The following is a 72,089-nucleotide window of genomic DNA, read 5'->3' as shown; positions in this document are numbered from 1 at the left end:
TGAAGTTTTCATTGATTTAAAAACTATAAAATGTCCTATAAAATATATTTTAGTAGTCTTAAATCACAGTATTTGTCAGACCTTTTGGTCTATTATGATTATGACCATGCCTGCTTCTATCAAATGGTGCCAACTCTTAATAATGAAGATCACAGCAGGAGAAAGACCACAACATTTATTTAATTTAATTTAATTTAATTTTTTTTTTTTTTTTTTACAAATCCTCAGACAAGACAGTTAATTATATGGTTGCTAGATTGAATTTGTTTTTAAACTTGTTTAATAAGAAAGCATTTTCATATAATTACATCATTTGTATGGAAAAAAGTGGGTATATGATGCACATTACTATATTAATTGTAATATAAATTGCAAAAATTGGGAGAAAGAAAAAAGAGAATGTAGAAATCTCTTACACTTGGACTGCAAGAGAAACAAATCTGAAAGGTAGGTTGAGCATGGCTGAGAAAATATGTCTGGCCTCTGTGTGGTTTATGAGATAGTAGTTTAACTAAAACCTGTTAATCCTGTTAATAATCAAATTTAACAGCAAAGTTCCATCTAAATCTAAAATGTACAGGTACATACAACCTTCCCTATTTATCCAGGCTTGGGACTGGCACTAAAAGTGCATTGGCTTGTGCAACCCTAATGGCTGGATTAGCTTGTGAACGAGTAATAACTCATAATTACATTATCCGAAACACACAAAAGAAAATGACTTCCTTTTCATAAGATATCTTCTTTGTGTTGCCGCAGGGAAATATTTCTTACCCTTGAAGCTTATGGCTTGCTAATTACGGAGCACAAACTATATCCAGATTTACATAAGGCTGCTTTGTGACAATGCCCATTATGTAGTTAAAAGTGATACAAATGAAATCGTAATTAAACATTTAAAAGTGACACAATTTATTGCATTCTGGGTGTTACTGTTGTTAATACGCTGAAGGGCCTTTGCTTTTATCATTGGGCCTTTTTTTTTATCTGGACTGCTTTTTTTAGTCACTATATTAAAATTTTAAAATGAACTAGTATATATAGAATCTTTTTTTTTTTTTTTTTTTGCTGTAACACTGCATAACCTTATTTTCAAAGACTTTATAACCACAAACTTACATTTGTAAGGGGGAGAGAGTCAGACAAAAGGAAAGAAGCTTTATACATTGATCAACATTTAGCATGAATAAGAAAAAAAGGGGGAAGGATCAAATGCCAGGAATGAAGAAAAACAAGACAGACTTTGACCGAGTGAGTGTACTGTATTATCTATGATCATACACATGTTTGTGAGAACCATAAGCTAGAGAGGCTGACAGAACACATGCAGATATGAAGATTCACATTGTAAGACTGCTATACATCTTTTTTTTGTCATCTTTCTTTATTGCACTGCTTTGGCACTACTATAGTCAGAGGTGAGTATTTTATCCTGCTTAAAGATTTGTTTACAAAAGACGTACGTAACTTTGAAATGTATGACCGTGGAATTCAAATACACTGAGCATAATAAAGCACATATACTGAATACAGTATAGTTAGTGTTTTTGCCTTTTGGTAACAATTATGACATTCATAGAAATATATATATATTTTTTAAGTAATTCTATTTAAAATGTTTGCCCTTAATTGAATGCTTATTAGGAGGAATACTTTAAGTTTTACTTAATCAGATTTGACTTTTTGTATCTTGTAAGCACTTGTAAGTATTTGTAAGTGCTACAAGTAAAGTTTAAGGAACTTTAGTCTTTTACATGTGCTACAAGTCTATTTTAATCCCTGGGTCATGCAGGACTGGCTCTTTGTTTTTTAAAGAAACAAAGAGCCAGTCAACAAAAAGTATTAAATCTACCAGTAGTGTGCAATACCTTGCTTAAATATACTGGTTCATGGTCATCAAAGTGTACCTTGCTTATTTTTTCTCTAGTAAAGTCAGCATATATGATTAATGATTATTGATATGATTAATAAAAATGATTGAGTATAATACTGCATGAAAGATTTTGATGACCTAACAGAAATCACTGTATAATGGTATAGGCAGTTTTAATGTTCTGACACTTCATTCTTATCGCTATTATTGTGTCCTTTTATTCCAAATTTCTTTTGAAATGCTAGGAAAATAGCTCAAAAGACAGTTGTATTGCCTGGAGGTTCTTGCCCAATGCTAAAATATCTACATTAACGATAAAACTGTGTAAATAAAAAAATGTCCTGGCCTTTAATGTGCCTTGTATTTAATATAATAATTTATTCATTTTTAATAATAGTATCAATTATAATGTATGCTTTGAAAAGGTTTTGACACGTTTTCAGAAATACTTATTTTCAGAAATGTTGACGGTGTTGCCATCACCATTATTATTTGTATATATATAAATACATCACTGACAGTTAACATCAGTGCACACACACACACACACACACACACACACACACACACACACACACACACAGAGACAGACATATATGTACTCATGTAAATTACCCATGACTTATTTTTTATTGCTTAAATGAAGTCTTCAATGTCAAACACAAAATAGTAGGTAATTAGTAACAATTTATATATATATATATATATATATATATATATATATATATATATATATATATATATATATATATGCCAATATTATCTAGCATTGCTTAGTATTCAGACTTAATTTCAGCATTATTAATCTCAGTATTGGTAGTCTATCAGTCTATTATGTAGAGACAGTTATGAAACATAATCAAGCTTAATGTATGGCAATAAGCATAAAAACATATATGACAGAATATAACCTTTAGTTTTGCAGCAAGATGTATGAGAACCTTTTGCATTAAACTATATATAATCAAAGTAAATAAATCTGTAGTAGAAGTAGTATGAAAAACATAAAATGAGCGGTGAAAAAAAGGGTAGCACCTAGACATCGAAGGCCAGAAATGTTTTTAAACCGGGTATGGTATCAGAAAAGAGGAGATGTTCTGTCAGGGTGTAAGAAAAACAATGGATGTTTTTTTACCTTGGATTTAGCAAAGAGGAGACAGTTTGTCAGGACGCATAACAACAATTTATGTTTTTAAACTGGGTATCAGAACAGGAAAAAGTCACATAAATATGTAACTAGGACAAGAAAGAAATTAGCAAGAATTCCAATAAAGAAAAAGAAATTGATGTATTTTGCAAATATGTGAATGAGGTAAATGAGACTTAAAAAGTAAAGAAGGAACCGCATAGAAATATGTAAATGATCAAAGTACAAAACGTGGGTTTTTTATATTGCACTTGCTAGTTTTAGCCAACTTATGCCACAGCTGTTTGGGATGTGCCACCTAAAAGCTTGTAGAATGCCCTGATTAAATGTATTAAAGCTGTTGTTTTCCTTTCTCACCCACGACTGAAAGCTTCTTCATTTTAGTAAATTAAATATCTTTTTAAGTCAAGTGATAGCAAAGATAATTTCAGTTTTGTTTAAGTAAATAAATCTGTAGTAGAAGTAGTATAAAAAACATAAAATGAGCGGTGTAAAAGAGTAGCACCTAGACATCGAAGGCCAAAAATGTTTTTAAACTGGGTATAGTATCAGAAAAGAGATGTTTTGTCAGGGTGTAAGAAAAACAATGGATGTTTTTTTACCTTGGATTTAGCAAAGAGGAGACAGTTTGTCAGGATGCATAAAAAACGTGCTGATACTTTAACACTTCAAATTACAATTTTAATAGTATAATAATTTTTATAATTTCACAATTAACTGCAAGAAAAAATAATTAAAGCCACCCTGCATATGTATCTCCTTAGGGACAGGCTCGTTTTGACTATATATATATATATATATATATATATATATATATATATACAGTGAGGAGAATAAGTATTTGAACACCCTGCTATTTTGCAAGTTCTCCCACTTAGAAATCATGTAGGGGGCCTGAAATTGTCATCGTAGGTGCATGTCCACTGTGGGAGACATAATCTAAAAAATAAATCCAGAAATCACAATGTATGATTTTTTAACTATTTATTTGTATGATAAAGCTGCAAATAAGTATTTGAACACCTAAGAAAGTCAATGTTAATATTTGGTACAGTAGCCTTTGTTTGCAATTACAGAGGTCAAATGTTTCCTGTAGTTTTTTACCAGGTTTGCACACACTGCAGGAGGGATTTTGGCTCACTCCTCCACACAGATCTTCTCTAGATCAGTCAGGTTTCTGTTTCTGTTTGAGCTCCCTCCAAAGATTCTCTATTGGGTTTAGGTCTGGAGACTGGCTAGGCCATACCAGAACCTTGATATGCTTCTTACAGAGCCACTCCTTGGTTATCCTGGCTGTGTGCTTCAGGTCATTGTCATGTTGGAAGACCCAGCCTCGACCCATCTTCAATGCTCTAACTGAGGGAAGGAGGTTGTTCCCCAAAATCTCGCAATACATGGCCCCGGTCATCCTCTCCTTAATACAGTGCAGTCGCCCTGTCCCATGTGCAGACACACCCCCAAAGCATGATGCTACCACCCCCATGCTTCACAGTAGGGATGGTGTTCTTGGGATGGTACTCATCATTCTTCTTCCTCCAAACACGTTTAGTGGAATTATGACCCAAAAGTTCTATTTTGGTCACATGACTTTCTCCCATGACTCCTCTGGATCATCCAAATGGTCATTGGCAAACTTAAGACGTGCCTGGACATGTGCTGGTTTAAGCAGAGAAACCTTCCGTGCCATGCATGATTTCAAACCATGACGTCTTAGTGTATTGCCAACAGTAACCTTGGAAACGGTGGTCCCAGCTCTTTTCAGGTCATTGACCAGCTCCTCCCGTGTAGTTCTGGGCTGATCCGTTACCTTTCTCAGGATCATTGAGACCCCACGAGGCGAGATCTTGCATGGAGGCCCAGTCCGAGCGAGATAGACAGTCATGTTTAGCTTCTTCCATTTTCTAATGATTGCTCCAACAGTGGACCTTTTTTCACCAAGCTGCTTGGCAATTTCCCCGTAGCCCTTTCCAGCCTTGTGGAGGTGTACAATTTTGTCTCTAGTGTCTTTGGACAGCTCTTTGGTCTTGGCCATTTTAGGAGTTGGATTCTTACTGATTGTATGGGGTGGACAGGTGTCTTTATGCAGCTAACGACCTCAAACAGGTGCATCTAATTTAGGATAATAAATGTAGTGAAGGTGGACATTTTAAAGGCAGACTAACAGGTCTTTGAGGGTCAGAATTCTAGCTGATAGACAGGTGTTCAAATACTTATTTGCAGCTGTATCATACAAATAAATTGTTAAAAATCTCTCCGTTCTTTGTAAGTGGGAAAACTTGAAAAATCGGAAGTGTATCAAATACTTATTTGCCCCACTGAACATATATACATACAGTTATTCATTGCATAAATATTTTCTCCTCTTTCTTTTTTTTCTCTAACACACAAAAGAAGGGAAATTTGTCTTATGTCACCACATATTTATACACCAGCAAAACAGGAAGCTATGAATTATTGCTTAAGTATGCACAAAAATGTACAATGGAAAAGAACCATTTTTTACATTTAGTTTATAAAAATTCCTATTTTTGTTTTGTTTTCAAGAATGAATGTATTTAAATTAAAAGTTGGATTTCAAATTCTTCTATATTTTTAAAAAACTTTTTTGTAAATTCTTTGCCATTCCTACAAGTGATTTTCTGTTTCTCCTCAAAGGGATGCAGCTCCCAGCACTCCACACAGCGTTACAAATAAAAATCCTGCAATAAACAAGTAAGAAAGCCACACCAGTTTAAGTAAAATCAGTAATTGTTTACAGAAATCTTAGAAAGCTATTATGAAAGACCAAACAAGCTAGTGTTCATGTTAATGTATCATACAATCAGATTTTCAGTCTGAAATATTTTTTTTTAGATGTAGTAATGCCTAAATTTCCTCCTTTCTTCAAGTTAAATTTTATTTCTATAACAATTTTCACAATGGACATTGTTTCAAAGCAGCTTTACCGGACATAAGAATTAAAGTGAATTGTGTGTATTTATCTCTGAGCAGCGTGGGGGGGACTCTTATTGTACATGTGTGGGTTTGTGTTCCAGGAAATATGACAGTTCTGACAAACTGTTAGGAAATGACATTTTCAAATGGAAAAAACAGGAGAACAACATTCAATTGTTCAGGTAACAAACACACAGGTCCCTCTACATATACCAACATCACCAGGTCTTTGGTGGAATAAAAAAGATTATAAAAAAAAATGTTGTGTCAATGTGTTAGGCTGGAAGAACAAGTGGAAACTGAAGTTCGACAGATTGGAAGTGTTTTAATTGCAATACGGGAAGGCAGCAAAACCACAACAGCTGTAATCACAGGAACACAGATAAACACACACCAGGAATAGTTCACGAGATAAATCCACAGGGTAGTTTACAGAGTGATAAATCCACGTGGTAAATCCACAGACTGAGTAGTCAACGAGGTCCTGAGATGGTCACCAGACTAAACGGTAGAACAGACGTGGAGTGATTGGAAGTGTGTGCTTATATAGTGGGTGAGCTAATGATTGTCAGGTGTGTGGAATTAGTAGGATGGAGAGCTGATAGGAGGAATGTGTGGTTCTGGGGAAGGTGTGGCTGGTGGATTCCTGACACAATGTCATAAATGTATATGAAAGTATAAATAATGCATCTAAATGTTAAAAAAATCTATAAAAGAATATATATATATATATACAGTACAGACCAAATGTTTGGACACACCTTCTCATTCAAAGATTTTTCTTTATTTTCATGACTATGAAAATTGTTGATTCACACTGAAGGCATCAAAACTATGAATTAACACATGTGGAATTATATATGGAATTATATACATAACAAAAAGTGTGAAACAACTGAAAAATGTCATATTCTAGGTTCTTCAAAGTAGCCACCTTTTGCTTTGATTACTGCTTTGCACACTCTTGGCATTCTCTTGATGAGCTTCAAGAGGTAGTCACCTGAAATGGTCTTCCAACAGTCTTGAAGGAGTTCCCCGAGAGATGCTTGGCACTTGTTGGCCCTTTTGCCTTCACTCTGCGGTCCAGCTCACCCCTAAACCATCTCATCTGGTGCAGCACCCCATCACTCTCCTTCTTGGTCAAATAGCCCTTGATGCCTTCAGTGTGACTCTACAATTTTCATAGTCATGAAAATAAAGAAAACTCTTTGAATGAGAAGGTGTGTCCAAACTTTTGGTCTGTACTGTATATATATATAAAAACATTTTTTATTAAATGTGTAAAATAAAAAAAATGTTTTTAAACGGAAGACAAAAATTACTCTCCAGTAAAAGTAAAAATTTTTTGACAATAATCCGAAATTAAGATATAAATGTTTTTAACTGAAGTTAATATCATACTGATTTACTTTTATTATAAAAGGGGAAGTGGTAGCTTTGTCATTAAGGTGTTCTAGTCAGAAGGTCAGGAGGTCATAAACGTAAAAATTATATCTGCTATTGACACGAATTAACTTGTTCCAATTGAAGTTAACTACAGAAAACAATGCTAGTCTAACAAATGTTTGTACATTTTTTTTTACTTTTTATTTCATTTACAGCATTTGGCAATTTCGCAGACAGCCTCATGCAGAGTGGCTTACAATTATCACATTCATACTACTTAGTTGGGTTAAGGGCCTTGCTCAGACCAATATCTTAAACACTGAGCTACCTCTCTCCATCTCTCTCTCTCTCTCTCTCTCTCTCTCTCTCTCTCTCTCTCTCTATATATATATATATATATATATATATATATATATATATATATATATATATATATATATAAAATCTTTTTCTTTTCCCAGGTCACTTCTCAGCAGCAGTTGCAATGCGATTTCCAATGCAGTGGTTACACAAGAGAACTCGCCTGTGGGAACAAATATTTCTTATGATGCAGCTAAAAAAAAAGCAAGAGTGACACCAGAGCTCTTTGACATATTCCCCAAGGTATAGTGTTATGCAAATATTCACAAAGAAAATACAATATATAAATTATTGTCCATATTGCCCTTATTCATTAATCTCATTTATAAATCATTTAATTGTCAATAGTAATCTTGTAATAGTAATAATGTGTGTACACATATTTAGGAGAGCCCCTTTAAAAAAGCACCATGGGATACATGTGCTGTAGTTGGCAATGGAGGCATCTTAGCCAAAAGTGGTTGTGGAAAACAAATCGACTCTGCCTCATTTGTCATCAGGTCTGTACAGAGCAAAAGTTCATTTTTATTAGTGAATGCACAAACGATACAAACTAAGCAATAAAACTATAACGAATGGGCATTTAGTGCCATCCAAATAAGGGTCACTTTCCATTGAAATCTGGTTCCTTGTAAGGCTTCTTTTACTATCAACACTGGCTTGCCAGTTCAAGTTCAAGTTAAAATTTTATTTGTCACATACACATACATACAGAGTATGACATGCAGTTAAATGCTCCTTATGACCGTCTGACATTTAAGCATGAAAAAAGGAATAGAATTTAAGGATAAAAAAAGTAGATAAATAAAAAAGTATAAAGTATAAAAATATATGTATGTACATGAATCTAGATGGGGATGTATGTATATGGCAGATATTGACCGTACTAATTAAAGTGATTTTGTGGGTGATTGTTCTTTAAGTGTCTATGTGCAGTATGGTGTGGTATGGTGTGGTATAAAGTGATTAGAGATTCTAATCACTTTATATCTCTCTATCTCTATATCTCACTTTATATCTCTCTAGAGGTTAGAAATAAACATATTAGGAACAAGCATATAAGGCAATAAACTTATACATTTAAACTATATAACCTCTATTCATCAATGTAAAGCTGCTATGGTGCAATGAACATTGTTAAAAGTGCTATACAAAGAAAACTAAATTGAATTAAATGAAATATATAAAGCATGTGCAATGGCTGTACAAGTATTACATATAAAATTAATTCAGGTTGAGTTAAAACCAAAGTGTCCATCCCGCACTTTTATATACATTATGACACAAGGGAACCAGGTACATTATTTATGTATATTTACTCCATTAATTTTTACCAATTTTGCATGGCTTTTGAGTTGTGACAGTGCAGAATCTTAAACGGAGCAATGGTTCTTTAAAAATGCAATGGCACGCGATACCCAGACAGATAAAGTCAGCGAAACAAATTGACTGACTAACCTGAAAGAAATGTACTGACAAACTTAACACGTCAAATCTTTCCTTGGATCTCATTGTACTTTTTCTCTCTTTTGCTTCTCAGGTGTAATCTTCCTCCAGTGAGCAATGGACATGAGAAAGATACAGGAAACAAAACTAACCTTGTTACAGCCAACCCTAGTATCCTCTTTCAAAAGTGAGTCTAGGTTGTACAGTTGTACAATTGTATTGTATGCCACTCATAGGTTTTATACATCTACAGATATAGCCTAAGTTTTGAATATATATTTTTACATACACGACCTACGACCTGATATGTCATGTATGATAGAACATTAAAGCATGATGCCATCATTAATGCTTCTGGACTAAAATATAATATTAACTTGTGTAGCCAAAAGAACTCATTCATTCATTAAAATTCATTAGCAAAGATCAAATGTCTTGTGTACTGGGCCACACAGTAATGAACAATAGCGTCTGATAATTCCAACACATTTTCAGTTGATCAAGAAAAGGTAATTAAAATAATAATTTATGTTGTAAGATTTTTAAAAGTTTTCATAATGCTCAAGACAAGGGCTAGGTTAAGTTTCTTAGTGCCAATTGAGAGAAGAATTTCAGGAACTTCAAGGTTAAGCTCTTTTATGAGAGCCGTATATGTCTGGTTAAAACTGATTTATAGCTGCTGTATGCGTGTTTAACATCCCACATGAAGTTGCTTAATACAAAACGAGATAGACAGAAATGCTTTGACTCCAACATGCAATGTAATACATGTCAGACGTACAAAAGATTTGAAAACGAACATGTTAACAATGACATTTTAACTGTTTTTGAAAGATTAGAAGCATGTGAAAGAGCATTGCCAATAAAAGACTTGAACTGGGCAAAAGCCAAGTATTTATCGTGAGCCATCTGGAACAGGTTAGAATCACCTCAGCTTCTAGGAACATTACAGTAGTGAATGGAGGATTCTGGGGATATTCCTAAGAAATACCTAAATCCTAAGAAAACATAGCTTGAGTTCTTGGCAGTACAATGGAACATCTCGAGGCAAGCAGACTGGATTATAGAATAACCTCTATTCATCAATGTAAAGCTGCTATGGGGCAATGAACATTGTTAAAAGTGCTATACAAAGAAAACTAAATTGAATTAAATGAAATATATAAAGCATGTGCAATGGCTGTACAAGTATTACATATAAAATTAATTCAGGTTGAGTTAAAACCAAAGTGTCCATCCCCACTTTTATATACATTATGACACAAGGGAACCAGGTACATTATTTATGTATATTTACTCCATTAATTTTTACCAATTTTGCATGGCTTTTGAGTTGTGACAGTGCAGAATCTTAAACGGAGCAATGGTTCTTTAAAAATGCAATGGCACGCGATACCCAGACAGATAAAGTCAGCGAAACAAATTGACTGACTAACCTGAAAGGAATGTACTGACAAACTTAACACGTCAAATCTTTCCTTGGATCTCATTGTACTTTTTCTCTCTTTTGCTTCTCAGGTGTAATCTTCCTCCAGTGAGCAATGGACATGAGAAAGATACAGGAAACAAAACTAACCTTGTTACAGCCAACCCTAGTATCCTCTTTCAAAAGTGAGTCTAGGTTGTACAGTTGTACAATTGTATTGTATCCCACTCATAGGTTTTATACATCTACAGATATAGCCTCAGTTTTGAATATATATTTTTACATACACGACCTACGACCTGATATGTCATGTATGATAGAACATTAAAACATGATGCCGTCATTAATGCTTCTGGACTAAAATATAATATTAACTTGTGTAGCCAAAAGAACTCATTCATTCATTAAAATTCATTAGCAAAGATCAAATGTCTTGTGTACTGGGCCACACGGTAATGAACAATAGCGTCCAATAATTCCAACACATTTTCAGTTGATCAAGAAAAGGTAATTAAAATAATAATTTATGTTGTAAGATTTTTAAAAGTTTTCATAATGCTCAAGACAAGGGCTAGGTTAAGTTTCTTAGTGCCAATTGGGAGAGGAATTTCAGGAACTTCAAGGTTAAGCTCTTTTATGAGAGCCGTATATGTCTGGTTAAAACTGATTTATAGCTGCTGTATGCGTGTTTAACATCCCCACATGAAGTTGCTTAATACAAAAACGAGATAGACAGAAATGCTTTGACTCCAACATGCAATGTAGTACATGTCAGACGTACAAAAGATTTGAAAACGAACATGTTAACAATGACATTTTAACTGTTTTTGAAAGATTAGAAGCATGTGAAAGAGCATTGCCAATAAAAGACTTGAACTGGGCAAAAAGCCAAGTATTTATCGTGAGCATCGGGAACAGGTTAGAATCACCTCAGCTTCTAGGAACATTACAGTAGTGAATGAAGGATTCTAGGGATATTCCTAAGAAATACCTAAATCCTAAAAGAACATAGCTTGAGTTCTTGGCAGTACAATGGAACATCTCGAGACAGGCAGACTGGATTATAGAATAACCTCTATTCTACAATGCTAAGGCTCAGCCTAAAAGCTTAGCATTTCTAAACCTGACAAACTGTTTAGCCAGAGCTAACTAGTTCCTACTACAGTGGAACCCGGTTATGTCGATGTCCTAGGGGGTCGCCAAAAAGCGTCGAGGTAACCGACGATCGAGATAAACAAAATCAAAATGGCGGCAGTATATTAACGTGCTTGAAATTTCTTTATATACATGATGTGCGTTAATAAATGAGAATGTGCATGCACGTGTTTTGGAGGGTTTTACACAACAGCGTTGCGCGATTTGTTTGATGAAGGCATGCTATAAAATGTACATCGTTTGTTAACAACAAAAGGCATAAGTGCACCTACTAACAGCAGAGATTTACCAGTATACAATACAATACGGCGCGAAGCCGGAAAAAAAACCTGGAAGATCCAAAACCGAACCCGAAACCAAAAAACGAGGGACAGAAAAGTCTCAAACGTGAGCGGCGAAGGGGCGTGGCAGGTGCTTTCTCGGCCGCTTTCTCTGAAGCTCCGGCTTCAACTCCTTACCGAGAGCCGTGCTCCTTACCGAGAGCCGTGCTCCTTACCGAGAGCCGTGCTCCTTACCGAGAGCCGTGCTCCTTACCGAGAGCCGTGCTCCTTACCGAGAGCCGTGCTCCTTACCGAGAGCCGTGCTCCTTACCCTGCTCGCGCGCTCGGTGGAGTTGAAGCCGAGCACCGCGCTCCGTTCATCGCATAACATTTAACAAAAAATGCATATGTGCACTTACTAACAGCAGAGAGTCACCAGTATATAATACAAACACCTGTAGAATCTATAAGGTTTGATTTTTCCGCCACTTTCATGAGTTCTTCTGCGGCTGCACAGTGCCGATCGACATAACTGACGTTAAAATTTCTAACATTTTCCCGCCTTGTGCTCGAGATATTAGGGTTCCGCGACATAAAAAAAGTCGACATAACCGATAAAAATGCGTAGAAAAAGCGAGAATTTGGCTGTACAAGTATTACATATAAAATTAATTCAGGTTGAGTTAAAACCAAAGTGTCCATCCCCCACTTTTATGTACATTATGACACAAGGGAACCAGGTACATTATATATTGGCAGTATATTTACTCCATTAATTTTTACCAATTTTGCATGGCTTTTGAGTTGTGACAGTGCAGAATCTTAAACGGAGCAACGGTTCTTTAAAAATGCAATGGCATGCGATACCCAGACAGATAAAGTCAGCGAAACAAATTGACTGACTAACCTGAAAGAAATGTACTGACAAACTTAACACGTCAAATCTTTCCTTGGATCTCATTGTACTTTTTCTCTCTTGCTTCTCAGGTGTAATCTTCCTCCAGTGAGCAATGGACATGAGAAAGATACAGGAAACAAAACTAACCTTGTTACAGCCAACCCTAGTATCCTCTTTCAAAAGTGAGTCTAGGTTGTACAGTTGTACAATTGTATTGTATCCCACTCATAGGTTTTATACATCTACAGATATAGCCTCAGTTTTGAATATATATTTTTACATACACGACCTACGACCTGATATGTCATGTATGATAGAACATTAAAACATGATGCCATCATTAATGCTTCTGGACTAAAATATAATATTAACTTGTGTAGCCAAAAGAACTCATTCATTCATTAAAATTCATTAGCAAAGATCAAATGTCTTGTGTACTGGGCCACACAGTAATGAACAATAGCGTCTGATAATTCCAACACATTTTCAGTTGATCAAGAAAAGGTAATTAAAATAATAATTTATGTTGTAAGATTTTTAAAAGTTTTCATAATGCTCAAGACAAGGGCTAGGTTAAGTTTCTTAGTGCCAATTGAGAGAAGAATACTTCAAGGTTAAGCTCTTTTATGAGAGACGTATATGTCTGGTTAAAACTGATTTATAGCTGCTGTATGCGTGTTTAACATCCCCACATGAAGTTGCTTAATACAAAAACGAGATAGACACAAATGCTTTGACTCCAACATGCAATGTAATACATGTCAGACGTACAAAAGATTTGAAAACGAACATGTTAACAATGACATTTTAACTGTTTTTGAAAGATTAGAAGCATGTGAAAGAGCATTGCCAATAAAAGACTTGAACTGGGCAAAAAGCCAAGTATTTATCGTGAGCCATCTGGAACAGGTTAGAATCACCTCAGCTTCTAGGAACATTACAGTAGTGAATGGAGGATTCTGGGGATATTCCTAAGAAATACCTAAATCCTAAGAAAACATAGCTTGAGTTCTTGGCAGTACAATGGAACATCTCGAGGCAAGCAGACTGGATTATAGAATAACCTCTATTCTACAATGCTAAGGCTCAGCCTAAAAGCTTAGCATTTCTAAACCTGACAAACTGTTTAGCCAGAGCTAACTAGTTCCTACTACTACTTTATGCATGTAGAGAAGCACTGAAGATCCAACTGAAGCATGGGTAGTACAGAAAATCAGTGTTTCTACTGCAGAAAAGGAGAAGAAATGTTAAAGTATAAATTATGTTCATTTTGTTCTTTCCCTGAAGACACTTTTTCCATATGTGTAAAGGTCAAGGTCATTGACAAGTAAGAATTACGTTCAGGCCCAATAAGTTTGGACCACATTTCTCTAAGACTATTCTGGTAATCCCTGTATATGCTTCCCACTGGAGGGCTTATTGATAGGGCTGGAGCTACAAAAAAATCATATAGCATAACTGAATCCAGTTCTGAAACCTATTCTGTAGAAGGAGACAAAATAAATAGTGCTTCCTGTGTAAGCAAGGTCTTTTCCCCTACACATGCACACAGAAATTAAATTGTTTTTTTGAAATTACTAGTTAAACAAATATTCAAATGATCTGTTTGGATGATAGTTAGTACATTAATTCACAATGGATCCATGAAAGGATGATACTCATGTAATTATTAAACCTTAAGAATCCTGTTTCCATAATATGTGTGTGTGTGTGTGTGTGTGTGTGTGTGTGTGTGTGTGTGTGTGTGTGTGTGTGTGTGTGTCTGAGTGTCGCTCATTTCTCTCTCTTATGCTCTACAGGTACCAAGCATTAAATTCTCATCAGCGGCCATTTGTGACGGATATGCAGGTGTATGGGGACTCTCTACTCCTTCTGCCGGCCTTCTCATTTCAACAGAATACAGCTGTTTCTCTGCGTGCCCTCTACTCACTGTCAGACTTCAGCAACAATGGTCCACGGGCCATTTTTTTAAACCCGAGTTACCTGAGAAATCTGACAGGCTTTTGGCGTGGACAGGGAATTCGATCAGTGCGCCTCAGCACTGGTATTATGATGGTCAGCTTGGCACTGGAACTGTGCAACAATGTCAACCTATATGGCTTCTGGCCCTTTGGAACACACCCACACACCCACCAGCAACTCAACAATCACTATTATGATAACAAACCAGCAAACAAGAGAATGCACTCCATGCCAGCTGAGTTTAAAGTCTTGCAGAATCTCCATAACATGGGTGTGATCCACGTGCACCTAGGGGAATGCACAAATGAGCAAGAATAGAACATTTATATGTCAACAAAGGTACTACTTCGTATAAAGACACATCAAGATGAAAAGATTTAGGGATATATAGTTTTTTCTCATTGTTTCCTCAAAGTATTGTTTTCTGGTAGAAAACTTTTTTACATTCACACTTTAAAGGCTTGACTTTAAAGAACTCAGAGTTTACAGGTAGAAAAAAGCCTAGACCTAGTCATGGTTTATTGTAATGTGTTTCTTTTTTCCTCTTGGTAACAAGTTTACCAACTATCTTAGAAAAGAGGTCTTAATTTTTCATGTTTTAGGAGAAACACACTCCAAAGAGTGTTTCTATAAAAGAAGTGAATGTAAAGATGCTTCAGGAATTATCCGGAAGTTTCTTTAGACAGTAAAACAAACGAACAATTAGATATAATAAAGACCAAAGTTGACTGCAAAGAGAATCTGCAGATTCTGCACAATCTAGCAGCCAGTTCTATTTTATCTACAGTTTTGTTGCTATTATGTGCTTTAGAATCAGAATTAAGGAAGCTGCTGCAAACAGAGTGAACATTCTTATCAGCACTGTCATTGGTGTGGATCCTGACTCCTTAGAAAGGGTTTCAGAGGAAAGGATGCTGCGCAAACTACTGCTATTATAAATCATGGTTTTCACCCAGATTCTACAACACCTCCGCTTTCTGTTGGGAGTATTGAGCCTGTACTGCACTTTTAGCATAGTCATTATGAAACAGAAACTGCACTGCGTACACTTGAAATCAGTATACTTGAAATCAGGCGGGCCATGTATTTGGTACCTGTACTTTCAGTATTTTTTTTCATTCCTTGTTATTTCAATTCAAGTCAAGTCAAGTCAAGTCTAGAAGCTTTTATTGTCATTTTAACCATATATAGCTGACGTAGTACACAGTAAAATTAAACGTTCCTCCTGAACCCTGGTGCTACGTAAAACAACATAGAGCTACATCACAGAAAACACAGGGCTAAGGAATAGTAAGTGTCCTCGCCACATAAAGTGTATCGTGTGCAACCTGGTGCAAACAGTGCAAAGACAACACAAGACAGTGTAAGACAAATACACAAAACACAAAAAGTGGGGACTTACTATCACGTCGTAATTATAGAAAAAATCAATCTTCTTCTTCTTCTTTCGGCTGCTCCCATTAGGGGTCGCCACAGCGGATCATCCGTCTCCATACCACCCTGTCCTCTACATCTGCCTCTTTCACACCAACTACCTGCATGTCTTCCCTCACCACATCCATGAACCTCCTCCTTGACCTTTCTCTTTTTCTCCTACCTGGTTCTCCTACCATCCTCAGCATTCTTCTACCAATATAATTCATGTCCCTCCTCTGCACATGTCCAAACCATCTCAATCTCGCCTCCCTCACCTTGTCACCAAAACATCCTACATGCGCTGTCCCTCTAATAAACTCATTTCTAATCTTGTCCATCCTCGTCACTCCCAACGAAAACCTTAACATCTTCAGCTCTGCTACCTCCAGCTCCACCTCCTGTTTTTTACTCAATGCCACTGTCTCTAATCCATACAACATCGCAGGTCTCACCACAGTCCTATAAACTTTCCCTTTCATTCTTGCAGATACCCTACTATCACAAATCACTCCTGTCACTCTTCTCCACCACTCCACCCTGCCTGCACTCTTTTCTTCACTTCTCTAACACACTCTCCATTACTTTGCACTGTTGACCCCAGGTACCTGAACTCCTCCACCTTCTACACCTCTTCTCCTGCAACCGCACCACTCCACTGCCCTCCCTCTCATTCACACACATGTACTCTGTCTTACTCCTACTGACTTTCATTCCCCTTCTCTCCAGCGCATATCTCCACCTCTCCAGGCTCTTCTCAACCTGCTCTACTCTCACCACAAATCACAATATCATCTGCAAACATCATAGTCCAGGAGACTCCTGTCTGACCTCGTCCGTCAACCTGTCCATCACCACTGCAAACAGGAAAGGGCTCAGGGCCGATCCTTGATGCAGTCAACCTTCACCCTGAACCAGTCTGTCGTACCTACTGCACACTTCACTGCCGTCACACTGTCCTCATACATGTCCTGCACCACCCTCACATACTTCTCTGACACACCTGACTTCCTCATACAATACCACAACTCCTCTCTTGGCACTCTGTCGACGCTTTTTCTAGATCCACAAATACACAATGCAATTCCTTCTGTCCTTCTCTATACTTCTCCATCAACATCCTCAAAGCAAATAAGGCATCTGTGGTGCTCTTCCTCGGCATGAAACCATACTGTTGCTCACAGATGGTCACCTCTTCTCTCAGCCTGGCTTCCACTACTCTTTCCCATAACTTCATGGTGTGACTGATCAACTTAATTCCCCTGTAGTTACTGCAGGTCTGCACATCTCCTTATGCTTAAAGATCGGTACCAGCACACTCCTTCTCCATTCCTCAGGCATCTTCTCACCTTCCAAAATCCTGTTAAACAATCTGGTTAAAAACTCCACTGCCATCTCTCTAAACATCTCACGCTTCTACCGGTATGTCATCTGGTCCAACTTTCCATTCTTCATCCTCTTAATCGCTGCTCTCACTTCCTCCTTACTAATCCTATCTACATCCTGCTTCACCAACTCCACATCATCCAACCTTCTCTCTCTGATTTTCCTCATTCATCAGCTGCTCAAAATACTCCCTCCACCTTCTCAACACACTCTCCTCACTAGTCAACACATTTCCCTCTCCATCCTTTATTGCTCTAACTTGCAGTACATCCTTCCAGCTCGGTCCCTCTGCCTGGCCAATCGGTATAAATCCTTTTCTCCTTCCTTAGTGTCCAACCTCTCATACAGCTCCTCATATGCCTTTTCCTTGGCTTTCGCCACATCCCTTTTACCTGCTGCCGCATGTCCTTGTACTCCTGCCTACTGTTCTCATCACTCTGTCTATCCCACTTCTGTTTTGCCAACCTCTTTCTCCTTATGCTCTCCTGCACTTCCTCATTGCACCACCACGTCTCCTTGTCTTGCTTTCTATTTCCAGATGTCACACTAAGTGCTTTTCTAGCTGCCTCCCTTATCACTCTTGCAGTAGTTGCCCAATCATCCAGCACCTCTTCATCACCACCAAGCCTCTGTCTGACCTCTTCCCTGAACCTCACACTACACTCTTCCTCCTTCAGTTTCCACCATCTTATTCTTCTTTCAGTCCTCACTCTCCTCCTCTTCTTCTTCGCCTCCAAAACCATCCTACAGACCACCATCCGATGCTGTCTAGCTACACTGTCCCCTGCCAACACCTTACAGTCTCCAATCTCCTTCAGGTTGCATCTCCTGCATAGCACATAGTCCACCTGTGTGCACCTTCCTCCACTCTTATCGTCACCCTATGATCCTCCTTCTTCTTAAAATAAGTGTTCACCACTGCCATTTCCATCCTTTTAGCAAAATCTACCACCATCTGCCCTTCCACATTCCTCTCCTTAAAACCATACCTACCCATCACCTCCTCATCACCTCTGTTCCTTCACCTACATGCCCATTAAAGTCTGCCCCAATCACCAATCGTTCTTTCCTAGGTACACCATCTACCACTTCATCTAATTCACTCCAGAATCTTTCCTTCTCCTCCATCTCACAGCCAACTTGTGGAGCATAGGCACTGATGACATTTATCATCATCCTTCAACTTCCACCTTCACGATCATCACCCTATCAGAAACTCTCTTCACCTCCACTACACTCTTACTGTACTCTTCCTTCAGAATCACCCCTACACCATTTCTCTTTCCATTCACACCATGATAAAACAGTTTAAACCCACCTCCAATGTTCCTGGCCTTACTCCCTTTCCACTTGGTCTCCTGAACACACAACATATCTAGCTTTCTCCTCTCCATCATATCAGCTATCTCTCTCCCTTTACCCGTCATAGTACCAACATTTAAAGTACCAACCCTAACCTCTACTCTCCTACACTGCTCCTTTCCTGCCGTCTCTGTAGATGTCTTCCTCCTCTCCTTCTCCTCCTTGACCAACAGTAGCCCAATTTCCACGGTACCCTGTCGGCTAACGATACCTGTGGCGGTCGTTGTTAACCCGGGCCTCGACCGATCCGGTAAAAAAAATTCTAATTTGTGATCCGCATATTTGATTTGGCACATGTTTTACGCTGGATGCCCTTCCTAACGCAACCCTCCCCATTTACCCCGGCTTGGGACCAGCACTAAGAGTGCACTGGCTTGTGCATCCATAATGGCTGGGTTAGAAAAAATCAATACTATACAAAAATGCAATACAGCAACGTGTGCCATTACAGGGAGAAAGGCATTTCACATATTCAGGGTGAATACCATTTTACTCAAGCAAGAAACACAGTTAAGACAACCCCAAACCTCTACACTACCACCACAATTGTGCACCTACATCATCTGGAACAGTTCAGAACCAACATTTGTCTCATAACAAAAAAACAAAACTTTCTCTTATCAGTAAAACTTCTAAATATAGATTGTATGAAATGATCATTGTGAGTTTCAAGACATGAAAGTATTATCCCACTTACATTTTTCTTTTTGTACTATAACGCAAACATCCCCCAAGCAGGTACCAAAACGTCTATAGTAATGTGTCACACATGGTATGCTTTTTTTTGTCATTAGCAAACAGAAATTAAAGTGTACTAATAATGTAGTGTTTAATTAGAATATGCAATATCACCAAAAGTACAAAAGTTGAATTGCATGTGTAAAAAGAGATCTCATGAACAGTATCAGTTAATGAAAAGCAGTTGGAGCTTTTCTGAAACTGTTTATTTGCCCTCAGATCATGGTTTCTTTAAGACACAGCAAGTTTGTAAAAGCAAGATAAAACCTCATGGTTATTTTGGTGTAGAAGCTGTCATAATTTGTTGACAAATCGCAAACAAATAGTTTGGGTTATGAAAAATATGAATGCTTTTTGGTCTTTAAAAATTTGGTGAAGTTCTGACCAAAGTTCAGAGGTGGGAAGTACCGGAGTACAAATACCGCGGTTTAATAGTCCCTCTCGCCGACACTTTTTTTTTTTTTTTGCCAAATAAACGAAAAGCATGTCATCATCAATGTCTTCCCTCTTGCTGTATCAAAATCTCACCTAGCTTTTACTCAGAGATGGTCCCAATAATGTGCTTAAAGTCAAGTCAAATTCATTTAGTGCATGATTACATTACAAAAATGTTAATACTGTATCCTAAATTGTGGATAATTAAGCTAATAAGCTATATATCAAATGCTAAAGGAAATTTCTGGAGTGTTAAAGATTAAAAGAAAAAATAACAACAAGAACCGTACAGAACCGAAAACTGTGACCCTAACACCGTGATACGAACCGAACTGTGGGTTTTGTGAACCGTGCCACCCCTAATATATATATACACGTCTCTGCACTGTTATAGCCTTTATATTTAATCACTGTACATATGCTTACATATATATCACGTGTACATATGCTACATATTTATCTGCACTATTTGCACGATTGCTACTTTTTGCACTTCTGGTAGATGCCAAACTGCACTTCGTTGCTGTGTAACTGTACTATGCTCTATGTTCTATCTATCTATCTATCTATCTATCTATCTATCTATCTATCTATCTATCTATCTATCTATCTATCTATCTATCTATCTGTCTATCTGTCTATCTGTCTGTCTGTCTGTCTGTCAAATATTAATATGATGTGAGGTCCAGTTAACAGCTAAAACAGGTAGAAGTAATAACTACTTTTTACTTAAGTACATGTCAGAGCCAAGACTTCTTTACTTTCACTTAAGTAAAAAGGTATAATCAGTACTTCAACTTTTACCCGAGTATTTTAAAACATGAGTATCTGTACTTCTACTTAAGTAATGGATGTGTGTACTTTTGCCACCTCTGCCAAAGTTCTAGGAAGTCGTTTGTTTTAATCACTGTAGTACTGCTATGTGGCAAATCAAGAGTGAGTAAAACTATACCTCAAAGTTTGTGCAAAATGATAAGTAAGTACTTTTTGATTCTGTGTGACTCATAATGACCATATATGTTTATAAGAGTGTCCAGGAGGTTTTATATTGTGAAAAAGAATTAATATTTAACTCTGTTAAGTCATATTTTAACTACAGCACAATGAACAAAACTAGTTAAAAAGGCTTGTCAGACGTCTTATCATTTTATCTGGAAAATACTGTTTAACAGGAACCCACACCCAGGGAACATTCTCATAGCAAGAACCTCATGAAAATTTTCTCTCAGGGTCCCACTGTAACACGAGCTTAGTACAATTCACCTCATCAGCCAGCAGGTGTCAGAGTTAACATTTCATTCTGTTTGACCCAGTCAACAATATGCATCCGGAAATATTCAGTGCTTCACTTTTTCCACATTTTATGTTACAGCCTTATTCCAAAATGGATAAAATTCATTATCTTGCTCAAAATTCTACTAACAATACTGCATAAGAACAACATGAAAGAAATGTGTTTGTAAATCTTTGTAAATGTATACAAAAATGAATACAATTACAGCCTCAAGTATTTTCAAGTATGATGCTACAAGCTTGGCACACCTATTTTTTTTTTTTTGGCAGTTTCTACCATTCTTCTTTGCAGAACCTCTCAAGCTTAATGCACAGCCGTTTTAAGATCTCTTTAGAGATGTTCAATACCGTTCAAGTCTGGGCTCTGGCTGGGCCACTAGAGGATATTCAAAGAGCTTTTCCATGAACCGATGAACCCAGTCTGAGGCACTTTATAGCAAGTTTTAATCTTTCTGTTCCTGCTGCTGATAAACATCTCCATAGCATGATGCTGCCACCGCCATGCTTCACTGTAGGGATGGTTTTGGCCAGGCAATGGGTGGTGCCTGGTTTCCTCCAGACACAATGCTTGGCATTCAGGCCAAAGAGTTTTTTGTATCCCAATCACCCCAAAGCTTCTGCTCATGGGGCGGCTAGACAGCTCTTTACCTCAAGGGATATACCCTGCCGAGGTCTGCAGAGGTCAACGTTAAAGGTCGATTATACACATGGCCAGTTACCCGTCTCATTAATCTACCAGAGATAACAGATGTGGATGACACCAAGATCAAACCGACAGACTTTTAACTAAGAATTAGGAGCAAATATGCTATGCATATTTGGGGGCCGCAGTGTAAGAAAGGATTCCTATTCAGTTGTATTTCCACGCTTCACCACTAGAGGCAGACATACAGTTTACCAAGCAATGACAAGCTACCTATGACATCACAGTGCACCGTCCTCCATCAAGAGTATAAAAGGCCAGAACACGGAGCCGCGGCATGCATTCTGTATCACGCAACCCACTGAACAGCAGCAAGTAGAAGACAGCAAGAATCACCTTGTATACAATCAATTCTATACCCAGTAGAGTGTCCTGTATCGTGTTTTTACTGACACGCTGGGGCGAGTACAATCCCCTAATTAGCGCAAACCAGATAGCAAGAATACTTATATGGTCCTTTGAGCTAGAGAGGAAACTTCTTAACAAGTGTACTGTATTATCTATGATCATACACGTTTGTAAGAACCACAAGCTAGAGAGGCTAACGGAACACATGCAGATATGAAGATTCAAATTGTAAGACTGCTATACATCTTTTTTTCGTCATCTTTCCTTATTGCACTGCTTTGGCACTACTATAGTCAGAGGTGAGTATTTTATCCTGCTTAAAGATTTGTTTACAAAAGACCTACATAACTCTGAAATGTATGCCCGTGGAATTCAAATACACTGAGCATGATAAAGCACATATACTGAAGTTAACAATTAGTTAACAATTATGACATTTATAGAAATAGATTTATTTTTTTAAGTAATTCTATTTAAAATGTTTGCCCTTAATTGAATGCTTATTAAAAGGAATATCTTAAGTTTTACTTAATCAGATTTGACTTTTTGTATCTTGTAAGCACTTGTAAGTATTTGTAAGTGCTACAAGTAAAGTTTAAGGAACTTTAGTCTTTTACATGTGCTACAAGTCTATTTTAATCCCTGGGTCATGCAGGACTGGCTCTTTGTTTTTTAAAGAAACAAAGAGCCAGTCAACAAAAAGTATTGAATCTACCAGTAGTGTGCAATACCTTGCTTAAATATACTGGTTCATGGTCATCAAAGTGTACCTTGCTTATTTGTTCTCTAGTAAAGTCAGCATATATGATTAATGATTAATGATATGATTAATAAAAATGATTAAGTATAATACTGCATGAAAGACAGAAATCACTGTATAATGGTATAGGCAGTTTTAATGTTCTGACACTTCATTCTATTCTATTCGCTATTATTGTGTCCATTTATTCCAAATTTCTTTTTAAATGCTAGAAAAATAGCTCAAAAGACAGTTGTATTGCCTGGAGGTTCTTGCCAATGCTAAAATATCTACATTAACGATAAAACTGTGTAAATAAAACATTATTTATTTTTCCTGGCCTTTAATGTGCCTTGAGTTTAATAGAATAATGTATTAATTCTCAATAATAGTATCAATTATAATGTATGCTTCGAAAAGGTTTTGACACGTTTTTAGAATTACATATTTTTAGAAATTATGACGGTGTTGCCATCACCGCTATTATCTGTATATATATATATATATATATATATATATATATATATATATATATATATATATATATATAAATATATCACTGACAGTTAACATCAATGCACACACACACACACACACACACACACACACACACACACACACATATACATACTCATGTAAATTACCCATGACTTATTTTTTATTGCATAAATGAAGTCTTCAATGTCAAACACAAAAAATTAGGTAATTAGTAACAATTTTATATACATATATATATATATATACAGTGAGGAAAATAAGTATTTGAACACCCTGCTATTTTGCAAGTTCTCCCACTTAGAAATCATGGAGGGGTCTGAAATTGTCATCGTAGGTGCATGTGAGAGACATAATCTAAAAAAAAAATCCAGAAATCACAATATATGATTTTTAAACTATTTATTCGTATGATACATCTGCAAATAAGTATTTGAACACCTGAGAAAGTCAATGTTAATATTTGGTATAGTAGCCTTTGTTTGCAATTAGTTTTTCACTAGGTTTGCACACACTGCAGGAGGGATTTTGGCCACTCCTCCACCAGAGGTGGGAAGTAACGGAGTATAAATACTTTGTTACTGTACTTAAGTAGATTTTTCTGGTATCAGTACTTTACTCCACTATTTATTTTTCAGACAACTTTTTACTTTTACTCATTACATTTTTACACAAATATTTGTACTTTTTACTTTTTACATTTTTAAAACCGGCTCGTTACTTTAGTTTTAATCCATTGATTTGGTAAATTTTTTATTTACACTGCGCGCCGATTTCAGCCGAACAACCGATTTCCTGTTACTGCGCGTCTTTTTCAATCCGCTGGTGTATAAAGTCCTGACTCTCACTCTTTACGAAGATAAGAATCAGCAGGCAGAAGGCAGTAAGAAGTTTGGGGTTAACGTGGATGAGACAGAGGGAGTCAGTGATTAAACATGACTGAGAACAGACACATTTATGATCATCATCATCTTTTCTCTGCTTGTGTTCTATATGTGGATCTTCAGCCTGGATACATTCATTAGGTAACAACATTTTTAATTAGTTTTATATTAATATATATATATATATATATATATATATATATATATATATATATATATATATATATATATATATATATTAATACATATATTTGGCTGTCAAAATTAATATTATTGTAAACGGCACTAGATGTTGTTAACGCTATCAATTCAGCGTGCATTTCTGTTTATAAAAAGTATAAATACATAAATAAATAAATAAATAAATAAATAAATATAAAAGAGGCGAAATTAAAACCTCCAGCAAAACACTTATTCACGACGTCCCTTCTTTACTTAGATATACAATAAATAAATAAACATAATCAGTAAACCTTTGTTTTATTTTTCAGTCTCAAATCAAACACTAAATCCGCCATGTTTTACACAATTACCCCTCTAGGTGGCGTTTTGTGGGTTTTTCCCTCATAATGGCGACACGAACATAAATTACTGTCTTTATTGATCGTACAGATAAAAACAATACATCATTCAAATCTGTAAAATGTCTATGATTATATATATAAAAGCTTCTTGACTTGAAGAGGTGCAGTTTCTCCGGTATCACCTCATTAGCTGTCCGTGTGGAAACATAGCAAAGGCTCTTAATGATGTCCACACGTCTCTGCACTGTTATAGCCTTTATATTTAATCACTGTACATATGCTTACATATATATCACATGCTGTACATATGATACATATTTATCTGCACTATTTGCACGATTGCTACTTTTTGCACTTCTCGTAGATGCCAAATGCATTTCATTGCTGTATACATGTACTATGCTCTATCTATGTTCTATCTATCTATCTATCTGTCTGTCTGTCTGTCTGTCAAATATTAATATGATTTGAGGTCCAGTTAACAGCTAAAACGGGTAGAAGTAATAACTACTTTTTACTTAAGTACATGTCAGAGCCAAGACTTCTTTACTTTCACTTAAGTAAAAACGTATAATTAGTACTTCAACTTTTACCCGAGTATTTTCAAACATGAGTATCTGTACTTCTACTTAGTTAAAGGATGTGTGTACTTTTGCCACCTCTGTCCTCCACACAGATCTTCTCTAGATCAGTCAGGTTTCTGGCCTGTCGCTGAGAAACACGGAGTTTGAGCTCCCTCCAAAGATTCTCTGTTGGGTTTAGGTCTGGAGACTGGCTAGGCCATGCCAGAACCTTGATATGCTTCTTACAGAGCCACTCCTTGGTTATCCTGGCTGTGTGCTTCGGGTCATTGTCATGTTGGAAGACCCAGCCTCGACCCATCTTCAATGCTCTAACTGAGGGAAGGAGGTTGTTCCCCAAAATCTCGCAATACGTGGCCCCGGTCATCCTCTCCTTAATACAGTGCAGTCGCCCTGTTCCATGTGCAGAAAAACACCACCCAAAGCATGATGCTTCCACCCCCATGCTTCACAGTAGGGATGGTGTTCTTGGGATGGTACTCATCATTCTTCTTCCTCCAAACACGTTTAGTGGAATTATGACCCAAAAGTTCTATTTTGGTCTCATCTGACTACATGACTCTCTCCCATGACTCCTCTGGATCATCCAAATGGTCATTGGCAAACTTAAGACGCGCCTGGACATGTGCTGGTTTAAGCAGGGGAACCTTCCATGCCATGCATGATTTCAAACCATGACGTCTTAGTGTATTACCAACAGTAACCTTGGAAACGGTGGTCCCAGCTCTTTTCAGGTTATTGACTAGCTCCTCCCGTGTAGTTCTGGGCTGATTTCTCACCTTCCTTAGGATCATTGAGACCCCACGAGGCGAGATCTTGCATGGAGCCCCAGTCCGAGGGAGATTGACAGTCATGTTTAGCTTCTTCCATTTTCTAATGATTGCTCCAACAGTGGACCTTTTTCACCAAGCTGCTTGGCAATTTCCCCGTAGCCCTTTCCAGCCTTGTGGAGGTGTACAATTTTGTCTCTAGTGTATTTGGACAGCTCTTTGGTCTTGGCCATTTTAGTAGTTGGATTCTTACTGATTGTATGGGGTGGACAGGTGTCTTTATGCAGCTAACGACCTCAAACAGGTACATCTAATTCAGGATAATAAATGTAGTGGAGGTGGACATTTTAAAGGCAGACTAACAGGTCTTTAAAGGGTCAGAATTCTAGCTAATAGACAGGTGTTCAAATACTTATTTGCAGCTGTATCATACAAATAAATAGTTAAAAAATCATACATTGTGATTTCTGAATTTTTTTTTTATTTAAATTATGTCTCTCACAGTGGACATGCACCTACGATGACAATTTCAGACCCCTCCATGATTTCTAAGTGGGAGAATTTGAAAAATAGCAGGGTGTTCAAATACTTATTTTTCTCACTGTATATATATATATATATATATATATATATATATATATATATATATATATATATATATATATATCATGGTATCAGAAAAGAGGAGATGTTTTGTCAGGGTGTAAGAAAAACAATGGATGTTTTTTTTACCTTGAATTTAGCAAAGAGGAGACAGTCTGTCAGGACGCATAAAAAAAACGTGCTGATTCTTTACCCCTTAAAATTACAATTTAAATAGTATCATAATTTTAATAATTTCACAATTAACTGAACATATATAAATACAGTTATACATTGCATAAATATTTTCTCCTTTTTCTTTTTTTTCTCTAACACACAAAAGAAGGGAAATGTGTCTTATGTCACCACATATTTATACACCAGCGAAACAGGAAGTTATGAATTATTGCTTAAGCATGCACAAAAATGTACAATGGAAAAGAACCATTTTTTACATTTAGTTTATAAAAATTCCTATTTTCGTTTTGTTTTTAAGAATACATGTATTTCAATTAAAAGTTTGATTTGAAGTTCTTTTATGTTTTTAATGTGGGGAAAAAACTTTTTTGTAAATTCTTTGCCATTCCTACAAGTGATTTTTCTATGTTTCTCCTCAAAGGGATGCAGCTCCCAGCACTCCACACAGCGTTACAAATAAAAATCCTGCAATAAACAAGTGAGAAAGCCACACCAGTTTAAGTAAAATCAGTAATTGTTTACAGAAATCTTAGAAACCTATCATTAAAGAAAAACAAGCTAGTGTTCATGTTAATGTATCATACAATCTGATTTTCAGTCTGAAATAATTTTTTTCTAGATGTAGTAATGCCTAAATTTTGCTCTGTCAGTCATTTTTTCCTCCTTTCTTCAAGTTTAAGTTTAATTTGATTTCTATAACGCTTTTCACAATGGACATTGTCTCAAAGCAGCTTTACCGGACATAAGAATTAAAGTGAATTGTGTGTATTTATCTCTGAGCAGCGTGGGGTGACTCTTATTGTACATGTGTGGGTTTGTGTTCCAGGAAAAATGACAGTTCTTACAAGCTGTTAGGAAATGACATTTTCAAATGGGAAAAACAGGAGAACAACATTCAATCATTCAGGTAACAAACACACAGGTCCCTCTACATATACCAACAGTAGCTCTGTCACCAGGTCTTTGGTGGAGTAAAAAGATTACAAAAAAAAATGTTGTGTCAATGTCATAAATGTATATAAAAGTATAAATAATGCATCTAAATGTTAACAAAAGAAATCTATAAAAGATATATATATATATATATATATATATATATATATATATATATATATATATATATATATATATATGTAATGTGTAAAATAAAAAAAATATTTTTAAACGGAAGACATATAAATGTTTTTAACTGATAAAATTAAGATAATATCATACTGATTTACTTCTATTACAAAAGGGAAGTGGTAGCTTTGTCATTAAGGTGTTGGACTTCTAGTCAGAAAGTCATGGGGTCATAAATGTAATAATTACATCTGCCATTTACACGAATTTAACTGTTCCAAATAATGTTATCTACAGAAAACAATGGTGTATTTTAATTTTTTGTCATTTACAGCATTTTTTTTTAATTTACAGCATATATATATATATATATATATATATATATATATATATATATATATATATATATATATATATATATATACAGTGTACAGTGGGATATATATATATATATATATATATATATATATATATATATATATATATATATATATATATATATATATATAAAATAAAAACTTTTTTCTTTTCCCAGGTCACTTCTCAGCAGCAGTTGCAATGCGATTTCCAATGCAGTGGTTACACAAGAGAACTCGCCTGTGGGAACAAATATTTCTTATGATGCAGCTAAAAAAAAAGCAAGAGTGACACCAAACCTCTTTGACATATTCCCCAAGGTATAGTGTTATGCAAATATTCACAAAGAAAATACAATATATAAATTATTGTCCATATTGCCCTTATTCATCAATCTCATTTATAAATCATTTAATTGTCAATAGTAATCTTGCAATAGTAATAATGTGTGTACACATATTTAGGAGAGCCCCTTTAAAAAAGCACCATGGGATACATGTGCTGTAGTTGGCAATGGAGGCATCTTAGCCAAAAGTGGTTGTGGAAAACAAATCGACTCTGCCTCATTTGTCATCAGGTCTGTACAGAGCAAAAGTTCATTTTTATTAGTGAATGCACAAACGATACAAACTAAGCAATAAAACTATAATGAATGGGCATTTAGTGCCATCCAAATAAGGGTCACTTTCCATTGAAATCTGGTTCCTTGTAAGGTTGGCACTGGCTTGCCAGTTTAAGTTCAAGTTAAAATGTTATTTGTCACATACACATACATACAGAGTATGACATGCAGTTAAATGCTCCTTATGACCGTCTGACATTTAAGCATGAAAAAAGGAATAGAATTTAAGGATAAAAAATAAAGTTAAAATATAAAAAATATAAAGTATAAAAAATATATGTATGTACATGAATCTAGATGGGGATGTATGTGTTTGGCAGATATTGACCGTACTAATTGAAGTGATTTTGTTTGTGATTGTCCTTAAAATGTCTATTAAAACCAAAGTGTGCATCCCCCACTTTTATATACATTATGACACAAGGGAACCAGGTACATTATTTATGTATATTTACTCCATTAATTTTTACCAATTTTGCATGGCTTTTGAGTTGTGACAGTGCAGAATCTTAAACGGAGCAATGGTTCTTCAAAAATGCAATGGCATGCGATGCCCAGACAGATAAAGTCAGCAAAACAAATTGACTGACTAACCTGAAAGGAATGTACTGACAGACTTAACACGTCAAATCTTTCCTTGGTTCTCATTGTACTTTTTCTCTCTTTTGCTTCTCAGGTGTAATCTTCCTCCAGTGAGCAATGCACATGAAAAAGATACAGGAAACATAACTAACCTTGTTACAGCCAACCCTAGTATCCTCTTTGAAAAGTGAGTCTAGGTTGTACAGTTGTACAATTGTATTGTATGCCACTCATAGGTTTTATACATCTACAGATATAGCCTCAGTTTTGAATATATATTTTTACATACACGACCTATGACCTGATATGTCATGTATGATAGAACATTAAAACATGATGCCATCATTAATGCTTCTGTACTAAAACATAATATTAACTTGTGTAGCCAAAAGAACTCATTCATTCATTAGCAAAGAACAAATGTCTTGTGTACTGGGCCACACAGTAATGAACAATAGCGTTCTGATCATTCAAACACATTTTCAGTTAATCAAGAAAAGGTATTTAAAGTAATCGTTTATTTTGTAGGTTTTTAAAAGTTTTCATAATGCTCAAGACAAGGGCTAGGTTAAGTTTCTTAGTGCCAATTGGGAGAAGAATACTTCAAGGTTAAGCTCTTTTATGAGAGCTGTATATGTCTGGTTAAAACTGATTTATAGCTGCTGTATGCGTGTTTAACATCCCCACATGAAGTTGCTTAATACAAAAACGAGATAGACAGAAATGCTTTGACTCCAACATGCAATGTAATACATGTCAGACGTACAAAAGATTTGAAACAATGACATTTTAACTGTTTTTGAAAGATTAGAAGCATGTGAAAGAGCATTGCCAAAAAAAGACTTGAACTGGGCAAAAAGCCAAGTATTTATCGTGGGCAGCTGGAACAGGTTAGAATCACCTCAGCTTCTAGGAACATTACAGTAGTGAATGGAGGTTTCTAGGGATATTCCTAAGAAATACAAGCAAAATAAAGAGAGAGTGTGCTGGTTAATGTATCCACCAGGTTGTCAAAATGGAAATGCCATTAGCATGCTTTCCTAAAAGAGGACCTTGGTCACAAATAACCTGACTGCTTGAATGCTATTGCATGAACAAAGGAAAAGTCATCTAAAATAACTAGAGGATTTGGTTTAGTTGGGAGAGGACTGGAAAAGCTGGACTTGAGTGGCCAAATGCTATTTAACAGGTTTAAGTTGAGAACATAGCTTGAGTTCTTGGCATTACAATGGAACATCTCGAGACAGGCAGACTAGATTATAGAATAACCTCTATTCTACAATGCTAAGGCCCAGCCTAAAAGCTTAGCATTTCTGAACCTGACAAACTGTTTAGCCAGAGCTAACTAGTTCCTACTACTACTTTATGCATGTAGAGAAGCACTGGAGATCCAACTGATGCATGGGTAGTAAAGAAAATCTGTGTTTCTACTGCAGAAAAGGAGAAGAAATGTTAAAGTAGAAATTATGTTCATTTTGTTCTTTCCCTGAAGACACTTTTTCCATATGTGTAAAGGTCAAGGTCATTGACAAGTAAGAATTACCTTCAGGCCCAATAAGTTTGGACCACATTTCTCTAAGACTATTCTGGTAATCCCTGTATATGCTTCCCACTGGAGGGCTTATTGATAGGGCTGGAGCCACAAAAAAATCATATAGCATAACTGTATCCAGTGAAGAGAACAAACTGCCCATTCTGTAGAAGGAGACAAAATAAATAGTGCTTCCTGTGTAAGCAGGGTCTTTTCCCCTACACATTCACACAGAAATTGAATTGTTTTTTTTTAAATTACTAGTTAAACAAATATTCAAATGATCTGTTTGGATGATAGTTAGTACAATAATTCACAATGGATCCATGAAAGGATGATACTCATGTGATTATTAAACCTTAAGAATCCTGTTTCCATAATGTGTGTGTGTGTGTGTGTGTGTGTGTGTGTGTGTGTGTGTGTGTGTGTGTGTGTGACGAATGTGTCGCTCATTTCTCTCTCTTATGCTCTACAGGTACCGAGCATTAAATTTCCGTCAGCGGCGATTTGTGACGGATATGCAGGTGTATGGGGACTCTCTATTCCTTCTGCCGGCCTTCTCATTTCAACAGAATACAGCTGTTTCTCTGCGTGCCCTCTACTCACTGTCAGACTTCAGCAACAATGGTCCACGGGCCATTTTTTTTAACCCGAGTTACCTGAGGAATCTGACAGGCTTTTGGCGTGGACAGGGAATTCGATCAGTGCGCCTTAGCACTGGTATTATGATGGTCAGCTTGGCACTGGAACTGTGCAACAATGTCAACCTCTATGGCTTCTGGCCCTTTGGAACACACCCACACACCCACCAGCAACTCAACAATCACTATTATGATAACAAACCAACAAACAAGAGAATGCACTCCATGCCAGTTGAGTTTAAGGTCTTGCAGAATCTCCATAACATGGGTGTGATCCACGTGCACCTAGGGGAATGCACAAATGAGCAAGAATAGAACATTTATATGTCAACAAAGGTACTACTTCATATAAAGACACATCAAGATGAAAAGATTTAGGGATATATAGTTTTTTCTCATTGTTTCCTCAAGGTATTGTTTTCTGGTAGAAAACTTTTTTACATTCACACTTTAAAGGCTTGACTTTAAAGAACTCAGAGTTTACAGGTAGAAAAGAGCCTAGACCTAGTCATGGTTTATTGTAATGTGTTTCTTTTTTCCTCCTGGTAACAAGTTTACCAACTATCTTAGAAAAGAGGTCTTAATTTTTTTCATGTTTTAGGAGAAACACACTCCAAAGAGTGTTTCTATAAAAGAAGTGAATGTAAAGATGCTTCAGGAATTATCCGGAAGTTTCTTTAGACAGTAAAACAATTGAACAATTAGATATAAAAAGACCAAAGTTGACTGCAAAGAGAATCTGCAGATTCTGCACAATCTAGCAGCCAGTTCTATTTTATCTACAGTTTTGTTGCTATTATGTGCTTTAGAATCAGAATTAAGGAAGCTGCTGCAAACAGAGTGAACATTCTTATCAGCACTGTCATTGGTGTGGATCCTGACTCCTTAGAAAGGGTTTCAGAGGGAAGGATTCTGCACAAACTACTGCTATTATGAATCAGATTCTACAACACCTCCGCTTTCTGTTGGGAGTATTGAGCCTGTACTGCACTTTTAGCATAGTCATTATGAAACAGAAACTGCACTGCGTACACTTGAAATCAGTATACTTGAAATCAGGCGGGCCATGTATTTGGTACCTGTACTTTCAGTATTTTTTTTCATTTCTAGTTACTTCAAGTCAAGTCAAGAAGCTTTTATTGTCATTTTACCCATATATAGCTGATGCAGTACACAGTAAAATGAAACAACTTTCCTCCTGAACCCTGGTGCTACGTAAAACAACATAGAGCTACATCACAGAAAACACAGGGCTAAGGAATAGTAAGTGTCCTCGCCACATAAAGTGCAACGTGTGCAACCTGGTGCAAACAGTGCAACACAAGACAGTGTAAGACAAATACACAAAACACAAAAAGTGTTGACTTACCCGACTTAATGCACCTCTTAATACCACTACTATCACGTCGCTATTATAGAAACAATTAATACTATACAAAAATGCAATACAACAACGTGTGCCATTACAGGGAGAAAGGCATTTCACATATTGAGGGTGAATATTATTTTACTCAAGCAAGAAACACAGTTAAGACTCCAAACCTCTACACTACCACTACAACTGTGCACCTACATCATCTGGAACAGTTCAGAATCAATATTTGTCTAATAACGTGAAAAAAAAGAAAAAAAAAAATTATATACAACCTACTCACCAGAGATGCACACTCAATGTGCACCGCTCCTCAGAGGCTGTAATCCAGTGGTACCGCTCGTAGGCACTGGTCTGAAAATGGCGAACAAATCCTTTCCCAGGCTGAGACAAGCTAGCTAGCTTCAGGGTTGGCCGACCTCCTCACGATGTCTAGCTTTTCTTGGAAATGTATTTTTAAGTAGGTCCGAAACCGAATTAATTTCTCGTCCTCCCATCAGCCATTGTGGGCATAAAGAAGTCTAACTCAGATGTATTGATGTGTGCAGATAACTACAGTTATTTTGGTGTAGAAGCTGTCATAATTTGTTGACACATTGCAAGCAAAGAGTTTGGGTTATGAAAAATATGAATGCTTTTTGGTCTTCATTATCATAAAATGATCTTTAAAAATTTGGTGAAGTTCTGACCAAAGTTCTAGGAAGTCGTTTGTTTTAATCACTGTAGTACTGCTATGTGGCAAATCAAGAGTGAGTAAAACGGCTCCATTGTGGAGTTTTACTATACCTCAAAGTTTGTGCCGAATGATAAGTAAGTACTTTTTGATTCTGTTTGACTCATAATGACCATATATGTTTATAAAAGTGTCCTGGAGGTTTGAAATTGTGAAAAAGAATTAATATTTAACTCTGTTAAGTCATATTTTAACTACAGCACAATGAACAAAACTAGTTAAAAATACTGTTTAACAGGAACCCACTCCCAGGGAACATTCTCATAGATAGAACCTCATGAAAATTTTCTCTCAGGGTCCCACTGTAACACGAGCTTAGTACAATTCACCTCATCAGCCAGCAGGTGTCAGAGTTACCATTTAATTCTGTTTGACCCAGTCAACAATATGCATCCGGAAATATTCAGTGCTTCACTTTTTCCACATTTTATGTTACAGCCTTATTCCAAAATGGATAAAATTCACTATCTTCCTTAAAATTTTACTGACAATAGTGCATAAGAACAACATGAAAGAAATGTGTTTGTAAATCTTTGTAAATTTATACAAAAAATAAAAAAATGAACAAAACCACACATTCGTAAGTATTTACAACCTTTGCTCAATACTTTGTTGAAGCACTTTTGGCACCAATTACAGCCTCAAGTATTTTTAAGTATGATGTTACAAGCTTGGCATGCCTATTTTTTTTTTTGGCAGTTTCTACCATTCTTCTTTGCAGAACCTCTCAAATTTAATGCACAGCCGTTTTTAGATCTCTCCAGAGATGTTCTATACCGTTCAAGTCTGGGCTCTGGCTGGGCCACTCGATGATATTCAAAGAGCTTTTCCACAGCCATTCCTTTGCTATCATGGCAGTGTGGTATCATGGCTGCTGTGTCCTGTTGGACGATGAACCCAGTCTGAGGCACTTTATAGCAGGTTTTAATCTTCCTGACCCTGCTGCTGATAAACATCCCCATAGCATGATGCTGCCACCACCATGCTTCACTGTAGGGATGGTATTGGCCAGGCAATGTGCGGTTCCTGGTCTCCTCCAGACACAATGCTTGGCATTCAGGCCAAAGAGTTTTTTGTATCTCATAGTCTAAGAGTCCTTCAGGTGCCCTTTTGGCAAACTCCAGGTGGGCTTTCATGTGCATTTTACTGAGGAGCGGCTTCCGTCTGGCTACTCTACCATACAGGCCTGATTGGTGGAGTGCTGCAGAGATGGTTGTTCTACTGGAAGTTTCTCCTCTCTCCACAGAGAAACACTGGAGCTCTTTTAGAGTGACCATCAGGCTCTTCGTCACCTCCCTGACTAAAGCCCTTCACCACCAATCGTTTAAGCACGATGGAGGCCACTGTGCTTATTTAGACCTTTAATGCTGCAGAGATTTTTCTGTACCCTTCCCCAGGTCTGTGCACCGCTACAATCCTGTCTCGGAGGTTTACAGACAATAACTTAGACTTCATGGCTTGCTTTGTTCTCTAACATGCACTGTTAAACTGTGCGACCTTATATAGACAGGTGTGTGCAGATTCAAATGATGTCAAATCAATTGAATTTACCACAGGTGGACTCCAATCAAGTTTGTGAAACATCTCACAGATGATCAGTGAACACGGGGGGCACCTGAGCTCAATTTTTCAAACACATTCTTTTGTACTGTCATTATAGGGCATTGCTTATAGAAGTTTGAGGGGAAAAAAATAATAATTTGGAGTAAGGTTCAAACATAAAAAATGTCAAAAAATCATTTTGTTTGGACTTCTAATTGAAAGCGTGTGAGTTTAAATCTTAGTCACGGCAGGCTGATTACTTTTTAATACACAATATATTTAGGCTTAAGAAATTGAGTAAAAAGAAAGATCAAAATAATCTGTGTTTTAGTATAAACAAATAATTCATTATATTGGTCTGCTTTGTGACCTTTGTCACAAAGGTTTGAGTTTTTTTTATTTTAATTTTAAAGTATGTACATGGCTACTTTACTACAGAGATGCCTAATGTAGGAAAATAAAGCTTCCCTCTTTAACTTTGAACCTATTTATCTTGTAATCTCCTTGTGGTGAGGACTCCCCTAAAAACAGACTTGACTTTGATTGGCTAAGGCTCCTAGTCCAGGCTGCTTGCTGCCCCTTATTGGTTACTTTAGGCAGAAGATAGTTCTCTAACAAAACACATGCTCAACCCCCTTCCAGTCCAAAAGCGACTTTCATGAGCTAAATCGGTCTACAGCACTCGTGTTACTGGACTAAGAGATAGACCAGTAGGCTAAAATGGGGTTGAGGGAGCAACAGCTTACAATTTCAACAGGAATAGATCAACATAGTGAGGTTGGTCAAGCTAGAAAATAAGAAAGAATAAAAACACTGTCAGAGAATAGAGGAAGAACCAGAGTGAGAGAGTGAGAGAGTGTGAGAGAGAGAGAGAGAGGAACAGATCAGACTGCCAAGCTAAAACAAAAGAGCATGCCTTAAAGTGAAGGTGTAATGTGGAGAGTAGGACAGGAATGTACAAAGACAAAACACAGAGGAAGTGTGAGTGACAGAGAGAAGCTTCAGACATGAAAGACAAAAAAGGGAGTATAAAACAGAAGAAAAGGGGGATGGGTTTTGAAGAAGGGTTCAAAAAAAATGAAAAGCAAGAAGATCTATAACAGTGTGAGTGTTTGCATAATTATGAGCAAACATACACACCTGTATGTGAACAACATATTTCTACGGAGACAAACAGATCACAGATATGATGAGGTTTCTGCTGAAGCTCCTGTCCATCCTTATTGCCCTCCTCTTCAGCAGCCTGCTTTGGCACTATTTTACAAACAGGTAAGAGCTTGATTTTGATTTCTTATAAAAGATTAATTAAAAGTCGCACAAAAGCTTTAGAACTATGAAAATTTTAATGAGAGGATCCTTTATTGTCTTACAAATTGAGGCATAACACAAACTCCTTTTTTTAAAAAGCTCTAAAATTATTTAAACACAGTAATGTAAAAGAAATGTGACCTTAAATGATTTTTTATATAAAATCCTTACTTTTTTTTTTTTTTTTTTTTATACTTTGTTAGTTTTGATTATATGAAACCATTTTAAATTGTAATTTTATTTATGATTGAATTTATTTTCTTTTATGATTTAATTTATTCTGTAATATATGTTGTGCCATGCTGGTTCAATAGTTTTTTCTTTATTAAATTATTATTATTATTATTATTTTTTTATTATTATAACTCATTATGTTAAACTCATTTAGCCAAATTCAGCTTAATTATGAGTCATTTTTCAACTAGTGATATTAGGTTTGGTATGTTTGTGTGTTTAAGGAGGACAAACTGCCTATCTGTCTAGAATATTTGCAATAATACTACATCTTTATCTACATTTTGAGTCTCAATTGACACATTTCTTCTGGGCACTTGGGTTTCCTCTCAAAGTCCATCCAGTGTGTCCCCTCGATTGAGTCCACTGGGAGTCTGCCCTGTGACCTTTTTTATAGGTTAGACAACTGGATGAATATACCCCATATACTTTTACCTCTACATAGCTATCTCTTCAGTCACGTGCTATATTTCTAATCTTGTAAACCTTAATGCGTTTTTTTTCTACTAGTACAGTATACTAATATAGGATTCTTAACTGTAAACCCTTACTGTTTGTGTCCTGTCTATTAGAAATTCACAAATCCATATTACAGTAAACTAAGATTTGAAAAAAATATTTGCTAGATTTGCTAAATGACTGCTTCTGTTGAGGCATTATCATGTATTTTCTCATTAAACATGGTTCAGACTTCTTTAATCCAGATACCCAAGAATGTTGTGATCATCACATTCTTCTGATATGTTCTTAATACTTAACATGTTCATTAGAATAAGACTGGCAGATGAAGCCTAACTTTGCAGTGTAGCATATTGTATAGGTTCTTTGATGGTATTTACTTTGCCAATTCACAGTTCGCTAAATAATTTACAAAATAAATGAAAAACAAATCATGTATTTTTCACATAATATGACAGTTAAAAACAGTCTTTATCAGTTCTTCTTTTTCTAGAATTCATATAAACAAAAACAACCAAGTTTGTCATGTTGCAAAGAAACTAAAATAGGAAACTGAAAAAACACTTCCTTTCTTCTTTCCTTCATGCAGGTTAAAAACAGGAAATGTCTCTCTATCAGTAATAATAATAGGGTCCACCATATCATTGATGGCACTGATTGCACATTATTTAACCAATTTTTAATACTCTTAGGTATGATTTTACATGAAGCATTGGCTGTGAATTGTTGTTACTACAGAAATAATAACATTTTAGAATGAGCACATTATGTCATTTCAATTCATTTAGGAACTACTGACAAAAGTTCTGTTATAGAAAGTTAATTAGAACCACTTGAGTAATCAGATTCTAATGTTTCACCAGTGCTGTTGTATGAAACACTTTATACCACAGCAAGTTTATTTAATATAAAGTAAATATAAAATCAACATTCAATAATGCAATTTACAAATTTTTGTACAGATAAAATCTTTTTTTATATCCATATAAAAACAATACATGTCTGATGGCTGACATTAGAACTAAAGAATAACCTGCATGACTGGTGCAACTGCCTTTTGCCCCTCCTTGTTGCTGTTGCTGTTGTTGTATGTCTTGATTACTGACTTTGCAAATCTTAACTGTATTAACAAATATTACCAAGAGCCAATTCTGACACTTCTCCTAATTGAAAACATTAAGGGTGTTGAAAAGTGCTTTTATTTCGCACATTTATTTTTTTTACGATTTTAAATTATTTGTGGCCTACAAATATTTATACCTTAATATGAATATGAATACATTAATCAGGCACATGCAATTGCAAATACAGATATGACTGTCTTACTTGTGACATGTCTTATAATTGATGGTTTTTATACCCATCATACTTTTGCTCTATTGTTCATCTCTCAGTCTTTTCTGAGTCTCTCCCCTGTCCAGTGGAATGAGAGACTCCCTTTTATCATTACCTGCTCTTTAGTGTTATGTCTTTGGAAACCTGCTTATAGAACACATACTGTACATACTCCACTATTCTCCACTGTTAATCAATTTTATTTCAAATGCTCTTTAACAATATACTGTAGATTGTCACAAAGTAGATCTACAGAAATATAAATGTAGCTTTAAATCCCTAGTGCGCAAGAGCACTGAGACATAAAATAAAACTTACCTTAAGCTATGTAATACTCTAGCATAATACAGGATGTATCAGTAGGAACAAAGCAGTACGATGGAAAACGCAGTTCTAAGTGGTAGGACCAACATAATGGTATATCAGGTTTTGACCCGATATGAGAAAATCCACCTAAAAATACTGCTAACCTAAATGTTCTAAAATCTGAACTTTAGGGCTTTTGCTTTGAGGATAAAATAAAAATAATGAAACATCTCAAATAACTTAAAATTCATGCTGCTCAAATAATGTATTACCACAATGAGTGGAAAACACAATCCAGGTCAGCATAAATAGAAAATATTCGAAAAGATGATGATTTTGGGAAGATAAAATACTATCTATCTATATAAAATCTATGATGCCTTGGAAATTGTAAAATCATCCAGCTTTGCTGTGGATCTTCTGATATATTTTTTTATATAACGTGTTTTATTGTTCAAAATAGACCTTGAAAATGTATGTATCCCAAGTATCATTTGATCAAGCATCATAGGTCAGCCAATCTGTCCATGAGTGCTTGTACACATTGAGGACCAAACTAGTATCACAAGTTTGAACAGAAAAAGTGTATTGTGGGTTGTACAACAAAGATACACACGTCAAAGGCATAAAACAAAAAACAGCTTTTTGTTACCCACTACATATTATATTGTTGTAGTCTAAGCCTATGAATACCATTATATTCATTGTAAAGCTGTTTGCCTTTGATAATTCTAGTTGCATACTTCTTGTCACGACACCAATGTCCCACATGTCTACAGTATATGTCTGTCTATGACTACACAGTTTTTTTTTCAATCGGCTTTTTGTTAAGTTTGATTTACTAGAGCACTAGGTGACATTCTTTAACGGTATTTTAGTTCAAACACAATGTCATAAGTTTTGATTACCTGACAGTGAAGTTATATTTTACTTATTTTTCTGTAACAGTATATTTGTATGAAATTTATATTTTGTGTAGCATGACAGACAATTTTATATTTCCATGCCACTGTAAACATTATTGCTTTAAGTTGATAATGAAACTGTGGATATCGTTCTGTGAAACTTTCAGACTGTATCCAATATTCAACTAAGCTGTAGGAAAAACGACTTTGACAAATGAACATGACAAACCCGTGTCTCTAGCAGCCAAGGAGCAGTGAATAGGCAAAGGCACAAAGAGTCCTGAATGAGGGGTGCCGTTGTTAGGCTGGTTATATTTGTAGTGTGTTTGTGGCTCAGAGCCAGGTGTTTAACTGTTTGTAATTAGGATTCTACTTTTATGCAATCAAACTGTCTAAATATTTTGTTTACTTTCAGTTAACTTGACTGACACATTTCAAATATTTGAACATGGTATAGTCTATATAATCACATTGAAAAAGCCCGGTCAGCCACGCCTGTAGTGTCAGTGGGGACAAAACCTGCTCCTGCTCTGAAGTAAACTCTGCATATGAATGGGAAAATTCCATGGCTGCTTTCCACCAGCCGAAAAACAGATGAGACAATTAACCAGTGCAGAGACACGCACAAAAAAACAACACACATTTTGAATACATAGCTATCTAACTCAGATGTTGCTGGTCATGGGTTTGTACACTGATTGAGTGAGAGTCAATCAACTCTGAACGCTCCACTTGTATTATAACATAAACTAATAGCTATTCCTATGGCAGAGATAATACTTAGTGAATTTGCAAGAAAGATTTTAACCTAAGTGGTAAAAAACATTAATTGAATACAGTATTCAATTTTTTACTATTTCTACTATTTCACATTTATTTTCTCGGTTGGGTGAAAGAAAAGCAGTAAGAAAAGCAAGGTTTTATTCTGGTTTAGTTTTTTTAGTGTTTTACGTGTGTTTTTGTTTAAAACATTTTTAAGAAGGCTTTTCTGTCTGACTTCTTTCTTTTAGTATAGGATTAACAGCTTTCAGTAATTTTTACCAGTTCTGACAATTTATAATTAAATTATATAATTATTACAATTTACAATGCATATTTTAGACTGGAATGACTGTATATGTTTTAATTTATATATACATATATTCAAATGTTTCTGTGGAATTGAACTCTAAAATAACAAGACCTAATCAAGTGGGCAGTAAATCCATTATTCATTATTAAATGCATATATATTTGTGAAATGACAATTGGCTTGTACAAGCAATATCCAATCTTGATTGCACTAATTAGGTATTATTTTTGTTTATGATATTAGCCTATCATATATTTTATTCATACTGTTGTCTTTACTGGTTTAAAAATTCTCTCAAAGATTGAACTTTCCTTAGATAATTTTTCTTTCTTTAGCGTTCTTTGCTTTAGATCTGTCAACAAAATTATAATTTTACTGTAAGTAAATACAGTGGTCCCCCGGTTATCGAACGGCTCGGATATCGAACATTCCGGTTAGCGAACGGTTTTCCGAACGAATTTTCGGTCCGGTGAACGAACAAAGTTCCAGTTATCGAACGCCACCCACGCTGCCCAACCCAGCGCGAGGGGAAAGACTGCTTCCGCTTTAACCATCGCTGAGTAAGCATCTATCGCAACTTCTGTTTGTGAACAATATTAGTGATATTTAGCGGTCAGTACAGTAATCATTTTGTTTCTTACTCTTGTAAAGTTGTTAATTTATACTTTTACTGAGCCAACACAAAATACCCACAGAGATCGGGATAATCCGGCAAAAGGCAGTCCATAAATAATATCCATGGTGCTTTACGGAGGAAGCCCGATTGCGATGAGCTCAATGTGGGCGGGGCACGCATGAGCGAAGGAAAAGGGCATTCCCTGAAGCACCATGACAGCCACCGTATGGGGCGTGGCAGGGGGGATTCCTGACTATTAATACGGCTAAAACCAGGAAAAAATTGTTAATTATTGGGTATTGGTGGAGTTCGGGAACGGATTAATTGGTTTTCCATTATTTCTTATGGGATAATTAGGTCCGGTTTTTGGAACATATCGGATTTCGAACGGTTTTAAGGGACGAATTAAGTTCGATAACCGGGGGACCACTGTAAAAATAACCAGGGTTTTTTATAAACATGAATGTTGATTTATGCTGTATTGATGTTGATTTATACAGTATTTCATTATTGCCATACGTGATTTTCTCTGTCTTCCCACAGTGATGCAGCTCTTTACATCCCACCTAGCATTAACCAAAATCCTGCAAAGAGCAAGTGAGAATGCAGCACAGTTCACATATTCTGCACAGTGCACCAATTAATGTTATATAAAACATTCTTGACCCACTTTTCACTACAATTGGAAACACCAATAAACAATTAAAAAAACAAAAACAAACATAGATTGTAAATAAAAAAAAATTCATAAATTAAGAAATGTAATGTTAAGAAACGTCTCTAGATTACGCATGTAACCCTAGTTCCCTGAAGGAATGAGACGCCTCATCAGAACGCTTTGGGAATGTGACTGTGTTGTCCATGCACTGAGTAATGAGTCTAATCAGTCAACATTTAAGACAGGCTGTCACCAGCGGGGTGATGTCACTACCAGGGAGTATAAAGCGCACCTGGAGAGAAAACGGCTTTAGCTTCTGTAACCGTAAAGGAAGTGCTGAAGGTGTGCTGGAGGTGTGGCTAGAGACGCAGCGTCTCGTTCCCTCAGGGAACATAAAGATGTTCCCTTCTAGGAACTCAAGGTGCATCGGAATACTTTGGGAACGAGAATCCAATAACACCACACTGACCATTCCCTGACTAGTGTGAATGAGCACAACTGAGTCAAAGGACAGAGGTGGCGGGAGTGGCACAGAGGTCAAGGTTGTAAAACCTGGCAAAGGTGAGCGGGGTGGACCACCCCGCAGCGTTGCAGAAGTCTCGGAGGGACACTTCAGAGGACCAAGCCTTAGAAGCTGCCACACCGGTTTGGGTGAGCTCTGACCCCAAATGGAGCGGGGAGACCAGAGGACTCGAAAGAAGATGCAATAGCGTCAATTATCCACCTACTGAGCGTCTGCGTATGAGCAGAATGGCCTCTCCTCGGAGGGCCGTGGCAGATGAACAGTTGTTCTGACTTCTCCAGGGACTCGTATGGTAGACATAACAGTCCAGTGCTCGGACCGGGCACAGCTGGTTCAACCTCTCCTGGTCTGGGGCCACCACGGGGCTACCAGGAGGAAATGGACCAGGAGGAGATGGTGAATTCTGTCCATAACTCCCAGGAGCAGCATGACGAGGGGAAGGCAAAAAGACGCAGCCTCGGCCACGGTTGCGCCATAGCATCCAGTCCAAACAGGGCTGGTGGATATTTGGAGAACTATAGGGGGCAGTGCGACGTCTCTAAAGACGCGAACAGGTCTACCTGGGCTGTACCGAATTTCCCTGGGCTTGGATCTCTGCTTCGTTCAAGCGGCCTGGGTTATAAGCTACTCTGAAGGAGAGGAGCATCCCCTGGGCCCACAGGAGGATCTGGCATGCCAGCCTGTACAGGGGGCACGAACGCAGAATTTCCTGGTGGTTGACATACGAGACCACCGAGGTGTTGTCCGAGCGGACCAACACGTGATGGCCTCTGAGGTCCAGGAGGAAATGCTTCAAATCCAGAAGCATGGCCAGCATTTGTAGGCCATTAATGTGCCACCTCAGATGGACACTGTCCCATAGACCTTGTGCAAAGCAGCCACTCATGACTGCTCCCCGTCCCGTGAGAAACGCATACGTTGTAAGCACAATGCGATGACCAGGAACTCCCAACACGGGACTTTGGAATAGGAACCAGGCTCTCTTCATGCATCTAATGCACGTAGGCATCGCCGTGTGACCTTGATTGTGCGGAGGGGATTGCCCTTCCGAGAGAACCCCCCGGCTGTAGAACCCGGACTCTCTGTCTGACAGAGAGACCACTTTACCGCTTCCGGCGCCTGTGAACGGGAGCTCAACCGAGCAGGTGAGGCAAGAGAAAGGGGCAAGGCCATCTCCAAAAGCTCTGCGAGATATATTTGCAAACCGCGATGAGCAGGAGCGAAGCGATCGCATAGACCTGTGAACACAAAGCATGCGGTGCATGCCCAATCCGCGCAGCATGCAGGGCTTCCTTGGGAACTGATCTAGTGTGCTCCGCTCCCAAGCAAGCGACCCAAGCATCGCCGCTTCATGAACAAAAAGAAGCTGAAGCCATCTTCTATAAAGGTGCACATTATACTCCCTGGTCGTGACGTCACACCGCCTGTGACAGTCTGTCTTTAATTTTGACTGATTAGACTCATTACTCAGAGCATGGACAACACAGTCGCGTTCTAATAATAATGAGAAGAAGAATATTGTAAACATATTGTAAAACCTTTGCAAAAAAAATTATTTTATTTTATCTTTAAAAATCTTTTATTATTGCAAAATTTTAATTACTACCTAGATAGCTTTGTACTATATAGTTATAAGAGCTAACATCAGTAGCTGTTGAAATGTTTCAAATAGTGACGTGCCTCACCTTAATGGCACGATACCTGCTATTCCTGTTAGGAAAGCATTACTCATATATTCCATGCAACACACAAAGCTCTAGTGGAATGCTGTCTTTTTTGTGTAATTAAAAGGTTAAACCAAGTGAGTGTGTTTCAACAATAGTAATTGTATCATGATTCAACAAAAGAAACTGAGGTTTCTAATGCTAACATTGTTCATGCTTTAAAAAATCATTTATTTAATTCAAAAATGTATTTGTATAGCGCCTTTAACAAATGATATTTACTTAGAGCAGCTTAACAGAATGTAAGATATATAGATCTTTACTTGTTGAAACACACTCACTTTGTTTCACCTTTTTATACTGAATTTCATAATTCGCTTAATGCAGCTCTCAACATTTCACATGACATGAAACATAATCCTGCAAAAAGCAAATGAGAATACCAGACAGTTTGCATACACAGCACATTGCACCAATCATTGTTACACAATAAATTATTAAAAACCCATTTTAGTTGTTTTCTTTAAATGATTTTAAATCCTCTACAATCTGAAACTCCAAGAACCAATAGAAATGTAAACTAAACAAAGAAATGTTTATTATAAAAAAATTATGCAATTAAAAATAATAAAATAATAAAATAACAATAACAATATTAATAATAATATTAATAATAATAATAATAATAATTATTATTATTATTATTATTATTATCATTATTATTATTATTATTATTACTGTTTTGCCAGGCACAAATCAGCTTCCATGTGCCCTTAGAATAAGGTAAATTCCATAATTTTTATTATATAAATTTTTTTTTATAATAAACACTTCTCTGTTTGGGTTTATGCAATAAAAAACTTATGGAATTCACACTATTTTAAGGGCACATGGATTCTGATTTCTGCCTGGCAAAACAGTAATAATGATAATTGCAATAATGTAATAATAATTATTATAATATTGCAATTATTATTATTATTATCATCAGTATTATTATTCCGTTTCCATTACCAGTTCCTTGTGTAAATAAAAGGTGGGGCCTAATGATCTCTTGATGTTAATAAAAGTTATTCCTGACGTTCCAGAACATTTGGTCCTGCTGCGGATTCCCACAAATTTTAATTAATTCATTACTTGTTGTTAGTTAGGTTCCAAATGAGAACCGACAAATTTCAGAGTCGTGAGTTCCAAACTGCGAATTATCGGGGGTTGACTGTATATAAATTTTTATAAATGTATATTAAAAAAATATTTTCTACCTGGTAGAATCTGGATCCAATTTAATCCTAAATGTGAAAATTGTAATCACTCTAATTGGGCACTCTTACACTATGTATTTGTTGTACACACAAAATATGAGTATTTTTGCTCTTGCTTCTGAGTGATTCTTTGTCTGTTGGTCTGTTCACAGTGATGCAGCTGCCAGTGATCTACAGAATGTTAAACAAAAGCCTGCAAACAGAAAGTGAGAATGGAAACTTAAAGCAAAAACATGTATAGTCATGTCAAATACATTACTATAAAATTATGATTTATGATTTTTGTTTCATGATACTGTCCCTTATCACTGCTTTTTTTATTATCGTCAATTTATGGGTTTATGTTCCAGAAAAAATGCAATTATTGACAAACTGCTAACGAGTTATTCGACCAGCTGGATAAAACAAGAAAAGAACTTCCAAACCTATAGGTAACAAACACACAGGTCCCAATATTTGACAGTGCAGTCAGCATGGGTCTATTCTCTACGATAATATTTTAAATGCTTAAACAGATAAACAGATTGGAAAAGTCCTGAGAAGAAAAAAATGTAATATCCTAAACTAAATTTACCATTAAATATAATTTGGCCTGCTCCCCATCCAACTTTGTTAGCTACTGGAATTAATGATAGTCTAAAACATTAGCGTGTTCATGCTTTCTAAGAAATGGGGACCAAACTAATAATTTTAAATAGGTCTTTAAATACAAGACCATAATGAAACTTTACTGAGGGCTACAGGTGGTGATCCTGAGGTTATAACAGGTATTGCATTAACAAATACACTAGAGCTCTTGCAATATATGTGTAGTATAATAGCAGGATCAGAGGCCTTTCAATAACCCTCAGGTTTAAGAACAATTCCGCAAATATTTTTACAACTCGACTTCTATCTGCTTTTGTTTAAACGCTTCACTCTAAGCAGATAATGTGAACTGTTTCGATCTAACCAGATAGTCTAGTCTGATAAACCTCTGAGTCAACTTCCAGATAAAAGCACTTGGATGACCGAGAATCTTCACAGACAGCTGTTGAATAATGTACATAAAGAAAATAAGGATGTTTTTTTCTTTTTTGTTTGTGCATTTTTTTTTTTTGCTTTAGGTCACTGCTTAGCAAAAGTTGCAATGCCATTTCCAATGCAGTGGTCACACAGGTCAACTCACCTTTGGGGGCAAATATTACTTATGATGCAGATAAAAAAAAGATAATGAAGGTGAACCCCGACCTATTCGGTTTATTTCCAAAGGTATGATGTAACAGAAATATGCACATGGAATACTGTATGACTACAATAAATGTATAATGCTAAAACTCCCTGTACTGTGTGTACCCGTGTTTAGGATAGCCCCTTTGAAAATGCACCATGGGACACATGTTCTGTAGTTGGCAATGGAGGCATCTTAGCCAACAGCAGCTGTGGAAAACAAATCGACTCTGCTTCCTATGTCATCAGGTGTGATGCTGATTTACATAGAACAGTTTAAGCCATGAAAGAGAATCAAAATAATAAATAATAATCTGAACACACAATGACAAACAATACACTTTAAAAAAATCCCTTCTAATTTACTTCTTCTTTCTGTTGTTTTCCAGGTGTAATCTTCCACCACTGAGAAACGGCCATGAGGGAGATACGGGAAGCAAAACGAACCTTGTCACAGCCAATCCCAGCATCCTCTTTGAAAAGTGAGAAAAAAAAGAAAATTAAAGCGACAAAGAAAGCGAAGCACTTGTTTTAGCTGTGTGTTTCTCCTTGCCCCTGCTATATTATGGGGGGGATACGCACGGCCTATGTGTCGTTTGTTTGGGAGCGGAGCGGATGCGAACGCTCTGCTCTTCGAGAGCATTCTTCTAGGAACGGGGGTGCTCCCGTCCCTTGCAGTTCTGGCCCCGCTGTCACTGTGGTGCAGTCCTGATATAGGACTATCTGGGAAACCCACTGGGAAGGGGCACTGTGCACCTCAGTATACCGCCCCAGGGAGCTGGTCTGTTAACCCTGCCACACTCAGTGCTTCAGGGCACGGCCAGCTTTATGCTGGGAGTTCCTGTTCTTCACGTAATGTTTACGACAGACGTGTCTCTCACGGGGTGGGGGTAGTCACGAGTGGCTGCTTCACCCAAGGTCTCTGGGGAAGGCCTCATCAGATGTGACATATCATTTGCCTAGAGATTCTGGCCGTGCTTCAAGCTCTGAAGCATTTCCTTCCAGACCTCAGAGGCCACCATGTGTTGGTCTGTACGGACAACACTTCAGTGGTTTCCTACATCAAACATCAGGGGTGGTTTGTGATCTCGCCTCCTATACAAGCTGGCACGTCAGATCCTCCTGTGGGCCCAGAGGCTGAGGCCTCCAGTACGATCTAGCACTGGACACAGAACGGAGCTTTGGAGGAAGTCAGAGCAGCTGTTTGTCTGCTATTGCCCTCTGAGGAGAGGTCTCCTTGTAAACAAGCAGACACTCATCAGATGTATTGTGGACGCTATTTTATCCTCTTATCAGTCACCTGGTCTCCCCGCTCCTTTCGGGTTCAGAGCTCACTTAACTCTAGAGTTTCACTCCAAGACATCTGCAATGTTGCAGACTTGTCCAACCTGCTAAACTTTGCCAGGTTTTATAGCCTTGACCTTAGTGCCACTCCTGGCCCCTTTGTCTTTCGACCAAGCTGTGCCCAGTTCCTGAAGGGGAACATCTCCAGGTTATGTATGAAACCATGGTTCCGCATGGAACGAGACGCTGCATCTCCATGCCACACTGCTTGCATCCCTGCAGCGCTTCCTCCACTTTTCAGAAGCTAGCGTCAGTTTCACTCCATGAGCTTTTATAGCTTTCTGGTCATGACGTCACCCCGCCGGTGGCGGACAATGCGGAATCATTCCCAAAGCGTTGTTGAAGCAGCGTCTCCTTCCCTTATGGAACCATGGTTACATATGTAACCTGGAGATGTTATACACAAATAAGTACAATGAAGGAGATATTATATAGTGTTTATGAAAAGGTTATTGTGGGAGCGCGAACAGGTCAGGGGACGGAAGGATAGTGAGGCGGTGACCAGTTTTGTAAGAACAGGTTTCCTTTTTAGTTACTTTAACTTTCTCTTGCATTGCGTACACGCACACATCTAGCTGTGTCTCTCTCTCTTTCTCAGCGTTCTTCTTTCACTCCTCTTATCTTTTCCCCCCACTCACTGCAAAACACTGATTAGATACATTCCCAACAGGTGTGTGATTCGTACTGCTTGCCCCCCCCTCAGCCTTGCCCTGCTGCCACAGTTATATACATGTGCAAAATGATATAGAGAGTGCAAACATGAAGGCTATGGGGAAACAGGAACAGCTGTCAGGAAAAAGCTGTTCTTGAACCTTAGTCTTGGTCTGAAGGGTCCTTTAGCACCTCCCAGAGGGCAGAAGGGCAAACAGTCCATGGGCAGGGTGAATGAATGAATGAATGAATGAATGAATGAATGAATGAATGAATGAGTTTATTTGTACTTAAACAGGGACAATGCACAGAGAACATTAGTCTAAGAAAGAAGAAATGTCATGTGCCAGGTTATAGCAAAAAAATGCTAATTTCCACCTGCAGTCCCTAGACAGATGTTACATTTGCAAAAAGTCATAAAATACATACAGTATCATATATGGAAACATTATTTCACTCACATCAATAAAATCACTAAAATCACTCTCCACTTCATAATTTAACAGAAGTTATACAAGAAAAACCTTACTTCATTCACATTATAAAAACACTCTCCACTTAATGAATCTAGCACTCACTCACTCACTCACTCACTCACTCACAGTCTACATTGTTCATATCACAGTCATTCAGTGCTCACAAGTTTGCTTTGCTAATAGCCACTGTTTGGTCAGGCGTGTAAATGTGCTATAGTTTGTACATAAAATAATATCATTTGGAAGAGTGTTCCAAAGGCTTGCTGCTTTATAAAAGAACGAATGTTGACCATAAGTGGTTCTGCATCTTGGAACGCTGCACTCTCCTCTGACTGTCGACCGTGTGGCTCTATTTAGTCTATCTGAATTTAGTGTGACAAATTTTCTCAATAAGGGGGGAGCAATATTATGGATAATTTTAAATAAAGCAGAAATTTGGTTATGTTTAATGAGGTTCTCAAAACTCAAAATATTATATTTACTCAGTACATTACAATGATAGTACTGACGAGGCTTTTTATCATGAATTTTTATTGCCCTTTTATATAATGATTCTAGTAATTTTAACGATGTTTTACACGCCTGAGACCAACTAGACATGCAATACAGTAGATGCGCAACAATCATAGCATTAAAATAAATATTCGAGGCTTCCGTAGTTAATTAATTTCTAATATGTTTATAATTCATCAAATTAAATTTCAATTTATTACCAAGTTTTTTTAAATGACTTTTAAAACCTAGATTCGAATCAATAATTAGACCTAAATATTTTGTTTCCTTTACATTTTTTATATTTTGCCCATTTACTTGAATATTTTGAGTTAGATGTAACTTACGTTTATTTGAGAAAAACATTGAGACTGTTTTATCAAAATTTAAGGTTAGACAAGACGTCTGCAACCATTCTACAACATTTTGCATTCCTTTTGATAATTTGTCAGCAACCTCCAGCTCGTTTTCCCCACAAGTGAAGCTCACCATATCATCAGCATACATGATTATGTCTACGTCCAAACACACTCTAGGGAGATCATTTATATAGATGTTAAAAGCAAGGGTCCCAAAATAGACCCCTGCGGCACTCCTATCGAGGTAGCTCTAAACGCAGATTTGATGTTATTTACTTGTACACACTGATGTCGGTCACTCAAATAGGATCTTATCCAGTTTTGGGTGTGCTCAGAGAGACTATATTGATTTAATTTATTATAGAGTATCTGGTGATTAACAGTATCAAAAGCTTTACGCAGATCAAGGAAGACCGCTCCCGCCACTCTTCCCTGATCCACATATGCCCTGATAGTTTCCAAGAGGTAGCAACATGCAAAGTCTGTAGAGTATTTACGCCTGAAGCCAAATTGCATTGGATTTAAGAGAGCTTGTGATTCAAAGTGGATGGTAAGTTGCTCCGCCACCGTCTTTTCGAGTACTTTTGACACAGCTGGGAGAATACTTATTGGACGGTAATGAACCATGTCTTGTTTATTTCCAGACTTAAATATAGGGGTAACAATCGCAGATTTTAGAGCTGCTGGAAAAATACCCTCACTAATCGATTGATTGATCATTGTTGTTAACGGATCAGAGGGGATGTCCTTATATTGTTTCAGAAAAGAAGTATCAAGTCCATAAATATCTTTTGCTTTGCTGCTGTTTAGCACCGTGATTATTTTTTCAACTTTAGTTTTAGTTATTGAGCTGAGATTAAAATCAGATTTGTCATTGATTATGAGAGGGGGATGAACAATTGAAAAATTCTGAACTGCATTTTGAACAATGTCTAAAAAATATTCATTAAAATTTGTTGCTATTGCAAAAGAGTCATCAATAATTTTTCCATTTATATTGAGACAAATATTCTCACATTTTGACTTTTCATTTCCAATCAATTTATCAATAGTTTTCCATATTATTCTACTATTGCCTTGAGAAGACCTTTCACCAGGATGTAAAGAGAAATGCTTCTTTCATCAGAGCCTCTTTTTTTATAGAACGTTTGTGAGACAGGTAGACATTCTCATTAAAGCATGCCAGATAGTTTGCCAAAGCAAGGCTGCCGTTTGATTGTAAACAAAATAGGTGTTATACTGAAAAGACTGGTTCTTAGAGTTAGGCATGGCAAAAATTATAACTAAATGTATACTTGTAGATGTTACACACGTTTCTTTTCTTTCCTTTTCTTTTCTTTTCTTTTCTTTTCTTTTCTTTTCTTTTCTTTTCTTTTCTACCTGCTTAAATCCAACACACCCAAACGCTCTCAGCTCATTAGCATTACTGAATTATTGAACTTATTTATCTCTCTGATGCTCTCTAGGTACCGTGCACTGAATGAAAAACGGCGGAAATTTGTGGAAGATGTTCAGATCTATGAGGATGCTCTGCTCATGCTGCCTGCCTTTTCATATCGGCAGAACACAGCTGTGTCCCTGCGTGCACTCTACTCACTGGAGGATTTTAGAACTCCTGGCCCGCGACCCGTCTTCGCAAACCCGGAGTACCTGAGCAACTTGGCAGCCTTTTGGCGAGGCCAGGGAATTCACTCATATCGACTCAGCACTGGTATCATGATGGCCAGCTTGGCACTAGAGCTCTGCAACAACGTCCATCTGTACGGCTTCTGGCCCTTTGGAACACACCCGTACACTGGCCAGCAGCTCACTAATCACTATTATGATAACCGACCCGCAAACAACAGAGTGCACACCATGCCAGCTGAGTTTGAGGCTTTGTTGAATCTCCATAACAAAGGTGTGATTCATCTGCACCTAGGGGAGTGCACAAAATAAACTTATGTGAACTTCCCGAAATAGTCTATGCTTCAGTTGTCTCATAAGATTAAATTATTTTTCAGGTTAACGGTACCACTTTTACAAAAAAATAAAATAAAATTGCACTGATAATGATAAGAAGAAGAAGAAGAAAAAGAGGAAGAAGAAGATGAAAAAGAAGAAAATATAAAAATGTAATGTTGGTGCAGTTTGCGAGAACAGACCCTTTACATAGTTAACAAATGCTGGAGCAAGGACTTCTTGGTTTATAGCAAATCTGAACAGATTAACAAATCAGGGATATATGGCTTTGTTTATTTCAAACGCATTGTGAAAAATACTACGTTTGTATACTGCTTAATGAAGATCACACTGTAGAACAATGTAAATTCCATTCCAGAATTCAAAGTAGTATGCAACAGAGGTTGTGACTTTCCAGCTGCTGATCGAAAGGTACATTTCTGCAGTTTAGCAATAGTTTATTTTAATGGATTATTTAAACGTTTAAGGGTTTTTATATGCTTAAAACTTTTCTAGTTTGGATCTTCTTCTGTAGGACACAAAAAATATATTATTTAATGAATAATGAAATCGTTTGGCTAATTTTTTTTTTTCAAGATGTTCGAATTCCAATTCCAGCGCTTTCCTTTCTGCAGCAGGATTGGAACAGTTCTAACTTCATAAAAATATCTGTCTGAATTTCTTAGACTGAAGGAGACATACTATATACATGCAATACGGTATGAAATATGAAATACACTGAAGATTATTTTATGCTACTTATCGAGTTGTTTTAGATCTGCATTTATGAAGGTCGATTATTACTGTAAAGGTCAATATTACTACAAAATGAATGTAACGCCACTTGTTGCCTTACAAAAATGTCTACTACTGTAATGAAAGCCTGAATAGCAATATCCCTTTAGATATGTATTTTTCTTTCTTTTTCTTTATTCAATTGTACTTTTAGGTATAATTTACTGAACCTAATCTTACAAAAAATGTGCATTTGTGTGTACAGCTTAAAAACTGGACATATTTTTTTGCTGTTATGTTTGAACATACTATAGAGAGGTGTATGCTGTATCTTACTAGTAATGAAAGGCAAATGAAAGGGATCCATTTGGGATTTGTGCCCACTCCTTTCTCAGAAATCCTGAATCTTTAGGGAAACAAAGGGATGGACAAAGGGAAACAAAGCATGCATGCGTGCATACAGAGAGAAAATGCAACAAGAAAAAAATTAATCATGGTTATACGATCTTGTTGAAAATATGGTGAACAATGGCTTATCTCACTATGTTACTTTAACTACACTATATTGCAAAAAGTATTGGGTCAACTTGTCATAAGTACAGTATGTGAGCATTGCAGTCCTCATTTAGTCCCAATTTGCTCTTATAATTCCCTCCACTCTTCTGGGAAGATGTTTCACTAGATTTTGGAGTGTGATTTTCGATATTTGTGTTCATCAGCCACAAAGGTGTTACAAAAGGCAGGTACTGATGTAGGTGTTGAGGTCTGGGGTGCACTCAGAGTTCCAATTCATCCCAAAGATGTTCAGAAGGGATCAAAAAAGCATGATCAAGCAACCTCGATCTTCAAAGCATGTAAACCAGATCTTTATGAGGTAACAGAGAACCGCATATAGCAGGAAAGGTCAGGTGACCCAATACTTTTGGCAATATAGTGTGTGTAATCTCTATGAAACAGATATCAGATTTAAAATGTGCCTTTACAATACATTAAAAAAATTGGAATCACTCAAAAATGTTTAATGGCAATTCAAAGTATCATTCAACAAAATAAATAGATAGAATACTGATTTACAAAGAAATATTTTATGCTTGAAATACCAATTTTGTGTTTTCCTCAATGAATCCTTCAATCCTCCACAATATTCCAAGTTCTCTGTCAAGTGTCTTTCTTATTTTGGACATTTGGAGATTGACTTTCCTACTTATTGGCCAGCTGCATATATTGCTGTTTTATTAAAACGCTGCCTAGATAGCCAACATCTTCCTCACCACTGAAGATCAGGCTTACATTTTTGAGGAACAGTTTAATAAAGCTGCTAGCTGAGGATCTATAAAATGAAAGATAGGAGGTTGTATTTACATTGTGTTCCAAATTATTATCTAAGTAACATTATAGTATAGGATTTCAGTAAAATAAACATTAAGGTTTCAGTTTTTTAAAGAAAGCATTTGTTTTTGTTTTTTCTCATATATGTTGAAATAACGGGTATCAAGCTCAGACAGGTTTGTTAGTTAATTTGCCAGGTGATTTTAGTTTAATAAGGAAACCTACTTGAAAAAAATTGTTAAAATCGTCTCAAAAAATGTAACTTGAAATGTGAATAATTGTTTTGTTTTAAATTGTGTTATTTGTATGAAAAATGTTCTGTCCAAGCACCGTATATGACAGATTTGGAGTTTTGAGTTCACCATAACAATTTGAATAGTTTACAATTGCATTCTACATAATTATTTGGAACAGCATATTTTGTGTTTGATCCAAAATATCAAAAAAGCAGTTTACATTGTCAGTTATTTTACATGTAATAACATCCACATTGTATTATAATTGTTGGAGATAAAATAAAATCTTTAAACATACTGACTATTTTGAAAAAGAAAAAATGACCTCAAAACCTTTTTCCTGGTTAACACCAGTTTCTGCTGTTCTAAAAATGTTTGTATAATATCTTAACTTTCCTGGAAGTTTCACCCATCGGACAGCTTTTATTACTGAGAACAAACACAGATTGGTAAGTATCTGAAAATGAAAAGCTCTTTCTTTCTGAATATTTTACGAACCTAATTAAACAAACCAGATACTGGAGTTGCCCAAATAAGGCCCATTCCTATTGCTACACTTAACGTTCAGCCATGCTAGTATAATTGCCTGTTCTGATTAAATAACAATGTGCCACTGGTGCACAAGAGTGATGGAAGGTAACTGAAAATGGGACGTTGTTTGCCTTTGCCGACATTCCATTAATATTCTCCAGTTTCAAGCTCTAATGGTCATTTACAACATTAGGAATGATTTCTGTTAATTAATAATAATATTTTAATTAATAAACAAGACTATGACTATTTCTAAACTTTCAATAATTTCTAAAAAAAACATAAAATTTCAATGGACTGTAAAATCAAAAATTCCCCTTATTCTGGTTGTTTTTACAATATATTTTATTTAAACTATTGTTATATTCCTTATGTCTAAGACTAATTCTCTCATCCATTATGCTGTTTATGTTTTAATGATCACTATTAATTTTATCAGGAACACATGTACATGTGCAATTATCCAAACAGCCAATTGTGTGGCAAATGTGTAATGTAGGACATCTTGCAGGTCAGGTTGTGGCGGTTCACACATCGAAATAAAATTAATTGAAAAATTATGCAAAGTCGCTGGAAGATGTATAACTAACAATAACTCAAAAGACAAGTAGTGCTGGTAGTTTATAGAAATTATTAAATAATAAATTATTATTTATTATTATAATTTATTACTTATTTTATGAGCTGCAAAAGTGGAGACTTTAAAACAATACATATTTTCTTTAGATTTGTGTAAAATTATATTGACCTAACCTAACACCAAAGGTGATAAGTGACGTGGGTAACCAGATGTACTTGACAAAATAAATACAATCATGTTTACATATTATAACCATTTATGCAACAGGGATCTATAATCCTCATAAGCTAAAAATTGGAGCCAAAGTCAAAATAGGTTTTCCTCTAAGTCTTTTTGTATTTTTTTTATCTGTTTATTTGGTAGAAAATTGGTAATAAATAGTTTTTTATCTGAACTTTTAATAGGTGGGTTCTGGATTTTTTTTCTTTGACTAAAGTGTTTGTTCTTGCTGTTCATTGTTTTTGAATTGGTTGCTACGGAAGAAAAGTAACAAAAAAGGATATAAAACGCAGCAGTCAAAAACCAATTTGCAATAAATTCAGAATTATCTTAAATTTTCTAGAAAAAAAAGTAATCTTTAATGACAAATTGTTAATCTGGCTTTATTGTGGATCTCTGATATGCATTGCCTTATTTTAAAGTGTGTTGTGTCTTTGTTAAATGGTCTCTTATTACCATTATTAGATGTTCAGGTAGCTGTATCAGCAGTAGGAATTAAATAAAGAAATTACTAAAAAAAAAAAAAAAATTAACATGGAAATTTGCTTTAGATTGCCCACTTTTTTTGTTTAAAGTTCACAGTGAAAAAGATGGTAGCATAGAGCAACGAATATTATTATTAATAATAATAAAAAATAATAATGATTAGAATCTATACAGAGAACAATAATTTGTAAAACAAAAAGTACATCTGCTTCCTACATATGTAAATTCAGAAAAAACTTGTTGAACAAGTTTTTGATTAACATGAATTAATAAAGAATTAAATACATAAAACCGGAAATAGGGACACAGCCTCTTAATATTCATAAAACTGTCATTACCCTCTCAATAATCTTAATTAATGCTTACAACAAAGTCAAAGCCATTTGTAATAAATATTTAATTATTTTTACTAGACAGACTCACTAAAACTAGCGAGTTGTAGAGTGGAAAAACCTGAATCTTACTTTCTTCTGAGATGAAAACAGTAGGGTCAAAAACTGGTGTCAACAACGTGAATCCATGGACCCAACCTGCCTTACGACAACACTTCAGGCTGGTGGAGGCGGTGTAACAGTGGGAGGAATGTTCTCTTGGCAGATGTTAGGCATGTTAACAACAATGAATTTTTCCTTGAATGCCACGGCCTATCACAGTGTTCTTGCTGAATTATACAAATATAATTATTTCAAATGATGACCAAACAGCAGGATGTAAAGATTTAGGTTTATTTGAACCAATTTATTTTGTATAACAGAGAAATACATGTAGAAGGAAACAAAAGGCAAATTTATTTTTTGGCTTTGGTCTCGTCTTCTTCGGAAAGATTCTTGATGATCTCTTCCTTCTTGGCCTGCAGTCTTTCTTCTCTGCGTTTACGGGCCTCTTTTGTCTTTGAACGACGAGCTTCTGCCTGGTGACTACAGAAAAAAAGAATGGAATTAGGCTTCAGGGTTGACCTCTGGGCTTTCTTACCCAATTCAGTTGTGTGTCTCAAATGGGCTCATTCACACTATTAATGTATACTGACTGGTAGCTGGACAAAAAATAGCTAGCTTTTATAAATAAATAAACAAATAAATGTGTGTGCGTGTGTGCATGCACATGTGGCTAAATAGACAGACACAGCCATAGGAAGTGGTTATAATTTACACTTACGCCAGGAGTTTCTTGCGAGCTAGGTCGGCTTTAAGCTTGTGAATATGCTCCATTAAGATCCGTTTGTTCTTGAACACGTTTCCCTTTACCTTCAGATACAGGATGTGGTACCTGAGAGGGTACAGTTACATTTACAATTACATTTATGGCAATTGGTAGACGCCCTTATCAAGAGCGACTTACAACTAAGCAGTTAAGGGTTAGGGGCCTTGCTCAAGGGCCCAGAAGTGGCAGCTTGGTGGTGCTGGAATATTTACATCAAGGAATATTAACCTTAAACAACAGTACAATAGAACACAAGAAAGTGTGCTCTTGCTTTCAGCGCATCAAATACTGGTTCTGTAGCTTTTACACAATGGCAAAAAAGTATGTGAACTTTCTTGATTATATCTGTTTGTGCTTATTAGTCATACCTTCTGATATACTGCACAGTTTCGGATTTCCAAACAAAAATGTAACATTAAACAGAGTCAACTTGAGAGAACACAAAATAAAATTTTTAATTTTTGTTCTGTTAACTGGCCCTGTTTGAAAAAGTAATCACCCCCTTAGTTACTCAATAGAACCCTGAATTACTGAAGTAGTTAAAGGTTTTAACAAGAGCACACTAGACACTGAATTAAAAAAAATTCCAGAAAAGATGTATTTACATTACTGTTATATATCAGTAAGGTTCTAGGATTTCAAGTTATGGCATTTATCTCCAAATGGTGAAAACTTGAAACAATGGTGGATATTTCCCCATCTGACTGGCCAGAATTCCTCCAGGTGCTTGACAACCCATCCATAAAGTTACAAATGAACACAGATAAACATCTAAGAAATATTTGAATGATCCTGCTAAAAAAAAAAAAATGCAATGCTATATTAAAACTGAAACAAAAAAGAGCACGCTTAAATTCATCCACAGTTATGAAAATGACTGTTTGTTTGCAGTTGCTGCTGTTAAAGTAGGCACAACCAGTTAAAGTTTAAGTTTGGGGCATTTAACTTTTCATATGAGCGATTCAGCTGTTGCATGACCTTTTCCTCAGAAGGAGTTTTCATAATGCTGTACAAAAGTCTAAAGGAAAGCAGGTTTCTATCCACTGCCCATTTTTCCACCACAAAATAAATGTCACTACAAGTGGCTTGCTAAAATAATTCATCAATAAATCAATAAAAAAAATATTATTATAGAACAGTAAAAAACATATAGACAGATCTGTGAACAAGTAACTACTCTGTACACTTAAATGATCTACTCTTTAGAACATCAGATAGCAGGTAACAAATGCCAACAAAAGAAAATCTGTTTTTACAATAACATTTTTTAATACTATTATCAGCAATTTTCTCCAACACACTGATTCGAATGAAACGCGAAATTATTTTTTGTTTTGTCTGCCATCTAGCGGCAAGAACAAGTTACCACATAACAATAAGTTACCACATAAAATGTTTTTCATGCTTGACTCAGACACTAGAAAATAACATAAAATATAGATTTTAACATGATTTAATAAACACTTAACTGCGATAAAATAAAACATACGTGCAATGCCACTTTTAATAACCTAAATCTGAACTTTTATGTGCATCAATACTCTATTTTCTTGTACAATGTACAAAAACATTCTTTTTTTATTATTATTTTTGTATTTTTCCCCCCCATGTGCCAGGAAGCTTCTGTTAACAAAACAAATTCCTTGTAAATGCAAACACTTGGCAATAAAGCTCTTTCAAATTCGGATAATAATAATAATAATAATAATAATAATAATAATAATAATAATAATAATAATTGTAATTTACACCTTCAAAATGTTAACTTTTCTAATACATTTTTTTATTATTATTCATAATTCTATACAAATAATGAACATTATTAATAAGGAACAACCCCACTAATGCCCCTTAGCAGCCTGTAGTCAGTGAAATGATTTTGTGGAAAAGGGTATTATATTCCAATAATTGCCTAGGAGCCTAAAAAACAAACCCCTGAATGATAATTATAATGAAAATAATTTCTACTTAAATAGGAATGTAAAAAAACTAAAAAAGAAGCTTATTTCAGATTTTTTAAATGTATTTAAATTTTCATTCTTTTATAATTTTGTTTAGCCTTTCGTATGCAAATTAACACGATTGGTATGTATATCCAATCATATAATAAATAATATATTTTTTGATGACTTTGAAATGATAAAATATATATTAATAATAAACTAATATAAATAATATAAATTTGATTTTTTTCTGCTCACTGCAGGCCCCAACCCGCTAGAGTTACACCGCATTCTACAGCAGCATGTCAGCTAGATTTTATCTTTATTACAATAACCATGGAAATGTCATAATCCTTGGTTCTATGAATCGAGATTTGAATTACAATTCCCTAACCACTCTGTAAAACTCAGCAAAAATCAAACTCACATGTGTCTGTCGATCTTCTTGCCCTCTCTGTAGCGTGTGAGCAGCCTGCGCAGAATTCGCATCCTCCTCATCCAGCATAGCTTCTCTGGCATCCGAGCGTTTGCTGTGCCCTTCCTCTTACCTTTTCATTACACATCAGCTTAGACTTTTACATATATATTAGATGCATTTTCAGACACAGTAACAGATTAAACATTTCTTAAAATGCAACATCAAACAATTTCTACACGTTGAAAGTAATAATCCCTTTTTTTTCTCTCTCTCTCTTTTTTTTTTTTTTAAGAAAAAGGCCAGGTGTATCTGAGGTTGTTAAATATATCTGCACATGACCCATGCTGTGATGTTTTGAGTTCCTAACAGTCCTGCTACCTGTGACCACTAGATGGAGCATTGTGCTCTATAGTTAGCAGTGATGAGCTTTAAGAGAAAGCTAGATTATTTCAATATTACAATCGTTAGTTCTTATTACACAGGCTGATCGGATAAAGCTTTGTATTTTAATATTGAATTTTGCATTTATGTAGTATGCAATATACTGCTATCATTTTTCTATTTTGATCATGATTATCAATAAGGACAGGAGACAAATTTACAGAAGTCATCTTAGCTTACCAATGCCTGTGTGGCGGCCCTTCCTTCGAGCAGGGTGTTCTTGCGACAGCGAGCATGAGAGTGAACTGTCACAGGCTTTTTGATGATCAGACCGTCCTTCACCAGTTTGCGAATCTGCTGCCCTGAAGAAGAAAAAAAAAAAATCAGACATGAGGTTAAGATCTAACAACCTGCAAAAAAAAAAATGGATGTGATAATAAAAGTAGTGTAATATTAACAGAGAATTGATTTAGAATAGCCAAATTGCTTACTGGAGTTGGCATTAGCAATTTCATTGCTCTCATTTGGGTCCAACCACACTTTCTTTTTGCCACAGTGCAAGACATTAGATGCCAACCTCTTCTGAAGCCTGAGCATACTGGAGGAAGAAATATGAGAACCGTAACACGTTTTATTCATTTGAAAAGAGATTTGTAAAGGATTTCTTCAAAATTCTACAGAACTGTAGAAGGAAACATTGTTAGCTGCAGCACCATGAGGCTAATGGTTATGGATCTGCACAATTCAGATTTACAAGTCATTGAGGAAAGAAAACAAGCACACTTTAAAATACCTCAAAGGCTAAAAAACTAAGAAATGTTTATAAATCTGAGGCAGATTTGGACCCATGCGTATGGCAGAACAGACGTGTCGATGTTTGTCAGATGGTTAAGATTTGGCATATGCCAAATAATAACCTAAACATACAGTGTACCCACTTAAATCTACTTTTGGTTTCTGGGTTCCTTAAGGTTCTCAAAATGCCAGCAGTACTAATTTGTCTGTTGAGACATAATTTCCCACGGACCACTATTACTGACGCACCACCCACTCTGGAGCGCTCTGGACAGGTAAACACATGCTGCAGAATAAAAAATGGAGAAACATGGAGAAAACAGTGTGGGGCGAGGAGAAGATTCAGGCCAAAGTAAACGACAAGAAGTTTGGGATCATTTCAAACTAAAACATAAAGAAAACAGAATACAGTTAGTTCACCATTAGTAAAGCAATTTAAATTCATTTTTATATGTTTATTCATATACAGTGCATTCAAAAAGTCCCTCCGCAGATTTAAAAGCTGGCGATAAACACACGGATTTAGTCCGTACAAAATTTCAAGCAGCTTTTTTAGGAGACAAGAAAACCACATCGCGATACTGTGCGGGATTTAATAAATAAATTCATGAGCGAGAATAATTGAGTTTCATAAAACCAATAGTTTCCCATAACTTACTCTATGCAGCCACTGGGGAGGGATTTTTTAAAAGCACTGTATTTGATTAAACGCAGTAAATTCGTTTGGATTTCACTGAAAGTCTTGTATGCAATTTCAGCAATAAAAATTTACATTTTTCTTTTAAAAAAACCAACAACAAATTACTTGTTCATTTTAAGAAACTGGTTTTATTTTCTCTCTCTTTAATAAAGATAAAGTACTTCTTCTGATTACCCGATTAATCGATGGAATAATCGTTAGAATACGCGATTAATAAAAAATCTATAGCAGCAGCTCAAATATATATATATATATATATATATATATATATATATATATATATATATATACACAAAACATATGCAAAACAGCATCAATTCGTCAATGTATATTTGCACACAGTTTTTAAAGGAACTAAGCAGGGAGGTTGTTGCAAACATCTTCAAGAACTAAGCACAGATGTTCTGTGGTGTGTGTGTGTATATATATATATATATATATATATATATATATATATATATATATATATATATATATATATATATATATATATATATATATATATATATATATACACACACTGACCAGGAATAACTTCATGACAACCTGCCTAATATTTTGTTGGTCCACCAAAACAGTCCTGACCTGTTAAACATTAACACCTTTAACTTCTTCAGCAATTTCTTTAGCTACAGTATCTCAACTGTTGGCCATCGCAATTTGCCCTTTTTTTCTGCTTCTAACAAATAAATTTTGAGGACAAAATGTTCACTTGCTGTCTAACATACCCTATTTAATAACAGGTGAAGAGAATCGTGTTATTCACTGGTCATTATGTTAATGTTGTGTCAGGTGGATGTTCATATAATAAAATATATTGTAAACATTAAAGTGTATTTTGTTGTATGTTATTATATATAAGTACTAATGTTTTTTCCTGACAGCTGTGCAGCACTTTGATCAGCTCAGGCTGAAGGTAAATGTGAAACTGAAAGCAATTAAAAAGACAAAATGTCAGAACTTTATTTAAACCCTATAGTCTGAATGATTGAGTATTTAGGAGTCTAAAGTTTAATATAAAACATTAAATCTTCATAATCTCCAAATTTATTAGACGTCACAAAAAGGTATTCCCATTTTCTTTAAGAAATAATCTCAGACAACACTACATACTGTATTACAAAATAATACACAGCGTTCCTGTCTGTTTTTATCTCCAAATATCTTTTACTGTTATTTCTGTGTTGTTTATTTGAGCTCAAGCTCGGAATCACAACTTTCAGACAAAATGGCGATGGTGTAGTCGGTTCACTGCAGCGTCCTGTAAAGCTGTTAATATACTGCATACGATATATTTGAGAGGCCAATCCTAAAATCTCGAAGTATTTAAACTCTTTACACACTGATTGTTGTGATTTAATATCAAACCAATAATATAATACATCAGTCTCACCTCATGGCTGCAAGAGATACGCAACACTGTCAACAGCGACTTGGGTTGTACCATTAGGCGAGGCTTCAAAATAAACTGCTTTCAGATCTTTTATAAACAGACGAACTTATAAGATTGTACTTATAAAATAATATTTTTTTTTATTCTGAATAACGTCAAAATAATATCATTAACACATTATTAATGATTAAAAATCAATACCCCCCCCGCCAAACTATGAATAGTATACTTGCCGCAAAGTATCATGGGAAAGCGAGTTTAAACTTGGAAGCATGCTAACGCTTGCTCTGCGTTATGTGCAGAAGTTGGTGTGATGCCTTATGGAAGAGAGGGTCCAGGAAATATGTTAGAATTTTAATTTCAAATCATCCAACATGCTGTATTCAGTTGTTTTTAGCTGTTGTGTTTGTTATTATTGCAAATACTTACAATAAAGTCATGTAAATTAGATGTTTCATAGGCAACAGCAAAAGTACAGTTATGCAGTGTTCATTTATTCATTCATACTTAGTAATTGTCTGGTCAGGGACGGAAAATTAGGCTGCAAAATAAATAGTTTTAAATTTCATTTTTATATTTTATAAACAAACAAAGGGAGCAGTTGTAGTCGAGGTTGTGGAGATGAGATGCAGAAGACTGTTATTTTTGTCATTTTGCCTACTCTTTCCCATAACTTCATAGTGTGACTGATCATCTTCATTCTCACTGGAGGTCTGCACATCTCCTTTATTTTTAAAGATCGGTACCAGCACACTCCTTCTCCATTGCTCAGGCATCCTCTCACCTTCCAAAATCTTGTTGAACAATCTGGTTAAAAACTCCACTGCCATATCTCCTAAACATCTTCACTCTTCTACTGGTATGTCATCTGGTCCAACCGACTTTCCACTCTTCACTTCCTCCTTACTAATCCTATCCACCTCCTGCTTCACCATCTCCACACCTTCTTTCATTTTCCTCGTACATCAGCTGCTCAAAATACTCCCTCCATCTTCGCAAACACTCTCCTCACTAGTCAACACATTTCCATCTCCATCCTTTATTGCGCTAACTTGCACCACATCCTTTTCAGCTCGGTCCCTCTGCCTGGATAATCGGTATAAATCCTTTTCTCCTTCCTTAGTGTCCAACCTCTCATACAGCTCCTCATATGCCTTTTCCTTGTGCTTTCAACACATCCTTCTTCACCTGCTGCCACATCTCGTTGTACTTCTGCCTACTTTTCTCATCACTCTGTCGATCCCAATCCCGTTTCGCCAACCTCTTTCTCCTAATGCTTTCCTGCACTTCCTCATTCCACCACCATGTCTTCCTTTCTATTTTCAGATGTCACACCAAGTATCTTTCTATCTGTCTCCCTTATCACTTCTACAGTAGTCCAATCATCCAGCACCTCCTCAACACCACCCAGCCCCTCTCTGACCTCTTCCTTGAACCTCACAGTACAGTCTTCCTCCTTCAGTTTACACCATCTTATTCTTCTTTTGGTCCTCACTCTCCTCCTCTTCTTCTTAACCTCCAAAACTATTCTACAGACCACCATCTGATGCTGTCTAGCTACACTGTCCCCCACCAACACCTTACAGTCTCCAATCTCGTTCAGGTTGCATCTCCCACATAGAACATAGTCCACTTGTGTGCACCTTCCTCCACTCTTATAGGTCACCATATGATCCTCCTTCTTCTTAAAATAAGGGTTCACCACTGCCATTTCCATTTCCAATCACGTTCATCACACTATCAGAAACTCACGTTCAGCTTCACGTTCATCACCCTATCAGAAACTCTCTTCACCTCGACTACACTCTTACTGTACTCTTCCTTCAGGATCACCCCTACACCATTTCTCTTTCCATCCACACCATGATAGAACAGTTTAAAACACACCTCCAGTGCCCCTGGCTTTACTTCCTTTCCACTTCTTCTAAACTCTCCTAAACACACAAAATATCTAGCTTTCTCTTCTTCATCATATCTGCTATCTCTTTTCCTTTACTAGTCATAGTACCAACATTTAAAGTACCAACTCTAACCTCCACTCTCCTACACCTCTCCTTTCCCTACCGTCTTTGTAGACGTCTTCCTCCTCTCCTTCTCCTCCTTCGGCCAACAGTAGCCCAATTTCCACCGGTACCCTGTTAGCTAACGATCGACCGCTCGGTATGAATTTCTGATTTGTGATCCGCATATTTGATTTGGCACATGTTTTACGCTGGACGCCCTTCTTAACACAACCCTCCCCAACCCTCCCAATTTATCCGGGCTTGGGACCGGCACTAAGAGTGCACTAGCTTGTTCAACCTTAATGGCTGGGTTAGTCTAAGTACTGATTGTATAACACCTATATAAGATTGCCCAATCAAATCAAGTTATTGATAATTTTATAAATATATCTTGATGGCGTTCATATATGCGTAAATATGTGTCCATTGCCTCACCCACTCTTCACCTCACTGCACATCACTGGTCTATAGCAAAGATGCACAAACTGGTCCCATGGTAACGTTTGATTTGGCCATGCCACATATTTCAAGAGAGAAAAACCAAAACAAAAAAAATTGGGAAAAACTTTATGTCTTATGTCTCTCATTAGAGGTCACTGATTGGCTGTATTAGGCATTATACACTTTTGTACAATAAATTGGATTGTTTCTAATGGTACAGTAAGTCTCACTGAACTGGAAATTTAAAAATAAAATTTTTAAAGGCATCAATTTAGTTTGAGCTTTGTCCCTTTCATAGATAAAATATTGGGCACCTCCAGAGATGGCAAAAGTACACACATCCTTCACTCAAGTAGAAGTACAGATACTCATGTTTAAAAAGACTCTTGTAAAAGCTGAAGTACTGTATACACTTTTTTACTCAGGTTAAAGTAAAGAAGTCTGGACTTTGACATGCACTTAAGTAAAAAGTAGCCATTAGTACTACCTGTTTTAGTGACAAGTTGGTAACTCAACCTTACATCATATTTATATATTAATACAAAACGAAATTTTGTTACCTAATGAATGTATCCAGGCTGAACAACCACCATATAGAATATAAGCAAAGCAAAGCTAATGATGATGAGCAGGTAATTAGGAATTAATGTGTTCTCAGTCATGTTTACATCCACGTTAACCATATTTCTTGTTGCCTTCTGCCTTGCTAGTTGTTAGCTTCATAGGCTAGCCTACATCTGTGGTGCGTGATAGCCAGGAAATGATCCATCCAGTAGCAGGTTGAAAAAGCCACAAGAAAAAGCTTAATGGGCTGAAAACGAAGCGAGAAAAAGAAAAAATATTGACGAGTAACGAGTCTGTTTCGAAAATGTAAGAAGTCGAAAAATACAGATATTTGTGTGAAATAAAATGACTGAGTGAAAGTGAAAAACAGTGAAGCGAAGTACTGATACCAGAAAAATCTACTTAAGTACAGTAACAAAGTATTTGCACTTGATTATATCCCATCTCTGGGCACATCTGATCTATTGAGTTTCAGATGAGATCAGAGGAGAAGAGCGTAGGAAGGTTATAGAATCAGTTGTATAGACAGTGACGTGAATAATCGCTCTTTACAACCATGGTGAGCAGAAAAGCAACACTATTCTTAGGGTGGATGTCCTGCAATGATAGAAGACCACACCAGGTTTTTACTCCTGTCAGAACAAGGATGTTCCAAACAATATTGTTTTACCAAGAATGGAGAAAGATGAACTGATGCTTGGGGACCAACAGCCTCCATCCTGATATAGGACATGGACCTTAGGGAGTAGGAAAGAAGTGGCTCATTGGTTAAGGTTATGGAGTATTGATTGGTAGGTTGGGGGTTCAAGCTTTAGTATCATCAAACTGCCACTCTTGGTCCCTTTTGCAAAGCCCTTAACCCTCTGTGCTCCAGGGGTGCTGTATCCTGGCTGGGAGGAGAAAAGACGAGGCGTGGCCAGTCATCGTAACGACGGCAGGCTCGAGCTCGGTGTGTGTGTATATGTGTGTGTGTGACGGAGAGAGAGCGCACCGACAGCGCGCGCGCAAGAGGAGCGCTGTACGGTTGGTAATATCTGCGTGGGGGAAAAAAAAAAAAACGAACGTGAAACAAAATGGTTTTGACAATGAGCACGCACAGAGACAAGACAACGTAGCGCACTGAAAAGCAAAACGTCAGATAACACACGGTTGCTGAGGCTGGAAATTAAATGGTACAGAAAGGGATGTCCAGGACGCCTTCCACCTCGACACAGGAAATCCAGATGGACATGTTCGACCACCACGGCTCGCACGCGCAGGTAAGGAGCAAGAGGGGGGGGACGGCGAGAGAAAACAAACACACACACCTCACACCTGCTGCGTGCACACAAACACTTTGGTGTGCACGTGCGGAAATGGGCTTTAAATCCGAGATTCACGTCACTTTATTATAAGAATTTATTATAGACAACAAGATTCACCAGTCACCATCTTCTGGGGTGTGTGTGGGTTCTTTTTTTTTATCTTCAGCAGAAAATCAACTCCGTTGTGTGTTTGCATATCCAGTATTAATAATAATAAACGAATTGTGAGTGTTAGTAATGAATCATCACTAAGCTCCAAATGGGCTTGTGATATCTCAAATCCCCCTTTTTTAATTTATATTTCATTTCTTTTCGGCTTCCTGTTGCATAACACCGTTATATACTGTATACCAATGTGGTTATTTTTTATTTCTTTATATCCGTGCTATCTATAGTATAGGTATAACTACATATATTTTTCCATGATGTTGATTTTTTTTTTGGTTGGTTGGTTTTTGTTGCTTTTGAAAGTATTAATCTATATTCAGATTTATATTCTAAACCTCACAAATCTCAGCCATGTAAATACTTATAATTACTTCTAAATACCTTGTACTTTTCTTTAGTCCTTTTCAAGTCATTAAATAAAAGGAATACAATTAATTTAGAGAATTAGATAGAGATTCTGGTCGCGTTTCTAGACCGAGGAATGATGTCATTCATTATTCGGGCTTTATTATAACCACGCCCACGTGCACCGGAAAGCGTAGTTGTGTATACACACACACACACACACACACACACACACTTCCTTAGACATGTTAAAACCAGGAAATGAGCTTGTATATTTACCTGCCATCCCAAATCTGACTTTCCTTGACTTGACTTGAACTTTCTGAAATAGGCAAGCATCAGAATCACCTCATAATAAAATATAAATGTATTGTCTGAAATCTGTATTTAAAAGGCATACAAGCTCACCAATATTTATTTTTTTAGTATTTTCATGTCCTTAGATCAGTCATATGATATTGATTGGTGTATTGATCATTACTAATAAGGATTGATTACAAATCAATTATTCTAAAACAAAAAGGGCATGCGACTGATATTAATAATTTAATATGCTAGCAAGTTCATTAATCTGGAAAGTCTAAGAAGACTGGTCACTTATTGATTGGATGTGACTACACTTAATCATATCATGTCACATCCTATTGTAGCATAATGAATTCAGAGGTTTTATCAAATAGTGAATTGTCACCTTGTGAATTAAAATGTCGCATTGTGGAATTTATAGAATACTGAACTGCTGCCTAAACATGTGGTTTCCATTCCTGCAAAACTGTAACTTTGGGAGGAGTTGTATATGGAATACAAGATGGCAAACAAATGTTATAACTTGTATTCTAACTTCTGTATTTGAAAAGAAAAAGGTTAGCCTAATGGTTAAAATGTCAGCCTTTGAGTCAGAAGGTTGTGAGTTCAAATCCCAGCACCACCAAGCTGCCACTGCTGGGTCCTTGAGCCCTTAACGATCAATTGCCTAGTGTGCAAAGTCAGTTAAGTGTAAGTCTGAATAAAGGCATTTACCAAATGCTGTAAATGTTTCCTCTTATATTTTACATCAGTATTTTAATGGTATTATCTTTGCTGGTGGTCTTGCAGCTAAGGAACCCATGCTCTCACTAGGTTGAGTTCCAGAGCAGGGAACCAGCCCCACTCCTGAGACTTGCACAAGCCTGTGCACTGTCAGCGCCAGTCCTAAGCTGGGATAAAATGGAAGGATTACATCAAAAGGGCATCCAGCTTAAAAACTGTGCCAAATCAAATATGGAGGCCAATGATCTGCTGTAGTGAACCCTAACAAAAGCAGCTGAAGTATAACAACAACATTTTTGTGGAAGAAATGACTGAAAGGCTGACAAATATTTTTTTTTCACTGAAAATTTAAGTAGTATTGACAAACACTGAAATGCATACACGTGCAAGCCATTTCATTGAGTCCAAAATTCATAGCTGTAGTGAAGAAAAGGCTTGTTTAAAAGTTTTAGGATCAGGTTAATGGCGAGATCCAAATGCATAAACGAGAAAACAGACAAAAAGTCAATGATGGATTTGGACACAATTTAATGTTCATGAAGCATTTTCGTTGAACAACTTTGGAAAATATATTCTTCCAAGTAATTGATCATTTCAGTTCACTTGAGCTCAGTGAGACACACTACTCCATACCTAATTATTTTTCATACCTCCACAGGGATTCATTCAAATCATAAAATCCTAATTTATCTATGCCTGTTTTATTATTATTTAAATAACCTCATCATCTACAACAGTGCTTTAATTGTTCAGCATGTACAGGCAGAGCAGAGTGTGTTTATATGGTAATCTCTGAATACTTATTACACTAAAATGGCAAACTAGAATAAACATAAATAAACCACACAAATAAACACAAAAGTTTTTTGCTCACCACATGTTACAGTCAATCAATTTCTATAATGCAATCTACGTCAAGCATGCAGATGAATTTTAAACAATATGTATCATGAACAGAAGTAAAAATATGTTAATAGTTATTGCTGAAGTTTTATGGAATCCGTGCATAGGCTTTATAATAGGCATTAAGGCTTTTTGTGTTGCTCTATAGTGTGGTATAGGACAGGCTAAAAACTTTAAAGTGTATAACCTAAAAGTGTATAAAAATATATTTTTTTTTATCTAAGTCTCATTTGATTATGGTAGTAAATTCCCTCTGTAGATATTTTGTTAGTTGTTTCCAACTTCCTCATTATCTAAGGATTTGTGGGTAATTTGGGATGAATCAACATTTCACAGTTGTGGTTGTTGGATGGATAAATTGGTATTATTAAGAAAAAGCTGACAAACAGCCAATCTTGATTCATAACGGTGCAATCCATGTGCATTGAAGATAGCTTCTAAGCAGACAGCCACACAAACACAATCCAAATCTACAAATTGTAGAGCAGAAATGGGTACAAAAAAAACAGCAAAGCACAAGACTACAAACAAGAATGATAAGCCAAAAGGGTGATCGTACAACAAAGTGTATGAACATTTAATAAACAATCAGAGTGGAACAATGGCAAAACTGTGCATTGTGTTGTGCTGGACTAATAAATGCTTTAACAAAAAAAAAGTGATTCAGAGTTAAAAATAGTCCTATGCTATATCATTCCTCTCATTGCGTTTGGAGAAGTACTGCCTTGAAGTTGGTTTCTCACTGTACACTCACTGATGCCAGGGTCCTTTGATAGTTCTCCAGAACATGGAAATAGATTTAGGGTAGGTACCTCAAGACATACTGAAAGGTGAGACTTAAGAAAATAGGTCAGGGATTGTTGAGTGTATGAGTGTATGCTGATGATTTGTGCAGTATTACTTTATAAATAACCAGCAAACATATCCTGTTTTAGGCAATTTACCAGAACATATGTATGTGATACACAGATAGGGGGTTTTTCGTTAAAGCTTGAATGTTGATAGAAGGGTTTGTAGACCTGCCCTGAACTCTTCTATCTAAAACATTGTCTTTAATACAGAAAATCCTTGCTGAAAATAGTTTATGTTGTTTCCTGGGCAATTGGGAAATGGCATGAGGTAACAAGCCTTCTGAAAATGAGTTTAGGAATCCTCTAGATAGTAGCAGATTAGTAATTAAATCTTTTGCAATGTGTGATCAAGGGAGGTGAGATATAGATGATGGCTCCCATCAACCTATGGGCAGAAATCAGAATGTTCTCGGTTGTGAACCTGTTTGATAATCATTTATGCTATGTGGCCTTGTAGTTCATTGAGTGAAAAGAAAGTCATCTGAAGAGATGTTCTCACATTGACTAATTGTAAGTGCCTGCTACTGGCTAATAAATGGACAAATGTCCCCCAATAGCAATGCTTTCTTTATAATATACTTCATCACCCAAGTCTGTGTTATTGCAGGTAAGCTCTGCTATCCATTGTGATCTTGGCATTGGATAACAACTAGCATCTTTTTGATTCGGTACCTCCCGCCATGCCAATGTCAGTACAGGTGGCTAGAAAAACTAAAAATCCAAAAAGAATTATACCAGAAATGACACTTTCGCAGATAAGAAAATTAAGCAACATGTGTTTCAAGCAACAAGCATCAGGTAATATGTAAGATAACTTCTTGTCATACTTTTAAGGACTTTTTCTCTTAATAGTTCTCTGATTATCCTGTTGTCAGTATATAAGCTCATATTTCAGTGATGTCCCTGATTGTTAGATCCATGTTTATGCCTCAAATGTTACATAATGCTGTGTGTGTTTCGAGAGGTGCTCCATCTGAATCA

The 72,089-nt window shown here is 36.4% G+C and overlaps 5 protein-coding genes across 12 annotated transcripts in view; 4 read left to right on the top strand and 1 right to left on the bottom strand.

The window, feature by feature from the left end:
* Nucleotides 1-1,270: 1,270 nt before the first annotated feature.
* Nucleotides 1,271-15,587, top strand: LOC124396779 (alpha-2,8-sialyltransferase 8F-like). The gene is made up of 7 exons (XM_046866076.1): nucleotides 1,271-1,418; nucleotides 5,676-5,732; nucleotides 6,056-6,136; nucleotides 7,802-7,943; nucleotides 8,088-8,200; nucleotides 9,241-9,333; nucleotides 14,685-15,587. The coding sequence occupies exons 1-7, from the start codon at nucleotides 1,333-1,335 to the stop codon at nucleotides 15,163-15,165; spliced, it is 1,053 nt and encodes a 350-aa protein (XP_046722032.1). The 5' UTR covers nucleotides 1,271-1,332; the 3' UTR covers nucleotides 15,166-15,587.
* Nucleotides 15,588-22,169: 6,582 nt separating this feature from the next.
* LOC124396778 (alpha-2,8-sialyltransferase 8F-like) lies at nucleotides 22,170-32,958 on the top strand. The gene is made up of 7 exons (XM_046866075.1): nucleotides 22,170-22,824; nucleotides 27,720-27,776; nucleotides 28,125-28,205; nucleotides 28,896-29,037; nucleotides 29,182-29,294; nucleotides 30,016-30,108; nucleotides 31,928-32,958. Exons 1-7 carry the CDS (start codon nucleotides 22,739-22,741, stop codon nucleotides 32,406-32,408), a joined length of 1,053 nt encoding a protein of 350 aa, XP_046722031.1. The 5' UTR covers nucleotides 22,170-22,738; the 3' UTR covers nucleotides 32,409-32,958.
* Nucleotides 32,361-55,151, top strand: LOC124396777 (alpha-2,8-sialyltransferase 8F-like). Of its 3 annotated transcripts, none has more exons than XM_046866072.1 (8): nucleotides 32,361-32,429; nucleotides 42,519-42,572; nucleotides 46,235-46,288; nucleotides 46,433-46,513; nucleotides 47,189-47,333; nucleotides 47,428-47,540; nucleotides 47,681-47,773; nucleotides 52,080-55,151. In XM_046866072.1, the coding sequence occupies exons 1-8, from the start codon at nucleotides 32,395-32,397 to the stop codon at nucleotides 52,549-52,551; spliced, it is 1,047 nt and encodes a 348-aa protein (XP_046722028.1). In that variant the 5' UTR covers nucleotides 32,361-32,394; the 3' UTR covers nucleotides 52,552-55,151. The 3 variants fall into 3 exon arrangements, with proteins under 3 accessions (XP_046722028.1, XP_046722027.1, XP_046722030.1); XM_046866071.1 differs by lacking the exon at nucleotides 32,361-32,429 and adding an exon at nucleotides 36,400-37,009; XM_046866074.1 differs by lacking the exons at nucleotides 32,361-32,429; nucleotides 46,433-46,513 and adding an exon at nucleotides 36,400-37,009.
* Nucleotides 55,152-57,381: 2,230 nt separating this feature from the next.
* rpl19 (ribosomal protein L19) lies at nucleotides 57,382-63,657 on the bottom strand. The gene is given in 7 exon segments (XM_046866804.1): nucleotides 57,382-57,587; nucleotides 57,826-57,936; nucleotides 60,241-60,361; nucleotides 60,853-60,885; nucleotides 60,888-60,974; nucleotides 61,104-61,210; nucleotides 63,501-63,657. Coding segments are annotated over 7 exon segments (594 nt in total). The 5' UTR covers nucleotides 63,506-63,657; the 3' UTR covers nucleotides 57,382-57,457.
* Nucleotides 63,658-67,453: 3,796 nt separating this feature from the next.
* cacnb1 (calcium channel, voltage-dependent, beta 1 subunit) overlaps nucleotides 67,454-72,089 on the top strand; it is a 37,781-nt gene continuing 33,145 nt past the window's right edge. For 3 of the 6 annotated variants that reach the window (XM_046866103.1, XM_046866102.1, XM_046866108.1), the window contains exon 1: nucleotides 67,455-67,767. In XM_046866103.1, coding sequence (XP_046722059.1) covers nucleotides 67,678-67,767 — 90 coding nt within the window. In that variant the 5' untranslated portion in view covers nucleotides 67,455-67,677. Of the gene's footprint in view, nucleotides 67,768-72,089 lie in introns of all 6 variants that reach the window. The other 3 variants (XM_046866105.1, XM_046866104.1, XM_046866107.1) reach the window with 2 other exon arrangements.

Source organism: Silurus meridionalis, chromosome 14 (genome assembly GCF_014805685.1).
Source record: "Silurus meridionalis isolate SWU-2019-XX chromosome 14, ASM1480568v1, whole genome shotgun sequence".
Taxonomy (NCBI): domain Eukaryota; kingdom Metazoa; phylum Chordata; class Actinopteri; order Siluriformes; family Siluridae; genus Silurus; species Silurus meridionalis.
The sequence above is the reverse complement of the archived record's forward strand: the minus strand, read 5'-3'. Positions and strand labels throughout refer to the sequence as shown.

Excerpts from the sequence above, each read along its gene's own strand:
- LOC124396779 (XM_046866076.1), top strand. The coding sequence starts at position 1,333 with ATGAAGATTCACATTGTAAGACTGCTATACATCTTTTTTTTGTCATCT. Across the intron at positions 1,419-5,675 it reads TGGCACTACTATAGTCAGAG|GGATGCAGCTCCCAGCACTC; the intron begins GTGAGTATTTTA and ends TTCTCCTCAAAG. Across the intron at positions 9,334-14,684 it reads CCTAGTATCCTCTTTCAAAA|GTACCAAGCATTAAATTCTC; the intron begins GTGAGTCTAGGT and ends TATGCTCTACAG.
- LOC124396778 (XM_046866075.1), top strand. The coding sequence starts at position 22,739 with ATGAAGATTCAAATTGTAAGACTGCTATACATCTTTTTTTCGTCATCT. Across the intron at positions 22,825-27,719 it reads TGGCACTACTATAGTCAGAG|GGATGCAGCTCCCAGCACTC; the intron begins GTGAGTATTTTA and ends TTCTCCTCAAAG. Across the intron at positions 28,206-28,895 it reads AACAACATTCAATCATTCAG|GTCACTTCTCAGCAGCAGTT; the intron begins GTAACAAACACA and ends TTCTTTTCCCAG.
- LOC124396777 (XM_046866071.1), top strand. The coding sequence starts at position 36,927 with ATGATGAGGTTTCTGCTGAAGCTCCTGTCCATCCTTATTGCCCTCCTC. Across the intron at positions 42,573-46,234 it reads CAAAATCCTGCAAAGAGCAA|TGATGCAGCTGCCAGTGATC; the intron begins GTGAGAATGCAG and ends GTCTGTTCACAG. Across the intron at positions 47,541-47,680 it reads TCTGCTTCCTATGTCATCAG|GTGTAATCTTCCACCACTGA; the intron begins GTGTGATGCTGA and ends GTTGTTTTCCAG.